Below are 72,089 nucleotides of genomic sequence, written 5' to 3'. Positions count from 1 at the left end.
ATCTGATTTTATTTTTTATTATTATGGTTTTTTTGTGACTAATATAATAATTGTAATTTATTACTGTAGATTATTATTTATTTTATTTAAAACTAGTTTTTTTAAGAACTTAGTTCATTTTTCAGTGTCATTTAAAAAATAAATATTGTTTTAATTTTTTGTGATTTCGTTAGATTACTAAGGCAGAAGAAGTAAACATATCCAACAAATAACTATTTAATTAAAAATATTCAGCGACTAAATACTAAATGACAAAATATTTTCTATCTAAAAACGAAGTATTTAAAGTAATGCAATGAAATGGAAGAAGTTGATGGTAAAGTTACAACAAAAGATAAGATAAAGAGAGATCAGTCTAGGAAGCTAAAAAAAACATGTTGTATATGATATTTTATCAGGTGATATAATTATTGGGTGGCATTACAATAATTTCTTTACTACACGATTTGTTATCGTAAACAAAACAAATGAACTATTAATCCATTTTTGTTATACTTTTCCGTATAATATTGACCTCCTTATCATAAAAAACATTCACTAATAGATCAGTAATTTAAGATGTAATTTTACGCAATTTAGAACTCAAATATTTTATTTTAAAGAATCGAAAAGAATGTTTTCATATTGAAATCTGGCATAATTTTTTTTATTTTTACCGTAGATGATACAGTAAAACTTACATAATTCTACATTTTGAAGCAACCAGATTATTGTGCCTTTTGATATTTGGGACTACGCCTCAACTTCACCTCCTATTGGTCTAAGCAAATAATTTAGAATTTTGTTGAATTTACTAGCATGAGGAGATAAACTGATGATAGCCTTAATTCGATGTCCAAATCCGGTCCTATGTGAGCGACTTCGGATAATTCAGTGATTATGTAAGCTATCTCGCCATATAAAATATACGAAGTAGGAACAGTGTTCATATACGTTATTATGTATAAAACAAAGAGGAAATGCGTACTGTTTTATGGTGTGTTATAGTTATGTGTTACTGGGTGTGACTGGTATTGTATGTGTACAACTTCAAGTGATGAGTCTGACCGGCAGTGTTCATGTATCCACTCATACAATAACTCTTTGTTTTGTTTTATACATTAGAAAGCCCATAAGATCTCTTCTTACTTCATATAATATATATTTGTCAAGCGCTTATATATTAAAATAATTAGTAAAATTGAAGATTTATGTACTTCCCAATGAAAACGAGAAATGAAAATCACAGAGTGATCCGATGAAAATACAATAATAAACAAACATAGTGTATGCGTGGAAAAAAGTAAATTGTTTTTTCTTTCCATTGCTTCCATCATATATTGATATAGGATAAAGTCGGTGATATTGTATCAGTTTTTAGTTCAGGTTCAAATATTTGGTTTGTAAGAGACTTACATAATATAAGACAATAATTATATAAAAGTTTAGTGCATTTGGTATCTTGCACAGAGAAAACCCACAAAGTTCCTTAAGTTTATTTTCCTGCCTTGATTTTTCCTGCCTTTTCAAGGTACCTGTGATGAGTCTAAAACAATATATTTAAACGAAATAATAAGCTGGATATAAAACTTGATTGTAATTTTGTATTTTTATAAAGATACAACTTAAATTTACTGGGCTATAAATAAAAATATTTTTTTATGTTCAGTTAAATAATATTATTAATATAAGGTAAAAGTGTATAATTATTCCGCCTTACAGTCATAAGATAATCGCATAATATATTTCTCTTCAAATATGCATAGCAAACATTTACTATGCATATGTGTATATGTATGTAAACATATGCATTATTTATCTCACTTGCACACTATGATTTCGGACATTAACCTTGCTTACCTTTTCTTACAACTTGCAAAGTATTATACAACATATAATCATCTTTCTTTGTCGTTTGTAAATGTACTTTTCATACGTGTGTAAAGAGGATAAAAAGAATGGTAGTCGACTAAAAAATTTTCAATGTCAAAAAATGGAGCATCTTAAATCTAGCAAACATAGGAGTCACTTCATTTAATATAAATCGAGAAATTTGAAGGTGAGTTTATAATGTAAAAAATTTTATGTTAGAAAACATTACATTGCCGCAATTTCTAGAAAATATACTCGAACAAAGTCAATTGTGTTACAAAGAGGATTAACATATATGCTACAAAGGCAAGAGGCAGTAGGCATGTCTTGGTATTCCTCCCTGGATAACCACAGATTAAAAAAAAAAAGCTATAACTTCTTCCCTAATAAGATGAAATGGATTATCTTATATCCTGCATAGCACTGAACCTTTTTTCATTTATCAGTTATTATTAACAGACTGGAACTTTGCTAGTGGTTTTTTTATGCTAAGACAGTTGCCTTTTTATTAAAATGATGAAAATCAATTTGAAGCTTGCCGCGCTATTAAAAAATCACCGGCAAAGAATCTAAAGATTTGCCCATATGATAAATTCGCCATAATGAAACCACAAACGAAGAATGAGCTTGTTCGTTATCATTTATGGAAAAGGGGTGGGCATATGAGTCATCAATTTTCATTTTTCTCACTGCAGCTGGCCATAAACAGTCAAGAACTACGCTTATGGAAAGGGATGGTATTTTTAGATTGTCCCAATATTTGACAACTGCTATATTTGATCAGTACTACAAGCACGTTTTTTTCTTCCACCATACATTATTTCAATTTATTAAGATTCTTGTGGTTTACAAAAATAATTGTATACTAGAACTGCCTTATATGTTTAGCTTCTAGCTCGTTAGTTTAATAAGGCCGTTATAATACCAGCGTCCATACAAATTTTACAAATAAACTTAACGATTATCCATCTAGAACAAATCAACAGTCTAGGGCTACTACAAGTAAAAATAGAGGACCTTACATACCATAAGTGTGGATAACTTCGTATATCTAAAATTCCAAACTGGATATGCAACATGCGTTTTGCTTTATCATTATGACTATCGATAACTATTAATAATAGCAACCGCTTAATTCAGTGATTATAAGACGGAAAAGTATCGCATGCCGCTCTATAAAATTTACCCCTTAGCAAATCAACAAACAGAAGTAAATATAAATAAGTAAATAAAATAATAATAAAATATTTCACTTCCAAGTTAAAATACTAGTCATGCATCCTGTCGCCAATGGGAGAACTATTTACTTCAACAGCTTGTAACCATAAATTCTTTTCAAATTGCATGTAATGTCTCTATATTTTCCCTTGAAAAAAAATTTCTGAAAGAAAATTAAGCGTTTGGAGTAACGATGATTGAATTTACGAAAATTAAGCATATGGTGTCCTTTTGATGTTATTTATACAAATGTGTTTCACTAACGAACAAACCTGACTGGTAGGAAAGGCGAATTTCAAAGGTAGTAACCCATAAAGAATTCCAAACAAAACTGATCGGTATGGGTTGCTGTTGATATTTTATTATTTATCGTAAAGAACGTTGTAAAAAATTTTTCAGTCTAATCTCTGAGGAAAATTTTTGTAGTTCAGTCTACTGATGATCTAGATAATTGTTTTGTTTACCTAGATAGCGTTATTCTATTAGATAACTTTTGATTATTTGAGTTTTGGTTCAATGGAGGTGTGCAGACTAAGTCACAGAACATTACTACCTCTTGAGTGACACAGTAAATGCGACGCACAGAACATAATTTTTCATTTTTTTATCTCGAAAACAGTGTGGCTGATCTACTTTTTGAAAAGCCATGTATAACCTTCTTCTTTAAAGTTAACGAAATAAGCGATCGAGTCAATCAGGCTATTCGATAACATCTTAGAAAATTCGGTAAGACTATACCTTTTTTGTTACTACGACTGGGCACATGCTACATTCATCGGTATGGCCATTGATATGGCTTCAACGAGTAGAAAATTGCAAATTAAAATTACTCCATAACTGTCTTTGTTGTTTTGGGTGAATTTGTAAAAATAAAACACTCTAAGAATGTAAGAATGATGGTATGAACAGTTAAATTAGAATAAATTGATAATTTATGAGTCATTTTGTCTATGACCTAATAATCAGATAAAAACACAACGGTTCATATTCTATTTAATAGATCAAGAAACTAGACACATCTAATTTTTTAAGTTGACAATTGTGTAGTAGGTTAAAGATAAAAAAAAATTTACAAAAAAAATCAATTATTTGCTGAATTTGGAAATAATAAACTTGATTTGGTAAAACTAGTTTAGTATATACAACAGTTTAACCTCAAAGACTTTGGTGAATTTAATACGTATGAATTGTGTATTTATAGCATGGATAGAATTAATTCTACGAAAAGATTAACATACCAAAATTTAAAGGATGTCATACTAAGCTTGCGTTTCGTTATCGATGACAATATGCTGCCCAATATGATTATATCATTGTTTATAATGATTAAATAATGAAACTATAATCTGCGCAAGGGTAATCCTCAAAAACATTAAATACAGTCATCGATCAGTAAAGGCAATTGTTAAGAAGATTTTATAGACGTGTTAAATAAGAACTATAATATAATTAATTTGATTTATAAAAAACTATTTGTACTCCTTGATTTGTATAATCTTAAATATCGCCCTTGTATTGTTTAAAATGTGACAGACCATTTCACAAAATTCTCTATTTGGTAGATTTTAAACCAAGGGAGAGTAATAAAGGATGTTATTTTAGGCTGCTATATCAGGCAAGACTGAATATATGCCCATAGTTAATCTATCCGGCTTAGAACGCGCTTAAATGCATGTGCTTGACTCTTGGAGTACATCAACTTCGTGTCAACTTTTGACTTGTTCAATATATATGTCTTCAGATGGGTTCAGCACGTTATATGCGTGCAGTTACAATCACGTCTTTCCTTATAAAATCCATCTGATAAGAAGCCTTATTATTATTCGGGAAAGTAAAATTAATTATTCAAGGCTTACGTCCTTTGTATGAAAATCGGACGTCATTGAGAAAAATTTTTTTGAGAGAAAGTTTCGGATCCGGAGACGATATTATCTATTCATTTGCGTGTTACGGCATTGCAGTCAGGTAACGATACTTGACTCATCTTATTGACTTCAATTTGCAGGAGTACTTTTTACATATTCTTATTGACATGATTACAGGAAGAATTTGGGTAACAGGAAAAAGAGAGTGTTATTGCAAGATGGCTAGGTTATTATTCTTCCACACTTCCGCTAAGAAGGTAATTGATATACCGTTCCCAAACCATTGGCCATGCTATTATGTACGATATCTACATCAATACGGTTGATTTGGTCTTCCATATGATGATATATTTGTTGTATCTAAATATTATTCCATTAAAAATAATGATTGTATTGTATATATTTCGTTTTTAGTTATATTTTCACGCAAATACAGACTTATGCACTACGAAGGTCAACGGGAAGGGTTGGGTAAGTTATACATCTTCAAGGGTTTGAAAGTTTATGAATTTATTTCATTTTTGAAATTAGAACTATAAAACTTGATATATGAGGTCATAGTTTGAGACAAAAGTTTATTTTACTTTTTTCATAAAAATACATTCTTTAAGAGGATCAAAATGGGGATAAAAGTTTGTATGAAAATTCGACATTTTTGAATTAACTACTTAATCAATTTTAAAAATTATTCACCTATAATAACTTACAATCCAGAGTTTCTGAGATATTGCAATGTTTGGTTCGATTTTAGTCCGTATCTCAAAAACTATTCGACCAGTCATCAAATGCAAATTTTGTACTTTTTGGGTCAAAATTACCTTACATACTGAGTTTTATCGAAATTGGAGTTTCAAAAAATTGCTCGTTGCAATAAAAAGCATCGTTTAATTTGAGACACCTAATGAGAGGAAAATACGAAGTTAGTGTAGAGCTCTGCTGCTCGCGAGTTTTTTTTATACTTTAAAACATCTTATCTTTGTATTATTAACCACAAACCATTGAATGTCACAAATATATTATAAAAGTTTATCTTTGCTAAGCAAAGAGTGCACACAAAATACACACACTTTAAAGTGCATATATACACAACATGGCTAACCGTAAGTAAACGATTTTAAATTGCAAGTTGGTTGTTAGTTGCTTGCTTGCATGGTTTTAAACAGAACCGCGAGTCGTGTTCACCCGAATAATATGTGTAAGTTTGTGTGGGTGAACAAGCTCTAATATTGTTTATTATATCTATAAAATGGTAAACTTTTATTTCATTTTAAAATGGTTATTATCTTTTATTTCAAACCTGTAGCGTGTGGTTTCACATCATTCATATTTATGATTTTTGGCAATTATATGTCTCTCTTTATCCGTCTTTTGCTTTAAAATCATATTTGTTTATTACATTCGTTTATTCTAGACCTGGAAGTACACCTGAATGTAATAAAACATCTCTTTCTATGAAATCACTATAAAATATAATTGCATAAATTTTCGACGTAGAAATGTACTTAAATATGTAATAAAACTGATTTGACTTTTGTTTATAGACACAAAAAGCAAGAATCAAGGGCTATAATTACACAATTTTTATGAATAATCATAGGCAGATACTTGAACTCACCTTCATGCCGCTGAGTATTAGCCTTATGCTCCACAACATCAATTCCCAAATACGTTAAAGAATAAAATTGTAGGTTAATCTCTCCCTTATTTAAGAAAAGAATGATCAACTAATAAAAATTAACAAGTCTGCTTTTCACCACTTTATTTCCTTCGAAAGTTCACTAAACAGTTGGGCATCTCGTCAAAACAAAACCACTTATGAAACATTTACTTTATGCTAAGGAACTAACGCCATGTCAGTTTATAATATTTCTGTAGTGCAAAAAGCGAATTAGAATTTCCAAATTTTATCCAATTTCGATGAACCAAGTATGTATTCTTGCTAAATTTGGGTCATACTTTTCAAATTTGCAGTCAAAAAGAACCTAGCTCTAAAAGGTTTGAAAATGGGGAGTCCTGGTCCCGAAATTAAACATGTTTGTGATAGCTAGCGAAAAAATAACAACACAGCTGACAAGAATGACCCAAAATTAGTGGGTTTCAAAAAAAATTCCAATAAGATCCGATTAAATTTGCCTGTGTTATCAAAAAAATCAAATTTTTTAACTTTATGACGTCATCAGAATCACAAAAATTTATTTTGCTCTATCAAATGCAAATTTTATCCGATTTTGCTGAACCAAGTATGTAATCCTACTAAATTTGGGCCATACTTTTCAAATTTACAGTCAAAATTAACCTACCTCTAATAGGTTCGAAAATGTGGCATCGTGGTCCCGAAATTAAACATTTTTGTGACAGCTAGCGAAAAGATAACAACACAGCTGAAAAGAATGACCCAAAATTAGTGGGTTTGAAAAAAAATTCCAATAAGATCCGATTAAATTTGCCTGTGTTATCAAAAAAATCAAATTTTTTAACTTTATGACGTCATCAGAATCCAAAAAATTTAATTTTGCTCTATCAAATGCAAATTTTATCCAATTTTGATGAACGAAGTATGTAATCCTACTAAATTTGGGCCATACTTTTCAAATTTACAGTCAAAATTAACCTAGCTCTAATAGGTTTGAAAATGTGGCATCGTGGTCCCGAAATTAAACATATTTGTGATAGCTAGCGAAAAAATAACAACACAGCTGAAAAGAATGACCCAAAATTAGTGGGTTTGAAAAAAAATTTCAATAAGATCCGATTAAATTTGCCTGTGTTATCAAAAAAATCAAATTTTTTAACTTTATGACGTCATCAGAATCCAAAAAATTTAATTTTGCTCTATCAAATGCAAATTTTATCCAATTTTGATGAACCAAGTATGTAATCCTACTAAATTTGGGCCATACTTTTCAAATTTACATTCAAAATTAACCTAGCTCTAATAGGTTTGAAAATGTGGCATCGTGGTCCCGAAATTAAACATATTTGTGATAGCTAGCGAAAAAATAACAACACAGCTGAAAAGAATGACCCAAAATTAGTGGGTTTGAAAAAAAATTTCATTAAGATCCGATTAAATTTACCTGTGTTATCAAAAAAATCAAATTTTTTAACTTTATGACGTCATCAGAATCCAAAAAATTTAATTTTGCTCTATCAAATGCAAATTTTATCCGATTTTGATGAACCAAGTATGTAATCCTACTAAATTTGGGCCATAACTTTCAAATTTACAGTCAAAATTAACCTAGCTCTAATAGGTTTGAAAATGTGGCATCGTGGTCCCGAAATTAAACATATTTGTGATGGCTAGCGAAAAAATAACAACACAGCTGAAAAGAATGACCCAAAATTAGTGGGTTTGAATCATAATTCCAATAAGATCCGATTAAATTTGCCTGTGTTATCAAAAAAAATCAAATTTTTGAACTTTATGACGTCATCAGAATCCAAAAAATTTAATTTTGCTCTATCAAATGCAAATTTTATCCAATTTTGATGAACCAAGTATGTAATCCTACTAAATTTGGGCCATAACTTTCAAATTTACAGTCAAAATTAACCTAGCTCTAATAGGTTTGAAAATGTGGCATCGTGGTCCCGAAATTAAACATATTTGTGATAGCTAGCGAAAAAATAACAACACAGCTGAAAAGAATAACTCAAAATTAGTGGGTTTAAAAAAAAATTCCAATAAGATCCGATTAAATTTACCTGTGTTATCAAAAAAATCAAATTTTTCAACTTTATGACGTCATCAGAATCCAAAAAAATTATTTTTGCTCTATCATTCCAAGTTTAATAAATTAATTGAATTGAATGATAGTGATTTGATATATTGTATATACTTGTCATGCACGTGATTATAAAGTCGATCATAAAAATACAATTAGGTATCAAACACTATAAATTTATTAATTAATAATACATTTAAAAACACATTTAAATTGTAATTAAAAAATAACTAAAATGATTTTGTACTCGTCAATTTGGATTATTGGTATTTTTATGTCACATTGTAAACTTATCATCTCTCTTTATCACATTGTTCAAATATTTTTGTATTGCAAGAAGAAACAAAAAAAAAAAGAACAAAAAAACCAAACAAGAACACTGAACCACAACATAATAAGATAAGGCAGGAAACATGGCATCTCACTGTTTTAATAATGTTTCAACGAACGATATTTTAAAAGTTGTCGTTGCCAAATATTTAATAAAAAAAACTGCATATACACAGCACTTCTTTTTACGAGTTAGTTTTTTAGGTTTGAAATAAAATGTAACTTTGAAATGTACAATAATCGAAATTATGCAAACTTGGTATCATCTGTTTGGACAAAAAGAATATTGAGTTTCCAGGTTTTAGTTAATTCCTTATTCCAGATGATTGAATGGAAATGGCACTTAGGTTTTCGAGCTTCAAATTTCTTAATTGGTTATTTTGGGATTCACGTTTAAAAGAAAGTGCAAGTGAAAATTGAAAATTTTTTAAGGGTTAGAAATATGTCCAAAATATTATTTTTTTAATGGAAATAATTTTTTAAAGTAACAAAAATCTGGTTTATTTATTTGCACAGCTAACGCAATTCACTGCATAAAAAATTGCGATAGGTGAATTAACTCGAGCGCGTCAGGTTAAGGTTTGGAAGATAGCCGCTGCTAGCTTGCAAAAACTGCGAAGGAATATAAAAAATTGATACAATTTTTTATATTGTTTCAAAATATTCTCTGAAATCATTTTTATTTTTTAGAGATTAGTTTTATTTTAAACTTTCAAATACATTTTATCAAATTTTAAATTAAAAATCTTTCAAGCAGACTTGAACATTCTTAAAAAAATGCATCACATCAATTTCTTCGATTTTGATGTAGATATTTATGCCACATAAATAATTTAATTTTCTCGAAGACTGTTGAAAGTATGATGTTTCTTCAGTTTCATATATCTATTTTAATGTTATAAATAGCTTAAAATTAATTCATCCATAAATGATCAAAACGAATGTATCAACCCATACAATATTTCGATCATTTCTTCAAGCCACTAAGCACAAACACAACAGCTATACACAACTAAAATGCATATCCAGTTTTATAATATGTTTCATTAAATATTTTTATACAAAATTTCAATGTGATGATTATGATTTTGGAATTTCTATCTTACTGACATACTCTTGTTCGGTGGATTAACAAAATATGATAAATATAATATACAATTTTTAAGAAGAGTTAACACATTCAAGATATTCTGAGAATACCATTTTTTTTCATATATTGAAAATGTAGTCTTTTTTTCTCAAAAAAAAAAGCAATGGCAATTTAAATAAAAAATGAATAAGATAATACAAAGTGCTTCAAAATTTTGGCCTTTCGTACAAAAACACTCCCAAAGCCTTTTTTTGGTACTTAACAAAGCCGCCTAGAGTAATTATTGGAGGCATGTTCACATAATTTTTTTTAATCACTTTAGGTGCAGACTTCTCACTGCATGGGCAGAAAAGTGAAGTCGGTTTTTGAAAATTTTTAGTGCAACAGCATGCAACATATGAACGATTAAAATTACTATTCAAACAAAGAGAATGATTTAGTTTAGTGTTGTCATTGACTGATATCACCATAGAGATTACATATAAAAATTTTTGCTAAAAGGAGATGGGCTGCAATCTTTGAATGCTTATAATAAAGAGGGAGTTATAGTTTAGTGATGTCATTGACCGGTATCAACATAGAGATTACATATGAAACTTTTTGCTAAAAGGATATGGAACAACAATCTTTGAATACTCATAACGTTTTCGTTTTTTCATCAATTTTAATTTCACTTTCAAATTTTGTTATGAAATTAAGTCTAGTTTTACATTTTTATGGGTAATATGGCAAATTCGACATTGGGCAACTATCGTGTTTTATAAACTTGAACAAAATAGTATAATGGATTCCCCTAAGGTTGCTCATATGAAATTCGCCCAATGTTTTCATTAAAATATTTACCAAAAATTTCGAAAGAAATGGAAAGAAGTGTAAGTTAATATTTGAAACATAAATTTGAATATCTGAACGGCAAAAGATGAATTTTATAAAAAGCGTGTTTTGTAGTGGTAGATTCCTCTGATAGGTGTATTTCTCTTAATTTAGATTTTCAATGAACCTATTACTGCAAGAAACTCAAATAACCTTTCTTTTTCAAATAAATGCTCCTGGTTCTGGTTTTCATTTCCTCAAATTACTCTCAAAAAGTTTCACTTTCCTTTGTAAAAAAAGTGCGTTCTTCATATGATATTGCTTCCAAAGAGTTGACGTGCTTTTTGACTTTTTTATTTTTAAATAACTTACATTCAAATAAAGCTTTGCAGAATTAATAACCAGTCACTTATCCTAAAAAGATTTGGGAATTTGCTCACACTTCGATAAGTTAGTTTGTGAGTTCCTATCACGATTAAATATAAAAGCACTTTTGATAGCTTGGGTGGCTTTTTATAGATCGTACACTTCATATCAGGAATCAGAGCACCAAACCAGACGACTGTGATTCGACGACATACCAAGTTGAATTGACTTAACTGTGATAATGACACCAAGTCACGTTCATCATTTCACTCCGCAATCCATCTTTGTGATTTCTTAATTTGAATAAATTTTGAAACATCCGATAAATCTACGTAGTTAATACTTTTTTATTTGAAAAAGAATTAGCTGTTGATAAATTTATATGTTTAAAATATTAACCGCCTGTTGTGAAGATATTTTTCTGTGATGATACTAAAACTAATTTATTGTAGTTTTTGAAAGGGTCTACATGATAATTATGACAAATTATATTTATTTAGATGTAAAATAAAATAATTTATTATATATAAATGGAGAAACTTTTAACGATATATCGATAAATTTAACGCCAACCAATGCCATTTCCAGTTAATTGAAACTGAAAAATAGTCCATGAGTCGAACCCGGACCTTTAGTATTCATGCCAAGCCCATTCTAGGCAATGAGCTACACTCCTGGTGTGAACGCATTTGATTGCAATTCTCTTTAATAAAAATATTTATTTTCTTCCTATAATTTTTGATCTCAAGGTGACTATTATTGTAGGCACTAAGAAATTCAAGTTTAAAATAATAAATGATAAAACAAACCTTTTAACCTCATTATAGACATATAGCAATTATAAAATTGATAAAAATATATGATTGTAATTTAGACTTGACTTGATTGTATTATAGACTGATAATAATAATTATAGGTGTAATTTGTATTAGTTGGTAAACAAGTAAACTTGATTACTAATTCCAGTAGACAGGATATGAACCAGTTAAAATAATAATTCAATGCATACAATAAATAATAATCTAATAATAGAATTATTAAACTGTACATTTTATATTTATATTTATATGTGTACTAGCCATTATCCGTTCACTCCGCTGGTTAATTCTAATCTAAAAACTATTCACGTGAGTGCTACTTTTATGGTCCACACATTCAACTACCCAAATGATGGAAAACAATTCTCTATAGCTGCGTAAAACATTTCAATATTAGTAAATGTGTTTTAACAGAGATGTTCACCTTAGAGGTCCAATAGTCGCTTCTATGAAAAAGAGAGGAAATCCGATCAAATTCTGACACTTGAAGCAAATACATTCGCACTATGTCCTCTCCTTCCCAAAACCTCAATTTCACCCAATCCTCCAACTTCAATAAATCACAAGATATAGACAAAACAAAATCCACTAAATAAAAATATTAAACTCCCTTATCACAGCCTAGTTCGCCTTATTAACACCAGTTTTACATCCAGAGTTGGTGTAGTAGGGCGGCCTTCTGTCTCAGGGCCTATTACTCCCATTATACAGTGTAAATTTTTGGAGTACATAATCGTAAAGTAAGGTTTTTAAACGTTTTGTGAGAAAATTTGGTTTTATCGTTAATCGTTATCATAGCAAGATAAAATATTTACCAGTTTTCATCAAAATCGATCTAGTAGCTTTTATGTGATCTGCAAAAAAACACACAAACAGACTGACAGGCAACAGTTTTGTAATAGTAGTAAAGAAGATTACTTTAATAGCAAAAGTATATCCATATAGGTATACATGGTTATTGCCTATGGATAACTTATATGTATGTAGTTTAATAATTACCTTTAGTTGACTGTAATTGTAATAGATCATCCGTTCAACTATCACACACGTTATTTCACTGAATGTCCGTTGCATGGCGCCGAAAAGTGTACCAAAGAATTGTTTTTCTATTTTACCCGAAAAAGTTTCATAAACAATTTGTTTTCCATTTTTCACTAGAACTTTTTTTAGAATTAATTTGATCCCATCTTAAATTTGGCAACAAAAGACTCATTATTTATAGTAAATAGATCGCATACTACTTACTAGTAATTCAATCAAATTAAACATTGGACCTTGCATCAAATCAGATAATTTTGTTTTTTTGATATGTGTTTGCAATGTAAAGGCAATGTTACATCCAACTTTTCGACCTCGGGAAGAGTTTGGATCATGCCGGAAAATAATAAAAACCTCGACAAATTTTTACCTTCTCTCATATCGATGCAATGCAAATATTCTCATTTCGATGCAAACAATAATAGCTGCTGAGAAAGTACGAATGATTCAAGGTACTACATATTACCTTAATAAAGTGTACGTATTTACCTGTGTTTTTATTTAACGGTTAGAAAAGTAATTGCAACTCCAAACTAATACCATATAATGAAATGAATATTATTTATTTATAATGGTAATTATAATAGATGTCGCATACAACATATACACGTAAATGTGTATACATTGACGTTGCAACCAGTTAATCCACTATTTAATAATTATGATTTTATTTTGAAAAAAAAAACCGTCAATTTTAAATGTTTATAAACATTGCAAGTCCCCTTTATTTTAGTCAATAGACATTTAGTCTTCGGTACTGAGATATTGCTACAGTTTTACGTTTAAATCGATTTAAACGATTGATTTTAAACTTTAATTGAATTGATACTTCCTCCTTCAATTTACAACCAATAAAACCATAGGACCACTATAAAAAATGTAAACCTCGAGTTTTTGGTTCGAGGAATGCTTTTTTTGAAATTTATTCATAATATAGGTACCATTTTGCGATGTACAATTTTGGACATGCCAAAATTTTTAATTTCAACTTCATTGTTAATGTCTCCACCAATTAGAAAGGCCTCGAAAATATTTCCCACTGGCTACTTTTTAAATTATTTAACAAGACAGAAGAATTTTCAAGTAAGCAGCACTGTTGAATCTAGGAAAAAATAGCCCCGGAAAAAATAGACTCAAAATCAACTCGTAATTTACATTTCCAAGAAGGCTAGCCATTTTATAAAATGTCCATTTTCTAACTTGCACTTAATATTATAAGAATTATTATACTTAACTTATTTAAGTTTATACAAGAAGTTAAGTAACTTGTTTTATAAAATGATATTGAAAATACTTTTTCATATAATATCACTACCTACAAAAATATTATAGTAAATTTATTATGTGTTTCAAAGTCAATATTAATGATTATAAAAATCACCATTTAGTTAAGAGTTTAAGTACTTACATACCACAGCTAGATCTTTTAAGTCTTTTAATTACAGGAAACATTTCAGTAAGAATATAAAATAAATGTGATGTTAGGCAATTTGATAGTATGACTAGAAATTCATATAAAGAGAAGGTGTAGTACCTAGAATAGAAAAAAATTATGTGTTTTTAAATTAATTTAAAGAAATTTTTGTTCATATCACTGTTATTTTGCAACATATCATGTGTGCAACGTGGTACATATATGTGGATCATGTTACACCATCTTAATAAACCACGATTCATACCCTAAAGTACCTAGAATAACCCCAATCGAATGTGCATTGAAAACCCTACATGTTACTCTTACGATCATCCTTCACACTGAGCGTCCATCAACAGATTATTTTTAGTTTTTTTAAAACAAAACTATATTTACAATCAGTCTTCAGCCTACCTGTATCCTAATACAACACCATCATTTCAATACAAATACTGTCCAATAACTGCCAATATCTGCCGAAAATCATTTAAATTTCATTCGATTCTAAGTACAATTTTATAACCTACTTCACTCTAGGATGTAGGGGAAACGTCCTAGACCTGATATCTAGTAGATCCATGTCCAATTCTGTGAAATTACTGAAATATTTTCCGTCGCTTTTATTTGTTTTAATTGAAACTGTAAGTGCTTAGTGAATGACAATCGATGCTTAGAAGTATTTTTTTCTATAAATAAAATCAAAATTGTTTTTTAAATTTAATGATAAAAACATAAACTTCTTATATTTTTAAAAATAATGAACACATCCATTAAAGTTTAAAATCACAAAATATAAATTAAAAATAAATACGCGAAAAGTTTTTGTGTACTACTTAAAACAATTCGAATAATATCATGGCTTTGTGGTAACATTTAGTGATGTCTCTTCACATTTATGTATATACTTATATAGTAGTCCTGGTGCCCGCCAGTACATAACGGGTTCCTATAAGTTCTTTTGTAGCTTATCTTATTTTTGGAATTTTGTATTTTGTTTCATATCGCACGTTGTCGTTCTTCATTTGTTTGCTGATTGGGAAATTAAAAACAAAAAAGTGTAACAATAAAAAAAAAAAATGACACCAAAAACCTAAAACTAAAATTTTTTCAATCGATTCAGCTTGCCAAGAATTTTGAGAAAATACAAAAATTTTATTATAATTTGTATTTTTTGTCAAAATTTTATGTATCATTTAAAAAAATGTAGAACCAAACAAACAATAGCATTTTAGTATAAGACGGTGTGGAATGTGCGTTCGGACGAAAATTGTTCTGGTTATTGAACGTTTTCGATTAAAAACAAGATTTTAGTAAGTATATTCTAGTAAGAATAATCGTATGTTTTCAAACTTTAAGCTTGTCGCTAAATAATAACATATCTTGATGACTTGAAAGATAATTCCTCGAAAGAAATTTCTGGAGATTTTTTTTTTAGAGATTAACTTATGGATATCAATGAGACAGATGTACCCATATTCTGACAGACATCAGGACTAATAGACATACCCAACGATATTATAACACCAAAATAATTCTAAATGCTTTAATAAAATGTTTACAAAACATGCAAATAAACTTTAATTTTAGTTGTATGATTACGTTTTAGACGGATAATATATATGTATAATATAATGTAGCGATACAAGCGATAGTGGAAAATTTATGTTATTATGTGTTAAAGTGTTGTTTTTATTTAAATTACATACAAAATGATTTTAGGTTTATACAAAGATTTCAGCGCACTGCGACTTATATCTATCGTGCTTTCTTGCTGCTTATTATTACACAGTCTAGAAGTAGTTCTTAGGTGATGATTGATATTAAAAGGCATCCAAGTTTTTTTTTTTTTAATTTAAAAAATTGTGTTATTTATAATTTAATAGTAACTCTCAAATATTTGCTTAGTCTTTTGAAATAAACAATAATTGCAAATTTTCTATGACTTCATTTTGAAGTTATTTGTTAGCCTTGCCGAATCAATTACGACTTTAGTCCAAATTAAAAAGAACGGATAGAAAAGTAAGTATTCTAAAAACAAAAAAATTTTTTTTTAATGTACCATGTTTTTAAAACGGATTAAAAAGTATAAAATAAGTAGCTATTTAAATACCTGTAGGATTTAACCTGTAGGATAACTAAAACCATGGACTCAAAAGTATGGAATGAATTCATAGATTGTCTAAATATTTACATCAAAAACTTTTTTCTTTAAATTCAGTCATTTATATAATTTAAGTATTGATGAATATATAGTCTTAATCATTATGAATTATGGATATGCCATAACAATAATATTTAATAGGAATACATATTTTCTCACAAAAGTTAAAAATCAAGCATAATAATTGACTTTAAAATGCAAATTATTATGAATTGCTCATAACTTATTGTTTAATAAATTCGCTATAATCATGAAGAGACAATCAATGGCGATTTTAAACACACACAACAAAAGTGAAACTTGCCAAATAAAAATATTTATGTTAAAAATTATTATTACATACGTTTCTTTATATGATTTATACGCACGATAAATTTTTACACAAACATTAGTCTTAAACATAAAATTATTAGCGTAAGTTGTTGTACCTTGGAAACAGATTTACCCGCCAATTTTACATACACAGAAGGTAAGCAACCGAATGAATGGTTGTCCATATTCTTTGTTTTCAGATAAAATTGAAATAAACTTATATTGTACAAAAGTAAAAAACTTTGCTTTTACTGTTTATTTATTTATAAATTATATAAAGATTTAACTTGTACACTTGTAAAAAAGATCTATTATGTCTTATGAGTTTTAAATAACTTCTAAAAAGTACTACCGCCATGTACCTTTGAGCAGAACAACGTCTTGTATAAGTCATTGAAAAAAATACGTACTGAATGTAAGAATTATTTTGTCATCATCATTCCGCCAAAATCAATGCGCCATCCACTGAGCCTACGAAATAATTAGTTAAAGCTGTTGTTACTAAACTCTCGGAAAAGAGCGTATCTATAAAAGAAACTTGCAAGGATTTCTAGGTTTCACATACCTCCTATAAAACTGTTTCGCGGAGAAAACTACCGGTGGAGATGATTATGGTATTTAAATACGAATCATAATTTGAAATGTGAACTGTGATTTTAACTGTGATCAATGGTACAGCACTCTCCTATTCTGTTTTCAATTTTTCTTAGAAGTTATTTTATATTATTTTTTTAATTTTCACATGATATTGAAACATGATAATTTTATGTATTGATTTTATACCGTTATTTCATGTTGTAAATAATATTACATATAATGTAATGTGTAAGTTTGTTTTACAAACATATTTGTGTATAAAACCTCGGAGTAAAATTCTACATGATAGGCTTGTACGCATGAAATAAAAAATGTACAGTTCAATCGAGAAAATCAACTTCAATATACATAATCGCATTCAAAAATTTTATTTTATTGTACTGGTAAAGAAAGAAATGATTTGCAAGAGTCTGCGAAATGAGAGTAATTTTCTGAATTTTTTTTTAATACCTATTAGAAAAAAGTGATAGGCTTTAGAGACCAATCGCAGAAAGGCGACGAAACATATACTAAAATTAGTAAAAATTATGTAGAAATGACTTATTATTGAATAAGAATTGAAGATCGCTGTGACATTTTCAATATTTCGACGAAACTTCACCAGAAAGTAATCATATTAGATTTTGCACGACCTTATCACGATCGTCACAATTGCTTGTTCTCAAACTTGAACGGTTCAGTTTCAAATATGTATCCCACAATAAATTCATGATTCTTGAGAAAAAATTTGTTTCTTTTTGTACTTAACTGACAAAAAACCATGTTTACTTGCTATTGCTTTCCAATTTTTAATGGCAAAAAGAGATCATTAACAGAATAAAAGGAACAATAAAAAAAGAATTTTCTTGTCAGTTTTTATCACTGACCTTGGTCTGGAATCTTTCAACAAACGGGGACATAGAAATATTGGGAAAACCAAACTTTTATTTATTTTAGCTCCACTTGGAATTTTAACGGAAAGAAATTATCAGACCCGATCTAATATGGATATTAAAAATATGAAATCTTAAAATTGGAAATGCTTTTAATATAATGAAACTTCAATCTGTACACAGATAAAAAAAGTTGTCAAGTAAATAGTAATAGTGCGAGAGCTGGCAACGTTTACGAGAGTTTATTTTAACACGGCTAAATTTCGTACATTCCTTTCCTTGTTGAACTAGAATAGAATGAAATACGTATCGCACCTGAGAGCGATCGTATTAATTAATTCTGGATACGCGCTAGTAAAGTAAGCGAATTTCTTTCTGAAAAATTAAAATTACATCCATTGGTTATAAACCTAAATCATAAAAAATTAACGTCAGGCGCAAATGATTTTGAAACTAGGAATTTTTTCAGCTTTTTCTTCGGGAATATGCACTAGTAAACGCAACAGCCTTGAGGTTTCAGATGTACTCTATCTTTACCTAATTTTAATAACAAATGAAACATCCTAAATACAACTGAGTTATAAGTTTGATCACTATGTGTGTGTGTCTGTCTGTGGCACTATAGCGCCTAAACGGATGAACCGATTTTAATTTTTTTGGTTTCGTTTGAAAGGTAATTTAACCGAAAGTGTTCTTAGCTAGCTGACTTTAGGATTCCGTACCCGAAAGAAAAAAAATTGTTCTTATATATGTTTCAAGTGCAAGTATAGGGTTCCGTACCCGAAAAATTCGTCGGGGGCTTTTTAAATTTTGTAAATTTCACTTGTTGGTAATGTTGCTAGCTCTTATATCATAATAGTTGAAGTTGATATTATTTCAAGCAAAAAATATTTAATCTAATCCACACCCAAGCTAATAGTAAATTCTAATATAAAGAAATACTTGTTATTTATTATGTATTTATAATTTATTTGGTCCATTTAATAAAAATAAAAAAATTTTTCACATACTACAAATGCACATAAAATATCGATCACAAAATATGTAATATGTACGATTAGATTTCTTTTAAAGTTGTTCGTCACATATCTGTCAAAAACTTTAAATATGTACATTCAATTTTATAGTATGTTATACATTATAGTATTATAACACTGTACGAATGAATAGGTGCAGTTCATAAAATGTTCTACATTTTAAAATGTATATTTTTATTATTAGTTATCAATACGATTGTGCAATTCTTAATAAATATGTTTCTTACTTTTACAAGTGAAATATAAGGGTGATTTTACATAAATTAATAAAATCGGAGTAACTACTTGCTTGCAAGGATTAATACAGAGCCTCTGTAAAATGATCTTATAGAGATTATAATCAGAGGAGAATTGACAAGATCAGTTCACTGGAATGTTTAAGTTTAAAATATATTGATATTATTCATAAAAACAAATGGTAGGAAGTTTGTAACTGTCGAAAGAGTTGAAAAATTGATCAGTTTTATTTTCAAAAATTGTTTTCTGATTTTCAATCTTTTGGCAGTTATAAAAGGTTGAAAATATAGCTCAATTCATCTACATTAGATGGATATGTAGATAGGTGTGAAAGAAATTGACAAAAGTTTGTAAATGTCGAAAGAGGTTTTGAGAGTTAGAAACCTGCAAACATTGTGCTATTTATTTTTATGTATGATTTTGTCGATTCTTTTCTTTTAATAAAGACGGTATATAAAAATCGACCAAACTCGAAAATTAAAAGAAAAGGAATTTCCCAAAGAGTCTGCTATATCCGTTGCACTCAAGCAACGGATGGATGCCATTCTTTTACCCTACAAACCTCAACTGCTTCACTACGTTCGTCAATTCTCAAAAATTAACGCAAAAAGTTATTTGCTTTCCATTTTTCGGCAATTGCAAAATTCCTGTTGTTTTTTCTGCCATTAGTTTTGTTACTTATTTGGTCAATACCTTTTGACACAAAATGCAGGCAAAAAATGACATGTGACACTTGTATCAAGGTTGATATCTCATTTTTAGCAAGCATCAAATATTTAAACTCAAAGATGGCGGTTTTTTTTATATATAATATATTCTATAACTGGGTATTTTATAAGATATTTAGAATTTTGATATTTTTAAAATAAATATTTAGACGTGATATCGATGCATCCCTCTCAAGTACAGACACAGCTTATGATTGTATCATGAATTATTCAATCGGTATGGTGGAAATAAATAGGTTAATTGTATAATTTTCAATTTCTTCAAGTTCACTGTGGGTTGAATATATTTTTTATTATTAAATTGATTAAAATTCAAATGAAAACTTTTTTACAACATAATGAAAGTTAATACATAGAATATAAAATATTATATTTAAGGAAGTTCGCTACCGATTTTCCAAAGAATTCCGATGTTATGAAAATTTTGATAATGAAAGATTGATACATTAAATGATCATACTGACAAAATTAAAAGTCGATTGACGAATTTTTCCTTATTCGAAACTACGCACAATGCAGAATTTATATCAAATTTCTTGACAAAATATATTTCTTTGCTCAAAATTGATTCAAAAGACTATTTAAATGCAAAAATACTTGTTATTTCGCAATAATTCATATTCGTCTTCAAACCCAATTTCTTCATTTTCTATTGGAATTTTTTTAACTTTTTCTGCTTATGAATCACTTTTTGTCTTATCGATGCTTCTATGCTTGTTTTTGTATCCACGTAACGTGATTTTGGAATTATAAGTTACAAAGCTTCACTGGAAAACTGCTTGCACCTTTTTTGACTTTTGCCTTAAGCTATATTAATCTTTATCCTTATCCTTGCCCTAAAAGAAAAGGCGCTAGACAAATATACGTTTTAGCAATAATCAGTGTTAAATTGGGCTTCACACGGATTTCAATTTCAAATGGAACGATTTAATTGGCGGTACGATTAATCAAACTCTCTCTTACAGAATATAAATCAATCACTCATACATAGAATATGAAATATATTAAGTGTAAATAATTTCTGCAATCACATAAAATAATTATTATTATAAAAGGGAATGTGTTTTTTAATACAATACAAGCAAATAAAAAAAAATTATTAACTCATTTATTGATAATAATTTTTTAAATATTACAAATTGATGTAATAATTATGTTATTTACTATAAAAAATATAAATAAAATATATAATTTTTAGAGGTCACAGGTTCACATTAGAAAGTTCTTCATATCATTAAAATTTATTTAAAAACAGAAGAAAAAAAAAAGAAAAATTATTATATATAATTAACATTGTCTACTTTCTTTCAGATATTTGATACTTTATTTTGGTTAAAAAATGAACAATTATTGTGATCAATGGTGTTAATTTAAAATTAACGTACTACGAAAAATTTTTTAATTAATTATCTGTGTTTCCTACCGGATATATTGTTGCTTGATTAAAACAATAAATGAAATTTCTTGTAATTTGTAATATAATAAGAATTATAAAATATACCATCGGACCCGACAGACGTTGTCCTGTGTAAACGTTACTGCAATTCATCAATACCTATACTATACTTAGCATGCCCGCTAAGCCCGAAAAGCCCACCAGCTAGTCCATCCCTTCAGGTCCGCTAAACCCATCCCGCTAAACTCCATTTCATCTTACTAAACTCATCCCGCCAAACCTCATCTCATCGAGTAAATCCAAATTTTATTCCTATCCAGTGCACAGCCTCCCTTCGGCATGATTGCAGCCTTCGACAGTGGAGCCCACTGCACTCGCATATAGAGCATAAATAATAGCTCAATACTATTAAAAATACATAGTTCATAGTAAGTTGTAATAACAATAACGAAACATATTATTTATATGCGCTCCCACCATTTAATGAAACATATTTTTTTTGGAACGGAATCCTTAAAAATAATTTAAGTGGACTCGGAACGAGGAAATTTTTAATAAAAATGAATGCAGTATTTTTCGACATTTAATTTTAATAGATCGTTTATTTCTTACACGTTGTTTCTAAACAAATGCATATTTTTTTTTAAATTATGCGTTAACTAGCCAGGTCACATCTTGGCAATCCGGTTTATATATAATCGTCATTTTTATTATCGCAAAAATTGGACAAGAAATATTAATTTCTACACATTACGCGTGTAACGAAAATAAATAAATAAAAAACTTATAATCAAATCACCATCGTAATATTTTATTATTTACTATCATGGAATGTTGTTTCAAGATTATTACAATGCAGCAAGCAAGCAATGTAAAATAAAAATGGTTTGCGTGTATTTTCATTTAATTTCCTGATAGATGTTGTAATATTTTATATTATTAATATTTGTTGTATAGGTATTTACTTACTAACGTGTGTTGTTTGTTACACTCCTATTGCATAAAATATGCCTCGAACGCATAATACTTTGATCTTGACGTATATAAAAAGTATCTTTAATGACCGTTTTTATTTTATCTAATAAAGTAAATAAACGTCTAAAGGTGCCTTAGAAAGAAAGGTAAGCACTTATTTTTACTTAAACTAGTAATTACATTTTTACCGCTGTTTTAAAGCCTGATACACTTTGAGACGCAGGTGACACAGCATAGGCAGGTAAGTGATCGTTCTGAACAACGTTTTCTAATCGGTCTGCGCGCATTGAGACGCAGCGCAGTCTATTTGACGAGTTACCTGTACACACTTGTGGATATGGCTAAGAAAATGAGTCGCACAGGGCAATTTAAAAGTACTTACGGTTTTTATTGAGATTTAAAAATTATTCCATATTATGATAAATATCTTGTATTACATAATTAACAAAAATTTTCCGTACCTGAAACAAAAAAAATTTTTTTTTTTTTTTCCATGTATTTACCATTATATACTTAAATAAATTGCAATTTTAAAGCACCTGGTTGCTTACAAACAGAGCACTGACCAGAGATGCCAGAGTTTTTTGAAAGTGCTATCAGACATATCACTCAACAAGTGAAATTTACCAAATTTAAAAATCCTCCGATGCGAGTACGGAACCCTAAACTCGCATTTGAAACATATCCATTAAATTACTTTTTTCCTTAAAGCCTTCTCCAAACTGAACCGTTTTTGAGGGTAATGGTCTATTTTAAAATCGAGTGAATTTGTTGACTGGTCGAATAGTTTTTGAGATATGGACTAAAATCGATCCAAATATTGCGATTTCTCAAAAACTCTACATCCAATCAATTAATAAACCTGATTTTTATACTTTTTGGGTCAAAATTATCCCATTCACGGAGTTTCATCAAATTCTAAAACAACAATTTTTTTGCGATTTTCTCGATTTTATCAAAATCGAGAGGTTAAAAAAATTTCATAAAATCGAGAATTTTTTTATCTCTAATTCCGATAAAACTCAGTATATAAGGTTATTTTGATCCTCTTGTTAAAGGGTATCTAAGAACTATTGAAACATACTGTATACTATTGAAATACTTCTTATAATTCGTTTGATATAATCAATTATATTTAAATCAATTTTGCACAGGTATGCAGAATATCCATACATAATATTTTTAATAATCACGGCATATTATCGATGAAATTAAGAGTTAAAAATATGATTACAAAAAAATATAATTACATTATTATTGTACTAATTTCTCTTTGATAAAAAAAATATTTTTTTTTTGTTTTATTAAAAAATAAAAAAATTAACAATAAACACATTATTTTGTGTATTAGAAAGGTTATGAATATTAGGTTTATTTTTTTTGTTTTTATTATAGAAAAAAGTAAAAGTTGATTAATCATTGATTAAAATTTAATAATTATTTCTGATATAATTTTTTTTTTATATAAAAATGTTATTAAAAAATTAAATTTGTTTTTTTTTTTTTATATTATAATAGAGTTATTATTTTATTAAAGATTCTCATGATTAGGTTAGTTAGGATCCATTAACCTAAATGAAAAATGTACAAATTATAAAAAAATTAATATTTTACCAATGTAAAATATTTTATACAATTTACCTACATTTATTTAAAAAAAAAATAATGAAAATTTTATAGAGGAAAGTACTTTCAAAGTTTAGTGAAGTGATGATTTATGACAGTTGTTTTTTTTAAAGTATAACGAAAGTAAAAATATATTTCTCCTTAGTACAAAAATAACTCCTCTGAGCCTCTCAAAATAAATGAGGAACTGAAACACTCAATAAAAAAGGTAGTAAAACACATAGGGGGGTATAATGGAACGCAGCAACCCGAGTGAATATCGGCATTACATTATTAACGAACCAGCTCTCTAATCTAACCCCTAAATTCGGAAAAATGTACAATTTCATCATCCGACCGCTGAAATTCTATGAAAATGGATTTAGTTATTATATCTACACTTTTTTTAAACACGACACGATCGATCTATCGATCGATCAAAGCTTTAAAGTTTTAGACGGAATTTAAACAAAATATATTTTTGATCATCCATCCATCCTGCTTTTTCTTGATAGAAACTGTTTGATATTGATATCAGTGATTGAAGAAAGAGACTTCAATGATCGTCGATATTCCAAACCCATCCATCCTAATGACAGTGCGTTATGAGTTTGTAAGGTACAATGATGATTTAGGGGATAGGTTGCAAGATGAAATTTGGAGATAATCCTCAAAATATAATTTAATGACTTAGCTCAAATAAAAAGAATAAGAAACAATAACTTTATTTAGGGTTATTTTCTTACAAAATTCGTTTCCTAACTTAGAGATGCGCTTACACAAGAATTGTACGAAACTTCGGTAAGGTCACAAGCAAATAGATATAAAATAAAATATTAAACGCATTACACATTTGCATACAAGTGAATGCATGATGGCATGCTTGGGTGAAATCATGCCCAGGTCATCATCACATATGAGGTAAACAATAAACTTATAAAATATTTCTTGGAAAATCAATCATCCACGCGAATTGAAAGTGAATGAACATGCAAACCCAAAGAATTCTGATATTTTACAATAATAAAATATTCACCAATAATAACTAATCGTTGATAAATACAAAGTGACCTAAGAAGTGCGACCTTCCTGTACAGTATAAGGTTTTGACGTGTAAGTGCAAAGAAACAAGAAATTTATTGAAGGTAGAAAATATTTCTTACGTTAAGAATATTTTTATATTTTAAAAGCAAAAAAAAGAAACCATTTTTCTGAGGATTTTCCACAACGATGATAACTATTGAGAGATATAGTTAAAACCAATTTTTTCATGGTATTGTTAACCAATTTTTTCATGTTCTATTAACTGTTGCTAACGACCTTTCTCTGTACTTCCAAAATAATGTTCAAATTAAACGTTATAACAATTAAATTGATTTAATTTAACCCGATACATGTGAATAAATAGAAAAATAAGACTTATCGAGAAAATACATGTAATAGAAGTAATTGTGTTCAAAGAAAGACGTCTTACGACGACTTGAAATGTAACCTTTACTTTCGCGGTAACTTAAAATATACCTACAGATTTGCAAGACTTAATTCTTTTTAAAAAGTGAGTTTAAAATGGCTTTATCGAGCTTGAAGAAGAATTAATGATAAAATTGAATTAATTTTAATATTATTTTTCTCTTAAAATCGTTCGTATTTTTCAAAAAAAGTTAAATTTTAATATTTTTTTTTTAATATTGAAAAAATTTCGTACTTATTAGGTACTGAAAATCGCTTAATTATATGCAAAACACTCGACACAGCAAATTAAGTGACTTCAAAGCATATGATTATTTTAAGTATTGCTTAAGTATTGCAAAACATTGCAAAGAATATTTAAGCAATTTTAATCTATATATGTATCTCGAATTCTAGTCAAAATTTCGTGACCGCATTAACATCAATGCTTTTGTAAATAACAAAAAATCATTTAACTAAAAGTAATTTTTTTTTAAAGTTAGGTATTGGCTCATTCAGTAAATTTTATTTAGCTCATCTTGTATTAATATTTTTTGCAAATATTATTAATGTTTATATTTAAATATAACTGTTATTTTCATTGAATAAAATATACTATGAAATGAATAATTTATTATTTATGGCCATAAATAAATAAAAAAAATTATGATTTTACTGTTCAGACACAAAATTGAACAAGCAACCATCACATCATCAAATTCAAATGATGATATTAAGAATAGAAAATAAATCAAACAAACATTCATATCAAGTTAATTTACATGGAAATCAGCAAGGTATTATTGTATTGAATTGGTTCCTAATGTCTATCATATTGCAAACAATTCATATATAATGAAAGCGAAATATTGATCATTATTTCTCAATTCAAATATAACGGATTATATTATTTTTATACCATGCACATATGAAATATATCATAGTATAATAAATTTAGTCTCAAGTTTGTAACGCTTAAAAATATTGATGCTACGAACAAAACTTTAATAAAATCACCTAATTAGTCCATTTTCGGTTGTCCGTCCGTCTATGAACACAATAACTCAAGAACGAAAAAAGATATGAAGCTGAAATTTTCACAGCGTACTCAGGACGTAAAAAGAGATTGAGTTCCTAAATGATCAACAAAGGTCAATTGGGTCATGGGTCCGTAGGACTCATCTTGTAAATCGTCAGAGATTGAACAAAAGTTTAAATATAAAAAATCGTTGTGTGCGTAGTCATGGTAGGGACAATAAAATCGATGCCAGCGCTTTAAGTGAAAAATTTTGGAGTTAAAGGGGGCTGTTATGACTAATTTGCAATTCTTTACATGTTAATGTAATAGAAATGTCAAATTAAAATTATTGAAAAACACGAATTAATTAAACTTAATGCATTAAAAATTGTGAAAATAAGAAATGAAATTGAACAAATATTATTTTTCAAATGTAAATTATCATAATTATTTATTTAAATTTGTGAGACAAGAATATTAAATTTTAAATGTAAGTCTTAAATGCAATCCATACAATTATATATCCATCCATACAATTCTATAATTAAAGTAGTGGATCATTACCATGGAAACGAAACTCACGCACGGAGCGCATAAAAACCAAAATTTTTAATTTTTTTTACACATTTTTTGGTTATTATCACTTGTTATCCGTTTGAGCGCAAACTAGGCGCAAATTTTACAGTATGATTATATGGGAATATCAGTTATAAATGTGTGACATTTATGTATGTGTAATGTGACATATGGTCTATACATGGTATTTCAACAATTAACTCAATTGGTAGTTTATTTTCACTTGTTGTTACATAATTTAGCTATTGACTAAGTATTGATGATCCTGTTAAGTTGATGCCGAAGAACCTTGGGAAAGATTTGGGAAAAATGATGCTTCGATGTAAGATGATGCTAAAGTTTAATACAATTCAATTTCAAAGGTTAGTTAGTATCATGCCTACTAAATCCTTCAAGGACTCTTTAATTAGGCTCTTTTAAATAAGTTTTGCAAGAAAATATGACGTGACAGAAGGAAATGGCTATTTTTTAATTTAACACTATAATAAAAAATATAATTTACCAAAAATATCCTATGCAATTAAAAAAAGTTTCGCAGACTTGTGTAATGAACAAAAGAACCAACAGTTCAAATCTTCTTGAATTATCAATATGGTTAATATTAATTATAGTTAGTAAATAGATTTTATAATTCAATTTTTATAGAAAGTTATTTTAATATGTTCACTTATTTTCAATAATATTGAAATAATCTACCAACTACGTATTTGGAATGCATGTATATGTAAGTATATCATATTTATTTCACTCAATAAAATTTAGGTATATGGTTCATTTAAGTTTACTTATTTCAAGCCGCTTTATATTTTAGAGTAAGCCCTTGTCGGAATGGAATATGCAGAAACTCTATGAGCAGGTCTAAATTAATTTATATTAACTTTGAATTTGGAATTGCTTTGGGAATATTAATTGTAAAAACAACTTAATCTACATTCGATTATCTTTTTAACTATATTTTAATTTAAGGGAATTTCATAATTTTTAAATGATCGTAAGCGATAAAAGCTCGAGATGACGAACTAAGTTTTAGAAATAACTTTCGTAGTAACTTTCAGGCTAAATAAAAATAAATACTGAAAGTACAATTTCTCAAGCGCTTCCACCATGTTTCCTGTTCTTTTTTTTTCTTTTTAAATATCACTTTCTAATCCGCTAGAGGCTGTAAGAAGCTTTTACAGGATACATCCGCAAAAACAGATCGGAACTCCTAATTAACTGAAAATAAGGAATAAACTTGACTGAAAATAAATTTGCTCAGAATTTTTTTGTGTACTCATGTCTTCCTAGTGTCTTTTTTATTTTTTGTTTATTTTTAAATGTAGAATATTAATTTTTAATTTAGTGAAATTTTTTTTTTTTTTAATATGTAGATATTTAAAATATAGGTAATTATGATTGTATATTATTTATACCAAATGGTATAGTTTTAAATTTGTTTTTATTTTTTAATTAATATTATGAAATATTATAATTTATAAAAGAAAAATTTAATTTCAATTTGACATACAAATCGGTGATTATTACGATTTTGTTTATTCATGCAAACTTAGCATATTCTTGATTACAATTTATTTGTGCCGATTAGTTAGTTATTAAAAAAAAAATATTATAAATATTTAAATTAACCCAAAATAATATAAAAAACAAATATGTGCGTAGTTTGTTTGGAAAAATATTCTATAAGGTATGGCAGAATAGGTAAACTTTTACATGTTGAATATTAAAAATGTGGAATATTATGATCCATATTTTGCAATCCTCAAGTAGGAATCCCAACTGAATTAGGATTTTTTTAATTGAGTGATATGCTAATGTAACAGTTTATACCAAATAATAATAGCTAAACGTAGAATCATATCTTTCTATTTTTCACAAAATTTGTTTCTGATTAATTCAAAATTGCTAATTGTACTCTTCCTATTGAATCCTGGTGTGTTACTTTATTTCAAAACTATTAAAAACGCTGGATAATATGACAAAATCATGTGCTAAAGATGTTCTAACATTATGAATAGTATGATGAATAACATTCACTATTATTTATACATGGGTTCAAGTTGGTTATTCAAACTGTTGATAAAATTATCAAATCCCATCTTCGTAATTGAAAATATTACAATATTACAAATACATTCAAATTTTAAAAGCAAAAAAAACCATAAAACGTTTTCGAAGTGACTACAAAAGTTAAACACATAAATAATTTGAATTAAACCATTTATAACTTACTAGAATTGACAGGGTAGCTTAATTTAATGCTCCGTGGAAGCTCAGATCTACGCACAACAAAAATTAGATCTCGAAAAAGTATCAATAATATTAATTTCTTCCATAATATGAACTTAAACAAAAAAATATTTTTATGTAGACTTGATGACTTCCTTGTTTTTTCATCAATTAATAATAAACAAATGATATATATTAATATGAAAAGAATTTTTTTTAAATATTTGATTAATGATTAATGATGTAACTTAAAAACATTTGCGAATTGTTATGAAGAAAAACCGTTGTACAGTTATTTGCATGTAGGAGGTAATATTCTAAAACTTCAAAATATTATGTTTCAAAATTACGGCTTTTTTTTTTTGATACGTGATGTTGAATCAAAATTTTTTGTGGCTGATTGAAGAAGATTAATTTTTAATAACTCTTTTATTTAAATTGTAATAATTAATGGTTCATAAAAATTTATATACACAGATATACAGAGTGTCATACGTGTAGAGAAAAAAACAATACTAAGATACTAAAACACAAGATGATGACAAAAGCCTTTTAAATTGTTCTGAGAATAATTCCCTTCCGCCATTAAAGTTATCCCGTTTTAGAATTAACGTAAAGCTCTATATATGACATAACACTGAATTATTAGCTCGTTTTAAGATTTCGGAGAGTACTATCGAATCCAATTATAATGTCACCAAGCGTAGATTTTAAAAAAAATGATATTCTTATTTCTATACCAATTATAAGAATTTTAAACATGAACTTTTTTCTCATTTTGGTAAATTATCTTTTTATTAGTTTTTAAAATTTACGATTTTTTATTGTATGTATGTATTTTATGTAGTGCCGGACCAAGGGCAGAGCAAGTGAAACGGGCACTCCAGGCCCCATATTGCAAGGGGCGCCAAAATTCCAAGTGTAAAAAATAATTTTAAGCGCATTTGAAGTGTTGATTATTGAAATACAAGTAAATTTTTCGGGGCGCTGTATGTATGTTGAGTTTTTTTATTACACCCTGTATGTAAACATTTTTTGTTTGCCTGACTTGTGTTATGATTAATATGTGGAAATTTTGTTTTTATTCACCTATCATTAACTTACTTCATTTTATATTGTTGTGGGTAGCCAGCCAACACAAGTATGTTTAACTAAATTAAAATACCGTTTCAGTTATATTTGGATTAGCCTTAGTTTAACACCAATGTGATAACAGATCAAATTTCGTTCAGTTAATCACAATAAGTATTTTCCAAGGTATCTGATAAAATATCCAAAACGGGGATATACCTTATGTACATCCCAACAATATGATTTTTGATGTATTATCTACAAATATAGTTAACGCAACGAAAAGTATTTATGACGAAAATTAATTTTCATAAAAAGAAATACTTGTCGAGAGAATAGATATGATTTTTGTACAAAAATCTCCGTTTCGGCTACAGAGTCCGGGATTTAGCAAAAACTTATATCAACAAAATTGTATATTCTTCTTATTTATCGACGATTTCTGCTTTTGCTTACGAAAATAAGTAACCACAGACGAAACTTTGATCTGTCATTTGTATTTAGGCTTTATTTTAAATTTTAAACACTTTTTGTATCTAAAGGAAATAGTAGAGTATTTCCCTCGTGCAATAAGTTTAAATCCTTGTTAGGTGGAATCAAATTGCTTCTATGTATGACTAGATCAAAATATTTTTGATAAAAAAAAAAACAATGTTTCACTGTAAATCATCCATCAATATTTGCTTAAAAATTATCAAAAAATAAGTTTTAATTTTTATTGAAGAAAATAAAATTCCCGTTTTGTAAATATTCTCATAAGCTGTCATCAAAATTAAATGATTATTGGTCATTATTTATTTATTACTAATGAATATTTCCGGTAAAAATATTTCTACAGTTAGTACCTATTAGGCATTAATTTTTGATATAATAACTAACAGAGCCAATTGTTCAAATATTCTGTATATAGTTAAACTAAATCACTCTATAAAAAAATTGCTAAAACAAGAATTTACTGCTAAAGTTTAAGAACTTATTCATATCGAATGGAGGCCTAGAAGAATGTTTGACTTGTTGGAAGCTTTTACGGTTGCGTTTTTAATAGACCTTAGCAAATATTTCTGGAGTTCAAAAAGGGATTTGACGTGTGCTTCAAGTTTTTCGTTAGATTGTAAGCGCACTGTTCTTATTCAACTTGACGGAGTTTGGGTTGCTACTTGTTCCAAGCAGGTAAACGCCAAAGCAACTTGCACCAAAGCGTAACCAATTCATTTGTTTAAATTCCTTACTGTTTAAAAAATATCTTTTGATAGGTTCATGGATTACATTTCGGCCAACAGTGCCCACTTGGAAGCTTGAGCCCTAATACGTTGCCCAGTACATACATCTTTTTTATATGATCTTCAATCTCTTTATCTTCTTTAAACGTATTTATGAGAAAGTAAAAAAAGTAAAACCATAAAAAAACACTAGAAAATTTACTGAAAAAATATTTAATAATTAATTAATCTCACCTTTAAAAAGTACGTTTTTAATTTGATTAAAAGTAATTATTATTCGTTAATAGCGAACAAAAATTGAAATTAAAATCTACTGTTAGGAATAATTAATACAAATTAAGAATAACTGGTTATGTTATATATAAATCTCATCTTATAGTTTTTTATCATCCAAAAACTGTTAGCTGTAAAGTGTACCCATTGATTAAAAAAATGTGAAACTTTGGATATTCGAGTTCTAGACACAGAGTGCAATTTTTAAACTCATTGAATTTTTATTTTTACTTTGTTTATTCACTTATTTATGATTATTACTTTTTGTTATTGTTTACGTTAATCATGTATAGGATATTTATTTACATCTTGGTCTCTCGATTATAGTTGATGTTTTTAATATGATACATACAGCGCAAACTAAATATTGACAAATATCTTGTCTAGTAATCTTAATTAAAGAGAATTGAAAAAAATACACTCGATCCCGGACTTCTTGGATTCATGTCAAGCGCATTACCAATTAAGCTATTCGAGTTGGTACAATATGTTAAGAAGAGCATATTTTCAGCATTTGTTTGTGTTTTTTGGTTAGAACAATGTATTCTCACCATTTTTAGATTAATAGCGATCGTGAGTTTGCCCCAATCGTTGCATAATAGAATAAAACTTTTCTGTTAACATTAAGAAATTAAAATTTTCATAACTATAATAATGTAGTAGAAAATCACTTTTTTCGGTAAAACTAATACTTACAATAATTGATTTTATCAGTTATCAGCAGTACTTCTTGCATAGAAAACGCGTATATAACTTCTTAGCAATACATCTCTGATCCAATACAAAAATTAAAATTGATGTTTTTTGGGCAGTTATGGAAAGCTATTTCAATCATCTGAGAAGTTGAATACGTGAATGAAGAAAGGGTCGCATTTATCTGAACAGCTTGTTTCATATTTTATTTAAATAGTATGCATTTTTATTGAACATTAGTGTACATACACTTGTCGTACAATAAACATAAAAAACACACAGTTTAAATAATTAATTAATGGTGATGGTAAAACTGTTTTAAGTATTTAAATAAAATGCGTTTTTAAGTGTAAAATACATAATAAATTTACTACCGAAATTAGTTTTAAAATTCATATTCTCTCTAAAAAGATAAATAAATATATGTAAATTTAAATTAAGACTGTTATTTAAGAATCAATTTACAACTTACGGTAATCTAATTAGGCAATTTTATAATTTATTTTTAATTACATATGAATTTATTGGATAAATATGTTAGACACAAAATATAAGCTCGTGAAAGCTATTTTTTTAGATAAGATTTCCGATTACTCATCATCGAAAATGGCAAAATATCCTAGGATCGGTTTGTCTTTTGCAAATATAATTTTCTAATCAATTTTAAACAATTGAATACTTGTGAATTGATTGTCAAGCTTCCGGTTTGCCCATCAATACATAGTACCTAGAAAACAAAGTTGCTTCCTACTGTCTGTCCCTTTGTCCCTATGTATGCTCAGATCATTAAAACTACGCAACGGATTTTGATGCAGTTTTTTCCTAATGGATAGAGTGATTTAAGAGGAAGGTTTTCATGTATAATACATGTATAACATAGAAGACAAACACTGATAATTTTAGAGGTAAAACGAAATAGTGAACAAAAGAACGGTAGCTGACGCCATATGATGTGAAGGTTATAAAACAATAATATTTGAAATTGTCAGCGAAGCGAGTAGTTCACAGCTAGTTTATTATAAAACCACTAAATAAAATAGTCCATGAATACTTTAAACAAATGAATTTTCTTTCGTAAATAACCACAGCTAAAACATTGCCATGATTGTACTCTTTCAACGCACGTCATAAACTTAAATCGTTTCATTTTCTAAACAAAAATCTTTTTATCTCTTGGTATTGATGGCTGCATTACTAATTGAACATATACATAGTTTATTACGTTCATTATCAATATCATCGATGTATATCAAATATGTTATTAGTAAAATCAATGATACGTAGCCATAAATTGTTCAAGATAAAAAAAATAATGTTGACAGGTGGATATTTAATTAATAAAACTATGCTATGCTAATGATATTTTATATCGATAAATTATCATTTTATATGCAAACAACATATATACAACCACGTTACATTTTGAAGTTTTATCAGTAGGGGAAAGTGCAGTAGCAGGTATCAAACTTTACATTAATGTATGTTCTAAGGCCAGTTCTTTAAATATAACTATGGTACCAGCCTTTATTCATAGTTTTGCGATTGACAGTACAAATGTGCAATCCATGGTACTTGATTTTAACGTACCATGAATCACACCCTATTGTACTTAGTATCAAATCCACAAATTGTCCCTGAAAGTGCTGTCTTTCAAATGTAGATAATTTGTATCCTCAAAAGAACTGCCATCATATATTGTGTGATTGAAACATTAATAACTCTGGTGTCCTGAGTTTTTCAAAAGCCAACCTCTTCTTTGAGCGTCCAGTAGTAATACCTATAACTAGTACTTTCATTGAGCTGAGGTAACTAAGACTTATTTTCCATTTATACTACGCTAACATAAAAATCATCACAAAATAAGACACAAAAATAAAAGTAAAATTTGACTGTATATCTCCTAAAACTTTACCTCTTCAAAATTTTACGTAACGTTTAAAAATGAAATGTGGCATAATCATACCCACAAACCAATGGTTTAGGTAGAATGTGTTTCAAAACAAAAAATACAACTTGTTAATATACTCATTTATTAACAAGTTGTATTTTTTGTTTTGAAACACATTCTACCTAAACCATTGGTTTGTGGGTATGATTATGCTACATTTCATTTTTAAACGTAAAACGTAAAAGTAAAATTTTGCACTTTGAAACACCAAAACCATGTTATTTCTACTTTACTTGACAACAAATGTACAAGTATAATCATTTTCTTGTTTGCTTGCCTTCTAATAAGTAAACGTTGTTTTATAGAAAGCCATGTTTGCTTAGAAACTGTAGAGTGGTTCATAAGATACAATGCATCCAGGGTACTACACTTGACCCCACAACTAAGTTACATTTTTAAGTTTTATCAGCATATAAATTTTAAAAAAATTATTCTAAATGAGAATCATCTAATCGTTTTGAACTGAAACGCAAGAAGGTATTCAATGTATAATTAAATAATTTCATTTTTATCGAGATAGCATTATTTTATAAAAAACATCGAAGTTCAATTTTTTACATTTTATTGGATGTCTACAGTTTTTATATATTTTTTTTTGAGAACTATCTACATAGTGACAGAACGTACTTTTATTGTTTATGAATTTTCTAAGTAACTTGCCAAATATGATTTGGATAACTCACAGAAAAAGAAGTGCAGCATCTTTACAGGATTCACTAATTTGTGATAAACGAATTGATCTCAAATTTTCACTTGTATCTCGTTTCTAATAGTTTTCTAATAAAATCATACCGATATCTCTAAATTCATTCGTATATTTGAAATTGACGTTCAAAGTTTCGGAAATCCTTTTCTAAAATTACTACAAAACAATAATACTAAGGAATCTGAACTTTTGTAAAAAAGTGTACACAGTTAACTTAATGTAGTTATATGATCACTTTTCTTTTCGGCATCATACCGATATCTCTAAATTCATTTGTATATTTGAAATTGACGTTCAAAGTTTCGGAAATCCTTTTCTAAAATTACTACAAAACAATAATACTAAGGAATCTGAACTTTTGTAAAAAAGTGTACACAATTAACTTAAGGTAGTTATGATCACTTTTCTTTTCGGCGTCATAGAATCGATTGCTTGCTAAGACAGCGATTTTGGACCCGAAAAGGTATTTGTTCATGGTTGCTCATGATTTAATGTTATTTTCTTTTATGTGAATATTTTTTTGAAGTCAGCTTTATTTAATAGTTTACTGAAGAATAGATTGAACCTTATCTACTTTGAGCAGAATCTATAACACACTGCTGTATCCACGTTTTAATATTTGATCTGTACCTATAGTTATTTCAAACACTTCGAATATATTGTAATTATCTTAGCTATTAATCAATGTTTAATTTATACTTGACTTTCGTTATTAAAATATGATAAATAGAATAAATTATTAGCCATCAAGTAACCTGTTTTAAACTTTAAATACAATTGGAATATACATACTACGTGATTTCCCGTTTTAAAATATGTAGCTGAATATTCCTTATATGAAGTGTTTTGGAATATTTGTATTGATGTTATGATCCAAATAAAAAATGATTTCGTTATTCACTTTGATCATCGAAGACTAGAAGCTGTGTAGTGGATGGCTAGATTTATTTAAATAGTGTGATTTAAATATTGATGCCTTGAGTTTGGGCTATATTATTGGGATTTTACAGTTAAAGTTTCCAAAACAGCAAAAAAACTTGGAAATTTTCTATTTTTACTCTTATCCTTACTTTCCTCGTAGACTTAAGGTAAGAATAAAAAATTTGTATAGCTTTAAGCTAATTGTATATAAAAATGAATGAACATAGACACTAACCGATAATCTCAGTGATATTTCAAAAGGTTCCATTTGATATGATTTTATAGTGACCTTAAAAACAAATAAAATTTTCTACATAATTAACCTTTTAATGATTCTAAAATCAATGATCTTAATTTTTGAAGTAAAACACTAGCAGTTATTTATTTATTAATAAGACCGCAAATTGTTCATAAATGCGTAAACATTTCATTTTATTACTAGTTTAAAAGTTGAACTACAAAAACAAATAGAAATTATTATAATTTAAGTAGAACAAATTATTTATTAAATATATAAACTTACAATTATATTTGCTGTTAATAATAATAAAAAAAAAAAACAGAAACATTATTATTAAATTATTTTACGTAAAATATTTATTTAATTACCTCTGTTTTAAGTGGCTATTAAATAAATTAATCTGTTAATATAAATTAGTATAAAATAAAAATGAATAATAAAAAAAACTTTTAACAAAAAGAACACCGACTTCAAAAGAAAAACTTTTCCTAAACAAAATAATATGCACTTAAAAGTAAAAACATAACTAGACCAAAATGAAATGGGACCACACGGGAAGCACCAGCTTTCAAACAGATAAAGAATCATCAAAATTTGATCTCTCAGTCAAAAATTCTGAGGTGCACACATAAAAAAAAATACACTTGAATTGTAACCTCCTCCGTTTTTGTTTGAAGTCGGTTAAAAATTAAAAAACTTGATTGCATAGTATGAATAGACAAAATTAACAGTTTGTTTTCCTAGTTAAAATTATCGAAAATATTGGTACAGTGCCCGTATTAAATTCATGTCGTGCCGTAGTAAATTCATGCTCTTTTTTCCTCATTACTTATATTGATAAAACGATTTGACCAACGTATCAAAATTTTCGATTTGCTTTTTTCATATTCAAGTATGGCTGTTATAGTCTGTATGCTAAGCTAAAGTCGTGTGGCGGCCCCATCAATTTTTTGTTGTAATAACATGGAAATTAAATATAGCAATATTAATAAAAATACTAACAAAATTTATTTGGTAGTTTCAATTTATTTAAAACCACTAAAAAATTATTTAAAAAAAAAAAAAAACAACCTCAAGGAACCAATTTTATACCAAAAAAAAAAAAAATTAAACAAAAGGGAAATGAACTTATTATTAAAATAGAGTAATTGAAAATGAAACAAAAAAAAAGTGGCTACTCATTGGAATCTTATTAAAACTACGTGAGTAGTGAGTGGCCTTAGGCGTTATACTTTTTTAAGACAAAGTGGTCCAAAATGACTCATTCAATTAAAAAGATATTTTCATTTTACTAAAAGCTTTTGTCCACCGAAACCTATCATTCTATTTCTAGAAAAGAGAGATCAAAACAATCGAAATGAGTTGTTTGAATTGAAATCAAATCGAATTGATTGATCATTTTATTAATTCTTGAATGTGGATGAGATTAAAACACAGTATAAAAGATAAATTAAAAAACAAAGCTTCAAGCTAAAGTTATTCGTATCACATAACGACTGGGATTGAACCGCCACCATCAAGGCCAGTTCAAGTTTAACTCAATTTGGTTTCCGATAAAGAATAAAGCACCACTTTCCGATTACAGACGGTGCTCGACATTCAAACACTACGTTAAGCTGCTAGTAATCAAACCGAAGAAATAGCGTTGATTGGGACTACTACACCTTTTAAGAAAAATAGGTTCTAAATAGTATATGTCTTCATGCAACTTAAATTGTACATTCTCTGTCATTGAGTCAATCAGACACGGAATTGTTTTCTGTATACAAATAAACAAAAATAAATTGGTTAAGAAATTGAATTTCGTGAGGGAAGAAGATTATTTGGAAACTTTATATATCTGTTCTTGATCAACAATAACAACTATGTAACCACAAAATAAAATAAAAAATGTAACACTAATGATTAATCATGTTTGATATCATCAAATTTGTTTACCAAATCAATACAGTGCGATAACAAAGTTATCAACCATTTAAATTTTTTTCAGTTAAACTAAAATCCGACCACTTAAGCAAGCATTAAAAATAAACGAACATCAATGTTATGATTCCATTTAAAATTAAAATGTAATCCTTATGGATCAAAAACAGTGCTAGCCCCAAAAAGCAGGTATGAAAATGTATGAAAGTAAAACCGGTTACAACTATTTTTACATTTTTTAATCTTTTGCGCAGTTGGGTTTTAATTTTTATCTATATTTTGATATATTTAATCTCTCTAAAGAGTCTTTAATTTGATTTTATACCCGATCTGCGCAATTTTTTTACATACGCAGTGCATATATTGTTGGAATTTCGTAATTCTACGAGTACCTCATTAGAATTAAGACAAAGTGAGGCGAAATTTGCTAACTAATCGCGCAATACATACTGCGAATTTAAAAACAAATAAATTTTTTAACAAAAATTATAGAAAGAGCAAGAAAAATATTGGCGTATGCCTTGCGAATGTCCAAGTATGATTAAGATTAGCATTGTTTGACTATGTTCTCCTTGCGATTCACTTCTTGCTAGGCACAGTCCAGAAAATAATGCAAGTAAATCTAACATTATCTCGCAACTTAATAATGAATTCATGTTTTTTGTAAACTTTGTAGTGGTTAGAGAAAATAATACATATAATAATATTATTGAATTCACTTTAATCGAAAGTTTGATATTTATTAATTTTGATCGATGAATCAAATTCTGTTGATTGGACCTTGAAAAAAAAATCAATTGTCCATTATGATCGTCAGTTACTTTTTTTTTGTATTAAAAATTATTAATATAATCACCAATCTACGCGCTTTTGTAAAATTTTAGAAACTCCGATATGTCTCGAAGAATAAATTTAGAAAAACAAAATTATATCATGAGCAAAGATGACTCAGATTCAAAATATTTCATACAAAAATGACTGAGAAGAGATAACTTATTTTAGAATATTGGTATCAACTTTTAATGGGTGGACGATTTAAGGCACCTGCTGAGTGCCTGCGGTCCTCCCTAAAATTCACACAGAACCGCTGTGCCTAATCCAATCAATAGTGAAACCCGCATTATCTAATATTCATTGAAAATTTGATCGTACAAAACCTTGGACACCATGACTTTTCATTTCAACTCCTTTAAAATATATTAGATAAAATTCAAAACGTTTATTAAAAAAAAAAAAAAAAACAACTTTATCTGGAGGGGTATATCAGTTTTAAGGGTAACGACCGATATAGCAATTATAGAAGTTTTTTTTATTAATTTAAAAAAAAAAAAAAAAAAAAAAAAAACTTGAATTCCAAGAAAAATTATTGTGTACTTCGATTTAAATTTTCTATACATCAAAATAAAAGATCTAGTAAATTAAATTTACAATACTTATTATTATTTTCCTAATCTGATTTATAGAACAAAAAATTTAAGAAAAAAAGAAGCATTTAATCATGATATTTAAACTTAAGTATAAACTTTAGTACAAATATATGGTCGATCAATTTAAGAGGAAGTTAATGTAATGGGGCCGATTTTGAAAATCTCCAGTTTTACATATTTCCGCGGTTTTAAGGCCGCAATATCCCAATCAAACCTTTTCAATGTAATGTGTGTGTGTGTGTGTGTGTGTGTGTGTGTGTGTGTGTGTGTGTGTGTGTGTGTGTAAGTATGTGCAAGTATGTGCGTATGTTCGTTTGGATTCTTTCGCATCGATTATCTCGCGAACCAGTTATGACATTAACATGTGACTGGGTTTATTCGACGCGTAATCGGGTATTTAAGAACTGGAGTTTTCAGCGGAATTAGTTGAGCCGTTTTTTAATGGTAACAAAAAACCTGGAAAAAACACACACATCATGGAGATCGTTCAAGCATAAGCTGCAGTACATGTTCGAAGAATAATCTATGAAGGCTACCAAGAGCTTTTTTTGGAGAGAAGTTTTTTCCCCATCTGGGAAGTTAGTCGTGTGGACTACAGGAGTCGCACTCACACGACTTCAGTACCACACCGACTATGTACTGCCAATGTTTATTGGTAAGTGATTGTCGCCCCATTCTACCTGATCGGACTATGTACTTAATTCAATATTGTATTAGATGTTGTTAAGCCTGTAAAGTATGTACACAAATATTTACGTATTTTCCTACTGACACATGGCGAGAGAATGTTTGAGAGAAATCTGTCACCACCTTCAGTTCGAAACAACAAAAATGTAGATCCGCAGATACGATAGGATCGTAATAAACAAATTACATTTTTGGCATCGAGTGTTTTGGATTTGATTCCATACTAACAACGGCATTCCAAACAAAGTTTAGTTTTTCATGATGATATTGAGTTCAAATTTGCTTTTAAAAAAAAGTGAAAGTTTCATGAAATTAACTTCATTAAAATAACATAAATCTTGCATAATATCAACAAAATTGATACAATTATTATCATAAATAATAATAAATATTTTTTATCATCATCTCTATATAACCTACAAATATTAATTAATATTTGAAAACAATATCAGTCTTAATTAATATTATACAAAGTTAAAAAAAAAATCACTTCAATTTTATAAAATCAATTTATACATCGAGAAACATTACATTCTTCACGGCATGATAAAAATAAATAAATTTTTTTGTTTTTCAACGCTATTGTTTTATTTAATAAAATTTATATATGTTTTATTTTCAATTGGCAGCTTCAAATATTTCATCACACTTTAATTAACTATTAATTCAGTAAATTTAGGTATAGGAACAGAATCAATCTTAAAAAATATTCTGGAAACCCATTTTGGTATAAAACTAATTTAGTTAACAATGCCATTACAAATAACACGCATAAAATGCATAGGAAAAATTGCAAATTAAAATCACCTGACGGGCCATTTTAGCCCCCCACCCCACCAAATCATGCCAGGCGATGATATTTCGTATGATTGAATATTAGATTTTAAACTGGTGTAGGTTTCAAAGTGGCTCAAGAACATTTTTTGCATAGGAAAAATTGCAAATATAAAATTTCATAGGTCACTAACGTGGATGGGGGGGGGGGGGTATCCTCCCAGCCAGGTTTTCGATTTCACCATCCACACATTCGCAAGTTATCAACTTTAATATTTGCAATGTGCCTCAAATATGTACTCAAAAAAGCCACTCAGCTCTTAGACTAACATCATTTGTAATGGTTAAATACAATTTTTTGGAAAATCGAACTCGAAAAAGTATTTATTCAGAGCTTAAATCCTAAAAGCAGTGAACTAGAAATATACATTATTTGGAATAATTAAAAAGGTGCTATGCCATGAAAACAATTAGTTAACGTATTCTTATATAAACTGGAAATTTCAAGAGTGGCTCATGTAGGAGTTCTGAAAATTTATTGAGAAAATTAATTTCAGTTGATAATTCTTAAATCAACTCGATTTTGAAAAGCGTTAATTTTTGAGATGCATAAAAATCATGCAATTTGGTATTATTCATATGTATTAATCAATAAACATATCTGGATTATATTCAATTGACTACTATTTTTTGAAAATAGATTTTAAAAAAGTTACATTTATATTGTTATATTGTTAGTTCTGTAGTGTAAAATAAAAGTAAATATTTGTTATTTGATATTAAACAGGTGTTAATTCGTCTTATATTTACTTAAAAATCAATAAAATATTAGAGGGTAAGATGTAGTACCAATAGTCAAATATTTCTAGAATAATTATGTGTTTTACAACAGATATACTGTTATCAACCAAACAACAGTTGTATTGGAACGAAGGTATCTTAACATAATGTGGAAAGGCTAAAGACTGATTGTCAATTATGGTTTATGGTTCAGGATAGCGTTATGGTTTATGGTTCAGGATAGCGTAGCGTTTTTAAGGTCATTAAGGTTTAAGTTTTGTTTTCAAATAAAATCAGAATAAAATTTGTTTGCGAGAAAATACAAAATTTTGATTCTTTCAGTTGTCTATTTACAAGCTGGTCATTGCATATTGTCTTATAAATTATATAAAACGTAAATCGTGGGTTATTGGTGAGTAAGTTGTTATACCATAGCTTTAAATATTACGTTAAAATCTGAATTGGTAAAGTTTCAAATACACAATGTGATGTACCTTGAATCTAACAACATGAAGTACCTTCCTTGAAACATTTCATTGATACTTGGTATCTACTACCAAGTTTAAGTTAGCGACTTACAAATGTAAATAAAAAATCACTCAGAATACAAAATTCCCGTTGAAGCTGTTGCTAGACCCTCAAAATAGTGGATGCCTATAAAAAAAGTAGAGGAGAATTGTAAGGTAATTCTAGGTATATTAGGGTATGTGTGAGCCATGGTACATTTTGAAGTTGTATTATGGTTCACACGCTTTTATCGACAATTGTTTAATATTTAAATTATCAACAACAATAGCAAAATTTCCATTGCAAATTTTTAATAAATTACTATAAAAAACACAAATTTAAATTTAATTTCTAGGTAGGTACTACACCTTCCCCTATTTCTCATTAAACAAATATTTGATCAAATTAAACTAACTTAATGTTTTTATCTTTGTACATTGTTTGACATGAAATCAATATTAGATAGTCAATTGGTATGTTCAATTAGAAATTACTGCTTTCGTTTCAATTATCTTATCCTGCAAAAATAACAGGAGGAAACAGATAAGTCAAAGAAATATTAATAAAAAAAAAGTAAAAATAATTAAAGAAAGTGCCGCGTTTATGTCTTTGGGCTTGAAGTTTTTCTGTGCTATCCGTGAATGAAAGAAAGGAATGCATTTTTGGTGGCGAATTCTATAAAGGGAGTTCGTTAAAAGATACACCTGATAAGAGTTAGGCATATGTATTCTTTGCGTCCTCCTTGACAGTAACCATTTTGAGTAAAATAGATAATTTTGATGGTAAATTCTATTAAGAAAATGTTATATCCATAGCTGATCTATCGAGATCAATGTCGAAGTAGAAAATCAACATATTTTCTATTGACATTATTCCGTATTTAAAAATCGACTAAGAAGGAACCGTGGGATAGATGATTGAATGGATTTTTTTGATATCTCAGAAATTATGCAAAGCATCATCAAATAAACACGATTTTTGAATTTTTTGGGTCAAAACTACTTATTACAGTTAGTTTCATTGAGATACGAATTACATTTTTTTATGAAAAATCGAAAAAAGTTTTTTGTTTCCAATTTCGATAAAACTCAGTATATAAGGTAATTTTGACCCAAAAATTACAAAAATCGTATACATTTCACGATTAGACGAATGACTCCGGCGATAAAGCTATAATTAATCCGATTTCGTTTCATATCTTGAAAACGATATATCTAATCATCAAATAAACTAGATTTTTGAATTTTTTGGGTCAAAATTACTCTATAAACCGAGTTTGATCAAATTCTGAAAGAAATAAATTTTTCGGTTTTTTCGATTTTTTTCAAAGGGGTACCCCTTAAAAAAATTACGAAAAATCGAAAAAAGTTTTTTGTTTCCAATTTCGATAAAACTCAGTATATAAGGTAATTTTGACCCAAAAATTACAAAAATCGTATACATTTCACGATTAGACGAATGACTCCGGCGATAAAGCTATAATTAATCCGATTTCGGTCCATATCTTGAAAACAATACATCTAATCATTAAATAAACTAGATTTTTGAATTTTTTGGGTCAAAATTACTCTAAAAACCGAGTTTGATCAAATTCTGAAAGAAAATAAATTTTTCGGTTTTTTCGATTTTTTTCAAAGGGGTACCCCTTAAAAAAATTACGAAAAATCGAAAAAAGTTTTTTGTTTCCAATTTCGATAAAACTCAGTATATAAGGTAATTTTGACCCAAAAATTATAAAAATCGTATTCATTTGACGATTAGACGAATGACTCCGGCGATAAAGCTATAATTAATCCGATTTCGGTCCATATCTTGAAAACGATACATCTAATCATCAAATAAACTAGATTTTTGAATTTTTTGGGTCAAAATTACTCTAAAAACCGAGTTTGATCAAATTCTGAAAGAAAATAAATTTTTCGGTTTTTTCGATTTTCTTCAAAGTTTGATGACTATTCCGTATTGTATCATTCCAAATATTATTTCAAACTGCAAACAAACAAAAATTTGCCAGCTCAGAAACCCTACTAATACAATTTTTCCTATTCCTAAAATATCATCCTTTTCTAAAATAAATATTACCAATTCACGCACAGAGGAGAACTAAAACGGGAGAAAAAATCACACAGTAATAATAAAAAACCCAAAATGCTTTTTACGAATATGAAAAATTTTTTTAAAAACACGTTTTACATTGAAGAAGACATAAACAACCTTGCCGAAGTCAAATTATTATCAAAATAAAGTTTAACCTTTTTCTGATACTTAATTATAAATTAAAATTTAAAATTCATCAACATAATAAACAACACAACAAAGTGCAACAATATGCAATTATCCCTGTATTAAAGAAGGATAGAAAAAGATAAAACATATTTTAAATATATTAAATTTCTTAGTTAAATCTAGTTTTTTGTGTCGATGCTATTACGAATTGAGGTCAATTTATTATAACAATGTTATACGAAAGGTTTACTTCTGAAAGATGACTGGCTACTTATTTTTTTATTACTTAAAAGTTAATACACACAAACATTACTTTGAGACCAGCAGCCCAATGTACCAAAGATGCATGGTTATTAAGAGTACACCTAGTAGATATAAATTTACTTACAAAAAAGGCAGTAAATTAACTATTTCTAAATGAATTTCAACATATTATAAAGTTTGAAGGAAAGAGAGAAGTTTTTTGGTAATGGTTTCTATGTGTAGACATTATAAGTGAATAAAAAATGGATCTATTTTAGATGTCTATAAGTAATATCTGTATGTTGTTTTGAAATTTTAATGCGAGTCACATATTATAAAATATGTTATAAATCAACACTCAATTTATTAAAAATTTTCAAAATTAATTTTTTCTGTTAGTGAGCCGCCGGTCTATTGTTCAAACCGGGAAGAACAGTTGAGGGCAAAACCACTGAAGAGAAAAATTTGAATTATTTCAAAGATTTTTAAAGGAAAACCAAAACAAAATATTTTCTTACAAAATCAATTACCTTAGAAAGTATATTTGATACAGAACAACTAATAGTTACGGTTTTGATCCACAAAGTATCAAAATCAGGTTATTTTAATGATTGGATGCAGAGTTTGTGAGATATCACAATATTTTGATAGATTTTAGTCCGTATCTCAAAAGCTATTCGACCAATCATCAAATGCACCCAATTTTTGTACTTTTTGGGTCAAAATTACCCTATATACTGAATTTTATCGAAATTGGAGATGAAAAAAATTTCTCGATTTTTTTGCAACAACTAGAATTAAAACTGAACTAAATGTAGTTTAACCATTAGAATATTTTCAATTTCCAGAATCCTAACATTAAAGTTTTATGAATGACTAATCCAAAGCTATGCTTTAACGTTAATAAAAATTTTTACATTAAGCACTCGGTATATTCATAAAGTATTATTATATTTTGTGGTTAAAGATTTGTTTTACTTTTTTTTCTCGACCACATTATTTAATTTATTTGAATTATTTAAAATAATATTTATTTTGCCTATTCTATATCACAATCTATCCAACTTAAGGTGCGTGTACAAATCATTTTTCAGGACAAAGTATAAAAGTATTCGGACAAGTAAACTGCTTAGTTCATGCAAAAGTAACAAAAATTTTGTCTTAAACCTGTGGGTAAAACAAAAAAGTTGCTAGATATTTTCGATTTCCATTGTCTAGTATGGGTTTAAATCTGTCCACCAAATTGAGCATCAGATAGTTTGTTTGAAACACAACAACCGCTGTAGAAAACTAAGTATAGTAATAATAATTTTTTGGACGCCTCAGAGACATAAAATACTGAAACAAAGTTACACACGACTCACATATTTCAGGAACTTAAAAACAGACATCAGACTCTTTATTGATATCTGTTTTTAATTATATACTCAGAAAATGCCACTTTTTTGGTAAAAATAACAACATTTGCATGTATTCGTTCAGTGCATGAATTTTATTTCAGGAAGTTACCATAGTAACGACACACGGCTTTATTAATATTATTGTATAGATATATATATAATTCTATGGATTGTATATATGTTTTTCATTGAAAATGTAATACTATTTTCTAATAAATTTGACATTTTAGTCATATTTTTAAAAAAACCGCATGTTTTATTGCAAATTTTATAAGATAATAGCGCTGCGGACAGTGTAATTGTCTCCTCCACTTACTACAAGTATACTCTCTGATAACACGTCTCTGTTGTACTTGGTCTTTTTAGGCTCTGTCTCATCAAAAAATATAATTGGTTTTAACAACGAAAAATGTCGTGTGAATCTGCCTTAATATTACAAAATTAAGTTTGTTTTGCTACCTGTATTGATTTTAAATACACACAACAAATGTTTAAAGGTATTAAATCTAAATATTTATTTTTTATTTCATTTTATGATTCAATGATTTTAGTTACAAATTTAAGTAACGCCATTGTCACTACAAATTGATAACAGATTTCGTGCGAGAATAAATCTGACATTAAAAATATGTAATATTACTAAATAGGACAAGTAATGCTTTCGTAGGGAAAACAGTCGAGGACTGTTGAAGTGTTTCTTTGGTAGTTTATGATACTTTAAACAATTCTCAATCGATTTCAGGATAAAAATTTAGGCGAATCACAGAACCATATGAAAAACGAACTAGAAATATTATTTTAAGGTTTCTAATAAAATTAGATATAAACAGTTTTCAACTCCCGAATTATGAGACTGAAAAAGCGACAACAATGTATGTTTTAAAAACAATCACAGTTAAACAGCAACATGGCACGAATTTCTTCTTTTTCAAACACGCTTTTATTAACTTCATACGTATGTGAGTATTTAACGAAAACTTTAAACATGATTTTGACCCCCTTCCAAACGTTGGGTTAACTCGAAATTTGGCATACTTATCAAGGACCGATGACAACACAATAATTTAATAAATTTATTTGATTATTCTGATCATGATTAACGATTTTCATATCTGAAAATATATACATTTATATGCGCTCCCACCATATTTATACTGAATTTTTGATAAAGAAAAAAATCAAAAAACACCAAATAAAAAATAGTTTAAAAAAAATTAAAAAACACGCTTTTTAACTAACTTAGTTAAAAGGTAGAAACTAATTTCTTTAAATTCAAAAAAATCATTTTATCGTAAAAGAGCATGGGGTGCTTTTTAAAAGATTTTATAATGACTTGATTTTTATAATTGACTACTTTTACCAATATTTATTTGTCTATAAAATATTTACAGTAATTGAAATTTAGCACCCCACGCTATTTTAAGATAACATGATTTTTTTTAAATTATTTTCTACCTTTTTTTTACCTCACGCTTTTTACGATAAAACGAGACTTTGTGATCTAGTAACAATGTTCTAACTCAAATGTTCGTTCGATCTTTTGTGATCTGGTAACAATTTACTTTTCCAGATTATGTGTAGAAAATAAATACTTATGGAAGAAATTTCAATTGTTATGCTAAAACCGTTCTTCAAATAAGAAAATAAAGTTTAAAATGTTAATGTATAAAATTGCATCTAACATTGATAATGAAAATGTTCCGCCAAAGTTGATTATATACCATAATATACAAAATACAATTTATTCAGGTGTTTTGTTGTGTCTGTGAATAAATACACATCACAATAATACAAATAATATAGTAAGTTAGAATCTAGTACAGTAGAGAATGAATGAGATTAATAATAAATAATTAAATAAAATACTAATCTACTTATGCATGCATGTATGTTTGTATGAAACAAATAGCAATTTGAAACAAATTACAATTTTATGTGACAATTATTGTCTAATTATAGTATAAAAAAAAGTTAATGCTAATGTTTTACATTCACTTTAATAATTTTTATCTTAATTTTCGTTAAGTTAAGTGAGTATTATTATTAAAAAGATAATTTTTATATTCTTTATTACTAATTTAATGTTAAAAGGTTTTTAAATAAAGTGTTTTGCACTAGGAGTAATACAAATTTAAACTTAAAGAACCTATTAATTTGAGCGGGAAATTTAAGGAATTTTATAATTTTCCATAACTACCTAAAGTACTGCAATATTAATTGGGATAGAGATGTGTAGCTTAGAGGTTTAATACGCGCTCTCTATGCAAGAGATACAAGGACTATATTCCGGCACTTGGAAAAATATTTTAAATTCATTAAATCACTTATCATAAATATTTCAGTAAATATTAGATTAATTTACAGAAAAAAAGACCAGGATAAAAATTATTGTTGATAATTAATTAAGTAATTTTCAATAAACTATAACTTTAATAATTTTCAAAATTTCCAATTTCCAATATTAACAAAAAAGAATTAAATTTATTCTTCTCGTCGCCCCACAACAACCGAATTTCTATGCACCACTTTTAGCAATCTTTTCAGCACATCTTGATGTTATTACATAACTATTGGCGCAAATTCCATACAGTCTTCAAATACAATACAAAAGTGCATTGAAATGTTTGAATCCACAACGGAAGATACGACGGACAGTTTCTTTAAGACGTTTCGATACTAAAAGGAAGTGTTACCAAAGCTGAAATTTTGTGTGTCAATTAATGAGTATTTAATGTATAAATTTTAAGTTGATTCTTGGTACGCTTTACGATAAATTATTTATTAAAACGGCCCTTTTTTAAATGGTGGTATATGAAGAAATCGTAATAAATGTTGGTTTTTTAGTCAATAATTGCTTTTAAAAATGTTACCATTTACTTAGAAAACTTTTATCAATTTTCCTCAAGTTTTAAACTTTAAAATCATGTCAAAATTAAGAACTGTGCATAAAGAATGAAAAACTTTGTTTGGGAAAAACATTGACTATGATAGTTAATTTCTCCTAAGCCGTTCAGAGAATCGACATTTTTCACAAAAGACTTATAAAAGGAAGGAAGAAAGATCTGCAGAATTTACCTTCGTAAGAAACTAGAGGACCATTAAGTAAGGAGATAATATAATATATCATATATGATTCAGAAAAATGACTGTTGTGTCAAAAAAAAAAATCTATAAACATTTTCTTTCTGTTGTTGTTGATACGTATTACACTTACAAGCAGACAGTATAATGGAATTTTCTGCCATCATCATATTTGACATTTTTATATAACATTAAAATGAATCATTAAACTTTATTAGTATTTTATTCCTGTATATATAATGGATTTTATTATATTATAGCAAAATAATAGAAAAAGAAAAACAAAAGAATCGACAATATACATACAAATAACGAACATTATTACGTCATGGATGACATTTAAAAATTACTTTCATAGACCAAATAAAACATAAAATTCACATTCAATAAAGCGAACGATATATACTGAGTGTATCAGAACTACCCAATATTTGTACCCGTTTTATAGAATGTCGAACTAATTTTTCCATTTATAACCTTATGTTGAAATAACAAAAATAAAACTAATATCTATATCAGTTAGAAGCTTGGAGGCGCAGTCAAACGTTCCTTGGGTCCCGTGAAATAGAACGATAGATTTGCGAAATAATTTGCTCAACACGTAATGAGGAGCACAAAAAGTCTCGATATGTGGTCAGTTTTTAGATGATGGTTTGAGGTGTATTGAGTTGATAAATTATTTATTATCTTAATTGTAGTTTTTAAAATGATTAATGAGACTTAAAATTGGATCTTAAAATTAGCATGCGTCCTATCTCATCCTCGTTCTTTGTCTTAATCTACCAACCAAAACTGACAAGGACACACGGACTTCAGACTATACAATATATACGAAGCGAATCACAATGTACAATGTATATACTCGCCAATAGTGTTTTATAATAATGAAACATAGCTAGATCGATTTAAATCTGTTACATTTTATACCAAGTAATACAATAATACTAAATACTTTTTATTACTTTCTTTATCATTTTAATAATAATGTAATTATTATTATTACTTCTAACCATTACTTTCTATGAACGAACACCATTTCTTATAAAATATAGGTGTAAATTTAAAAGAATAGTGTTTATTGTTCTAAATACATTTTATTTTATTTTATTTTTTATTATTATAGACAGATTGTGTCTGTCTGTAAACTAATAGAAAACTAGCGGTATTTTTCATTCAATTGGTGTATTTTTATTTTCAATTTATTGCTAATAGTGATATTTTCAGTTTTGAAATCAAGACCATGCTTATCATCTATAAACCAGCAAAAACTGCTTTTATCGTTCCACTCAAAAAGTCTCAAACGATTTGGAATATAATATTCATTTTGAGCACTTACTCTTATCTCTAATGAAAAATTATTGTTTTAGTACTTTAGATACTAAAAATCAGTTGACAAAATCTACCTTATTTATTTAAAAGTACTCATTAAAGCGCTTTGAATATTTAACTAACAAATACAGAAAATACTGATTAAGAGTGTAGCTTCTTTATTCACACTTTATTTATTCAGCAAAAGTTTGAGAATGTCTGCCATTAGAGTTAAAAATTATTATAGGATATTAAATAATAAATTTTCCTGTAAAACTTTACAAAAAGTTGCTGCCCTATAAGAGAGAGTTCTATCTTTTAATCTTTATCTAAGCGATGATTATTGGATGCGTTTATATTGAATACGTGTATTAATAAAAAATTTTCTTTTCCTTCAAATTTTCAAAGATAAAATTAATGTCTCAACCGTGATTTCAGTATTGCCATGTTGAAAGTTATTGGATTTTTCCTCTTTCGACATTTTCTGTCATTTTATTTAAGGTTTTTTGTGGTGAATGCCATTATATAATCAGAATGAAACAAATATTGAAAAACGAAGTAAATTCGATTACGACAAAACTAGGGCCACAACTATACCCAACTTCAATTTTCGACTGTCTATTTCATTGAAAATTTCCCAATTTTTTTTTTCTATAAAACAATCATAAGGATTAAAAACAATGTTTAAAAACATGTAACTGTTAATTTTATGTAATACCAAATTGTAAATAAATTTAAGTGAAACATTCTTAATCCCACATGTGCAGTAAAGTTTACGGACACAGCCAATATCGTATTGTAAACCTAGGGCCCGCATACTACATTAAATAGAATTATTTTTTACTACTGAAGTTATGAACACGGCAAATTTGTAATTGCCCTGCCAACTTAAAATTGATGAAATTTTTTTATAAAAAAAAATTCAAAGTTTGTTTTGCAATCATTGTTCAAAAATTAGCGAGGATCAAAACTTAAGTATTGCATCCCTCTCAATATCGTCGTGAGTCCGTATTGCTGAACTACTTAATAGCTTCACCTAGACAAGTATTTAACTTTGAAAAATATATTTCTAGAAAATGAACATTGGCTCTAGTGCTAAAGTACTTGTATGAAGCTAAAAAACTGTTTGAATATAAATTAAAAAATTGTGTATATAAATTAAATAGTAAATATGTCTAATAAAATATTAAAAGTAAATGTTATTTTTTTACAATGTACATACAAACAACACATAATATAAGGGAATGTGTGGTACCAAGGATCAGAATTTACATCTGTGTGTTTCTTAAAGCCATTTTTTTTTTAAATGTTACAATTGAAATAGCCTCTGTTTATGGCACTGTTATTCACACACACTGAGTATTTATTTGAGAATCTAAATATTTAACAGCTATCGATAGAACCTTGTTTCATGGTCAAAAATATTCAAACCATGTCTCAAGTTCATATAATGTACTATGGATCATACGCTAATGTAGCTAGAACAAGCCACTTCAATTGTACAAATCATTTTTTTTTTTCAAAACCAAGTCAATATCTGAAAAATATCACATTCAATAAAAACAATTAAGTTAGTGGTTTGAAACTACCTCTTCTGAAAAAAGTGTTGATTTTATGCACAATCAAGCGAGAATGCGAAGTTATATTTGAGGTGAACTCGTTTTATCAAAAAAGGGCTTTTTCAAGTGGAGGCATGTACTAATACGCTCTAAATCCAAAATGTAAAATCAGTTTTTAAAAAACAGTAAGCACGGTACACGCTAATTTGCAAACCACAGGACGTACGCCATTCACCTTTTTTTATACCACTGCCTATTATCTCATAGTTAAAGAAATATTTCGAGAAACTATAGTAATTCAAAGGTAAATTGCATCCGAGGTACTTCATAATACCCTACATACAGCATCTTAAAATTCTAAGAATCGAATTGGAAAGTACTTAAAAGAAGTGTTTTGTATATTTATAATATTCTAAATTATAATTTAAAATAGAGTAGGATGACAATGACTTAACAAATATTATATGTATTATTAAAACAGTCAATGTATTGTGTAACAAACAATTGTAAATGTATTCTAATGGATGAATGTAGGTACTTGGCTGCAAGTAAATTTAATAAATATGAGATGCTATTTGATGTATTATCAATAGGTCATATTCGATTCTTACGTATTTTTATTATAACTACAGCATGTACAAAATCATTGCCATTCAAAATTAAAATTGTCTTAACGACAAAAAATCTGTAGCAAGACTTCACTCGGCTGTACTATCCATTGAGAAATTAAATATAAATTAAAATACCATATGTACAGATATCACGAAAATTGAGCAAGAAAGACTTCTTAACATGCAGATTTTTTGAAAATCTATCTTTTCAAGGACAATATCTTACCTCTGAAATAGAAAAATATGATCAGGAATCCGTAAAACATCAAATATTGAGGAAAGGTCAAAAATTATTACCATACTTTACATATGTACTTTGTATATGGTAAAGGGAAAATAGGAAATTTAGTTTATCCTGCTCAAGCGTAGATCCGTCCGTATCTCATTCTGTTGCACTGTCAATAAATTTATTCCTCACGTCCCTTGCAGACTATTTAGAAGACCACCAGTGGAACTTTGGTATTTCAATAAAAATTGGAAAAGAAATCAGATGATGGTATCGTTTCTTCTTTCATATAGCATTACCCGTATTCGTTATTCAACATTTTTTTTAGACTGATTAATTAGAATTAATAAAATTAATTTTAAAGTGGTTTTAAAACTTTTGTTAACTATTCTGCACCCTGGTGTTGGTTTATTATTTATGCAAAGCATGGAATTAAGGAATGAAGTGTTAAACGATAAAGACAATCGTAGAACTTCCTTCTGATAAACATAGAAATGAATACGAACTCTCTACTTCATTATAGTTCACCTTTGAGATCACTAAGTTCGTTTATTTGTAGTGAACTAGTTTTACTAGTTCGCTTTTATAGTTCGTTTGTTCTTTTGCAAATTCGATATGAACTAAAATTTAGGAAAATATTATAAGTTTTTAAATAAAAAAATTAAAATCTTACCATTAATGTAATAGAGTATTAAAAAACTTAAGTTTATAAGAAAATCCAAGGAACTAATAATGGTATCATCGATGAACTAATTCGAATAGCTTACTTAAAAGACTGCTCTTTAAATTAGTAAGTTCGCGAGCATATGTAATGTCCTGCTCTCAAAAAATGTAGATCGTTTTCCTTAAATAATTTTGGTAAACTTGTATGAAAATATATTATACATTGTAACATTCAGTTATTTGTAGTACAATGATATATTTGTATATTTGAATACCTTTCAAATACGTGTCAAAAGACATGATAATATATTCTTGAATATGTTATAACCTAAGAAAAACACACAACTATGATGTTTTTTTTTTAAAGAATAATGCATTCAAACATTATGCTTTATTGTTTTACCTTATACAGCTAGACATGTTAAAACTTTTTTGAACATTTAAAAAAATGTAAATTTATGAGTATAGGTTGTCACTTAAGGAAGTATGTTAAACAGTGAATAAAATTCTCCTATATTCCAATTGGCTTAATAATAAGGACCAACAAAAAGGAGCTATGCATGAAGCCACTGAAATCAATTGACATTGTATTTTAAACAGTTTTGATTACAGAGATGAACATCAAACTGTGGTACTGCCATTTCTTTTGATGGCTATCATCTATGGCAAAGCTTAGTCTAAAATTTTATTTTTTAACTGTAGCACGGATTTTATCATCTGAATATCCACCTAAACAACAGCTCCGTTCTTACGATGTTTTTCCCACTGTTTAGCTTATAAGGAGAGTTTGTCTAAAAGGGACTTAAATTTTAAGAAAAAAACAAAACATAATACTTTAAATTGGGGACACCCTATGTATACAAAATTCTGTAGTAGGTGATGTATATTCTGTGATGTATAGAATTAATTTATTTGTGTATCGTTTATACAAAATATCGAAAGTTTATCTCATGAAATCAAAGGAAAGTCCTAAATAGCGAAAATAAGATAAACATTTTATCATAGATCTAAATAGGTAAGGAGCTAGGTCTCCAACCTAAGCTGTGTCAGACTCCAGAACTCACACAGCATTTAAAACATTAAAAATTTTCAAAGTTAAATGGGATCTTTCTGAAACAGACCACGCACACGGTAAATTGGATGGTCTTTAAAAGATTTTTCAACGTATCTCATATTATATTTTCCACTTTAGAAAGAATACATTGTTCTATAAAATAAAATTCCACACACTCACAACAGACAACCATCAGCATAAAAAACATAAAATTTTCCTTAAGAACAATTTTGTATGGAACATGAGTCATTTTTGAAGAAACGTTAAAGTTATTCATATTTTGTTCTACATCATAAATTGGATTTTATTTGGATCTTTTGAGGTAGTTTAATCGAAAAATGTAAGGATAAGATGAAGTACCTAGAATCAAGTGTACATTAAATCATTCTGTAGTTTCTCGGCAGAAATAGAATATTTACTGGACAATTTCCTTCTGCCATTATACTCGAATAAAATTAATTTGATGTACATTATAAAATAATATAGGTTCTAAAATATTGCATTCATGAGGTTCCCTTCAGAGTCAGAAGAACTGATTGAGAAATTGGAAAAAAATTTTAAAGGCAAAAATCGCGTATTTTTCTAATTTTCATCACCATAATTAGGACCGACCAACATCACTGCCTGAGGACCATTTCCGCTAAACTATATAATATTTCTGAAAATATTAAATTATTAATTTCAATAAAATTATTCATTAAATTATAAAATTATTAAATCAAATAATTTAACTAATAAATTTTTTATTTTATTAAATTTCGATTTTATTAATTTAATTTGATTATAAGAATTAATATAACAATAAAATATAAATAATAATAAAAAGAAACGAAATTTAATAATTAAAATATAATTCACAAAAGTAAAACTAAAAAAAAGTTCTGACATTGAATGTACATATTGTCTTTCGTAAGTTTAACCAGGTTACTTACTCATAAAATGTAATAAATTTAAAAACACAATAGCATCATTGGTTTATATTTTCTGTGAGTACATATTGTATTCTAATTTATGAGATATATAAATGTGTTTCGAAATTTGCATAAAATAAATTTATTTAATTGATTTGAACAATATCTGTATGATATTTCTAAAAAATTATTCAAATATGATTGCATTTTGCTTTGTCACGAACAATTTAAAGAAAAACTTCTTTTTTTTAAAGCGATATTGCATTAAGAAATACAAAATAAGTTTTCCTCCTGAATCACCCTAGAAAATTCCTGAATAACACTGTTATGCTAGGAATAACCTAAAATAAATGAAAAATATAAAAATGCGGTTAAGCCACGTTGTTCTTGTTTCATTTTCATTACCCGCCGTGGTATATAAAATGTTAAAATATCCTAAAAACAATTTGTAATAATAATTTTATCAAGGTTATTACTGATTCGTACGAACGATATAAAAGGTATTGTTTAGTGTGAGAAATTATTTATTTGATGTTTTCATAAAATTAATGTTAATATGTAATAAATTTCTGGATTTTTTAATTAAATTATTGTTTGGTAAACATTTGTACTAAAGTAACAAAATCTGTAAATCAAAACCAAATTAAAATAAAAATTTTTATTTTGATTTAGATATTGAAATTAGATTAAAGACCCAAAACTCGAATAAAAATTTGAAGAAATGAGGATATTTAACAAAAATGATACCCTGAATGACTGAGAGCCCTACAAAGTCTTCACTATTTTTTGCAGTTACTAAGAATACATATGAAAATTTAGTTAAAAAATTCCACTCTTATATTTTGAAAACGGAATGGACAATCAAAAACGACGAAACAAGAAATTCGTTTCGCATCATTTTTAGAGTTAATTAAAATATAGTATTTAGTTTTTGTATACGGAGACGCCTTCATGATCAAGCAGAGGTCAATTTTGTTTTTAAAATTCATAAGCATTTTATGATTCATATCTCCTAAAAAATGCGAATTTCGTTAAAATTACTCTTTAAAGGGCTTCATTTACCACGTGATATTGAAAATATTAGACGACAGCCTATTTGAAACCTACATGGGTTGCACCCGCAATGGCATTTTAGCATCTCTCGTGATTGTAATGATGTACCATTTTTAGTTTTCATAATTAAATAGCTAACAGTAAAATAAAGCTTTCAAAGAATTATTCCATAAAATCATTGTTTTTATTTGGAAGATGCTTCATTAACTCCGTATAAATTTGGCCAAGTCCTAATAGAATCAGCACTTAATAAAACTACATATTTTTCTTCTCTTGTTGCCATGGTCATTAATTTAAATCTCAGATGTTATTGTATTTCCTTCTGGATCTTAAAGAAATTTGCTTAAATCATATAAACATGTGTATTGAATTTTTAAACAGATATAGTAAAAGGGGAATTGTTTTGTTCCATTAAATTTAATCGAAATAATGAATTATATAAAAAAGACGACTTTCAATTACAATATTTATTTCATACATACACAAAAATGAACTCATCTTCATCACGAATAAATTAAAATTTATACTCATTTATGTATCCAATTCATGTAACTTTGTGTGTTATCATTTTATATATTATAACTACGATACGATATTTTAAAATATATTAAATAAATAAACAAGTCACGATTAATTTCATTTTACTTATTATATTATACACAATTATAATGCAAAAATAATATATTTTATTGTGAATATTATTGGTAGACGTACACTCATATTTGGAATATTTGAACCAATCTAGAATGTTAGTTTATGAGTTTATATAAAAGACAATTTTAAGAAGTGAAAACAAACAATTGACTTAGTTAATTGTTGAAATACCATGTATAGATGGTGTAGATTACTCTGTAACATTTCACATACATACATATCACATAAATAACTGATATTCCTATATATAACAAATACATACTATACAATTTGCACATAATTTGCACTCCCACAGGTAAACAGTGATGTAAGCGAAAAAATGTTCCGAACAAAATTTAAATTTTTGTTCTATCTCTAACGGTTTACAAGATGGGTTCTACGGACCCAATTGACCTATGTTGCTCATTTACGAACTCGACCTCACTTTATACGTCCTGAATACGCTGTAAGAATTTCAGCTTGATATCTTTTTTTGTTTTTGAGTTATCGTGTTGACAAACGAACGGGCGGACGGACAACCGAAAATGGACTAATTAGGTGATTTTATAAACATCTATACCAAAATTTTGTTCCTAGCATCAATATTTTCAAGCGTTAAAACTTGGGACTTAACTTAATATACCTTGGTATATTTCATATACCTGGTATAATAAAAAATTAAACCGGTAAACCAACTTGCCGACCATTTTTTCCATTTGTTACTAACCAAGTTTCAAATCGTTTCAAATCATAGATTGATTTATGCAGAAAAATTCTTAAGAACATTCCTTGAAAATGGTATCGATTGTAGAAGTTTATATTCAAGGATTTTACTAACTAGCAACTAACGACTGTAGTAGCATGAGAAGAAAACTTAGATTAATAATAATTCAAATAATACAATGGGATAAAAATGTTTATTTTGTTATTCTAATAAAAAATTGAATGAATTTTAAAATATTGATATATCCGATATTGAGATATATAATTCATTTTATAATCACAGTATTAACCACAGCATCTGTCACTGAGGCTGCACAAACCTGATAATTGGGTGCTTATTGGCCATTACCGACTCAAAAGACTTTTATGATTTATGGAGGTGGAAATGGGGAATTTAATGGAGAAATAAATAGCTTGAGGTTTATCCTGTTATAGATTCAATACAGGCCAAAAGACTAAAGGAACCGAAAGAATCAGGAAAGAATCAGTTGAAGGTGGAAAAGGTTTAAGGAAATATATTTTAGCAGCTGAGTTAATTTAAAAAATCAGGCTTTTAAACATTAAACGATAATGTGCACAATTACTTATCATTAGATAAATTCGGTTTTTTGTATCATGCATGTACCGCTTGTGATAAATTTACAATTGGCTTGTATAAGCTGTTACATGCAATACAATATAATAAATATTTGTTGCTGAATCTTTTCTTGTTTTATGTCATTTTATAATGATTTGTTAATGAGATTTTATACAGCCATTAATTTAATTATTTATTAAAAGTTGGTACTATGATAAATATATCTTGTTTTAAAATAGTATTTTGTTAAATTTATAACCACAAACTTTTACACTATAAGTATACTTATATGCATATTTACTGTTTATTCTTTATCAGATTGGGATATTTGATTAAAATTATTTCAGAACTTTTTCACCAAAAATTGAATTACATGAATAACTAGTGAAAACAAACAATTGACTGAGTTTATTGTTGAAATACCATGTATAGACAGTGATGATTACTCTGTCACATTACACATACATTCATGTCACACATATCAAACTATTATTCCCATATAACACATACTATAAAATTTGCGCATAATTTGCGCTCTCACGGGTAAACAATGATGTTTACGAAAAAATGTTTCAAACTAAAGTTGTTTATTTTTTATATATTATAAGGAACATTTTTTACATTTAAACTTTTCTTCTATCTTTAACGGTTTACAAGATGTATGTTGGCGAACTTATGTGCAGACCCTAACATCGATCATAGAAAGTAAAATCGATAGAATGAAGTAGGAATTCATTAATTCAGTTGCAAAAATTTTAGAAGTTTTACTTTTATAACGTAAAGTTAATAAATGTAATTAAAATCCCAACACAGAAACTGAACTTAGATTTCTATCTAATTAAGTTACTTAAATATAATGTCCCAAGGTTTTAACAGCTATTTATTGTGTTGCTTTAAATTTAAAAAAAAAAAATATTTATAAAACAATTATGACCATATTAAGAGACGTGGTATGTTGTGTACACATAAAATTTATACAATTTAATTAATTTTTTTCTTTTTTTAATATTCGTAACCTTGATTATTAAATAGACATAATAAAAATATTTTAATAACTGTCACTTTAACACAAGAAACACTTAATGCATACCCCACAATGTTGTCTCTGTTTCAAGTCCATTCTGCAATAGTGTCTATTATTATATTATTATAAGTCTAGAGTCAGCCAGATGTAGTGTTTCAGAAATACTGGAAATTTGAGAGATTGAGATGTATAGCCAACAATGTTTCTATCAGTACGCCTGGAAAATTGTTAACAATTGCACTGCAAGCTTAAAATGGATAAATGAATAACAAGTGAAATTTACAAAATTTAAAAAACCACCCAGAAATTCTTCGGTTACGGAACCCTAAACTTGCGCTTGAACCGTATCTAAGAATACTCTCCATTAAATTACCTTTTTCCTTAGGGCCTTATCCAAACTGAACCGATTTTGAGTATCGTCGCCTATTTTTTAGTTGTTCCGGGTACGGAATCCTAAACTGGCGCTTGAAACATAGCCAAGAATACTCCCAATTAAATTACCTTTCAAACGAAACAAAAAAATCAGTTAATCAGTTTATGACACAGGCAGACACACAGACAGACATACACAGCAACCAAACTTATAACACCCCATTTTTTTTGGTTCGGGGGTTAAAAAATGAAAAGTGTATATAACTATCCTAGGCCAGAAAGTAGGATTTCCTACCGTGTTAGAAAAAATATCTTATATCACACACGCCAAGACAATCAACATTCGGACTATGCGTCCAGCGACCCACGGACAAGATCGACGGCATTGATCTCCTTTTATGTTTAAAAACTTTCCCTGAACAAATCCTCTTAAAAAGTCAACCTATGAAAATTTTCATAAAGAAAATAGTTGTTAGTTACGATTTTGAAAACAGCCTATCAAATTTCCAGTTGATTTAAAATTCCTATCAAATATAACGCCTGTCCCCAGACCTAATAAAGTGCAATACAATACTTTTTATTATACCCGTTAAAAATATATAAAATTTGTTATGCATTTCATATAAATAATATTTATTACCTTTGCGATCTTTATCCCTGAACTTGCTTTAACTTCGAATGGACGAATATCTACAACAAAAAGAAAACAAATTCTATATAAATTATTGAATATTTAAAATATACTTCCTTTCTCTCGAAAATTAAAAGGTAAACTGGAATTTACTAGGACTGCGGTCTCGATTTTTAGTGACCCTACTATATCAGTGCTGTTTTTAGAAGTAAACAAAAATAATGGTTCGTAAAAAATCTCAAAAGCTTACACAAATTCATTTTGCAAAAAATCATTTTTAAATTCAAATTTCCTTGAATAGAATATTCTCTAAAGATTGGAAAAAAAACAAATTTATACTCGTTTATAATCCTTCAAAGGAAATTCGAAGGGAAAAGTGTTACGGGATTTAAATTTTAATATGTTGCCAATTTAATAACTAAAGCAAAACTGAAAATGCTTTATAAATATGTTGTATCCGTTGTACAGAATGATACAAAACCATAAACAGATCAAAGTTAAAATTTAGGTTGTATTCAAAACATTTTTCATATGCCCCACGCCGCAGTTTTTTTTGCATTTTAATTTTGAAGATTTTCAATTATATCTGAAATTTTATGACTTCAAATATACGTTGAATGCTGATTTTTAAGGTCTTTAAATATTTGTTAGTCTTAATCTTCAAATATTTGTAATTAATTATATTTTAGTTTCAGATAAATTCAAAGAAAATAGCCTAAACAAATAGAATGAAACGAAATTATTTCGTAGAGGCTGGAACTGGCACCCAGATGTACCAGATATCCGGTCTAAGACGTGATCACAGCGTCATTTTTGTTATACGTAAGTAATTCAATTATTTGTGCACATCTTCGTGTGTTATACTATTGGTATGTTTATGTACATATTATATACAAACAGATTCACACTGCTGGTAGAAGTTATACAATCTTCATATTGTATTATGAAATCAAACATACATTTTTTTCAAATTTTTGTTTACTTCTTATATAAGTCAAGTTTATCACACTGTTGGGGTTCCAATAATATGTCTAAACAATTTCGCAATTCTTATGCATTGTCTATAAATAAATAATATAATAGTTATTATTGTTTATAAATAATTTGTGGATAAATTAAAAACAGTTATAATACGTTTTCAGTAATACTATAAAATTATAATTTTATATAGAAAAAAATTTTAATAATAGTTTCAAAATACGTATACACTAAAAATTAATATGCATTCAAATTAAAGTATATTTTAAAATAATAATAATTTTTTATTTTAAATTAGAATATTGACCAAAAGTAATTTAACGGTTATTAATAACATAATAAATGTTTTTATTTTTTTTAAATATGTATTATAGGTTTTTGTACATTATATACATGAAAAGAATATAAACTGCAAAGATAATAAAAATAAAACAACATAATATCTTGAGACTGCGAGGAAGATGATACATACATACCTTTATCACTATTGTTTGAAGGCCTTTTATAAAATATACAAATCATACATTATAGCGTGGATGATTATCTATTTTCCACTGTTTAAATATTAAAATATTATCTACAGAATACTTATTCAGAAAGAAATTTCTTTCAGTATATATTTTATACAATCTTTGTCATGATCGTCCTTGTTTTTAAAAAATTTGGTTTCTCCTCTATTGTTGAACAAAAAAAACCGTATATTAAGGAGAAATGCTAGGATTGAGTAATACTAGGGATTTCAATAAAACTTTATAAATACATTATTTGATTAACAAAGTATCCAAAAATCACAAAAAATTCCTAGATCATCGGGCTTTATATTATTATTTTATCGTTCAAAGTTGGCTGAAAAAATGATGAATCATATAGGTTATCTTTTTCAATTGGATATTTCCCTATCAAAAAATCTAGAGAGTGTGATAAAAAACTATTTAAAATATTCAGATAATCTTGTAGTTTATAATAATACGATAAAAATATAAGGTTGCCGATATAAAAACGAAATTTTAATTTAATTATGAGTGAGTCGAAGATCTATCATTTGATGAATAGAGACGACTATGGTTAGAGTATTGATGATTGAAGAGGGATATCTATAATATCAAATTTATAAGCAGCACTTGTACACAATATATTATGTATTTTGCAAGTTGCGTGGTATTGTAACGCTAAAAATAACTCATTACTTGACTACAAAACATGTATTTGGTTTATATGTATGCACAGAGCAATAAACCAACTCTTTTTTACAATACTGTAGGTTGACAATCACCTTAAGTTTTAACTTTTTCGTGTCCCGACAACCTGAAAAATGCTGCTATTTTGTGTGATATGCAAGATGTCGAGCAAGCTTTTCGATTATTAGAGAAAGTAATTTTTGCATTTATTATTCAGTGATCTTCCAATTTATTAAAATAAAAAACAAAGCGAATTTTCATTAAATTAAGCTGGTCCAGGCCATCAAAAATTGAACGAACTTGCGAAAGCGAATTACGAGAATTTACTCTTCCAACTATGAGAATTCTCAAAAGGAATTCAGTTGTAATGGTAAGAATAATTATATAAAAGAATTTCTAGAGGTGCATTTATCAATGACATTGACAAATGAAGTTTAGAAAAGAAAAAAAAAAACCAGAAAATTTGCAAATAATTTTCTCAAGCTTATTAAAATTTATGTTAATTTCTAAAGTGTCATCGATAAATAAACATTCCAATATTCCTCTTAAAGGCAAGTTTTATCTAATAAATATGAATTATTAATAAAAATCTGCTTAATTAGCATTCACATATCTTGGTGAAAAATTAATTAGGTAAAGAAAAATAATAATTAATTTTGAATAAGTGTGAAGGTAAATCATGGATAACGGGAAAACCTTACGGTAAATGAACAATGATTTCACATGCAAATATAAATAATGATCATAACATGATGTGGCTAATATTTTCATGGTCAATGTAGTCAGTAGTAATAGTAAGTAAGTAGTTAGAATGAAGAAGATATTATTATTATAAAATTATAGCAACAAGTAAACGGATGATTAGTTTTAATTAACAATTACCTCACAAAACAACAACAACAACAACAACAACAACATTGGACGGATTACTTATATATTATAAGAGAGAGTGATGTATCTTGAATCATAATTTAAATCTTATTTTTGTAAGACATTTTTCAAGGAGTTTCGAGACTAAACTGAAAACCATTAGCATTGTTATTATACCATGCATATATGTAATATGCAAGGTATACTAAGTTTAGTCCCAAGTTTGTAACGCTTAAAAATATTGATGCTACGCACAAAATTTTGGTATCGGTGTTCATAGAATCACCTAATTAGTCCATTTCCGGTTGTCCGTCCGTCCGTCTGTGGACACGATAACTCAAAAACGAAAAAAGATATCGAACTGAATTTTTTTTCAGCGTACTCAGGACGTAAAAAGTGAGGTCAAGTTCGGAAATGAGCACCATAGGTCAATTGGGTCTTGGTTCCGTAGGACCCATCTTGTAAACCGTTAGAGATAGAACACAAGTTTAAATGTAAAAAATGTTCCTTATAACAAAATAAACAACTTTTGTTTGAAACATTTTTTCGTAAACATCATTGTTTACCCGGGAGGACCCCAATTAGGTGGAAATTTTATAGTATGTACTATACTTGAATATTAGTTATGTATATGTCACATGTATGTATGTGTTATGTGATAAAAAAATCAAAACTGATTATACATGGTATTTCAACAATTAACTCAGTCAATTGTTTGTTATCACTTGTTAATATTTGAGATTATTGGCATAATAAAAATCATACATATAATATAATTGAATAAACAATGAACACCAAACTATAAACAATGATTACCAAAAATATTAAAAAAATTTGTCTCAACTAATGAGTACTTAACACTTCGATTAAAAATTCAAGTCGATTCACTGAAAAATGGTAATAAATGCTGGTTTTAACTGAATAATTGTGTTAAGTGTTTTAAGGAAAAAGTTTTTTACTTAAAACACTTATTTACAAAATACCTGAATAATAATAAATAATACCTTTAAACTCCTCTTCACAGTTCTAGATAAATATGGTGGGAGCGCAAATAAATACATAGTACATATAAAGATGTAATATAATTCGTGATTTATTTGCGTTTCCACCATTTAGTGCATTTAATTTTTTTTCTTAAATTTTCTGATGTTCCACTCAACTTTCTCAATTTTTTCTTTCATGCAAATACTTTTCTGGCAATAATTAAAACAACAACAAAAGAATTAGCGAAATTGTTCCATCAGTTCACGCGTAATTCAATGTTACATATATCTAATTTTGCAATCATTGATTTATTTAAATAATGGGGCAACTCCCCTAAATTTTTCAGAATTGTTTCATACTTTGCCGAACTTTATATTTAAAACATTTTTTTAGGTTTTTATTTAAAATTGCCTTGGTGCTTGTATATCCTTAAGTTGGCTCCATATGGAAAAAATTTTTATTATAAGGATAACAAACAAAAATTAATTATTTATAAAAATCTCTGCTATTCACTTTTGACATTGAACGTACAGAATGTTCACAAAGTGAAAAAATTTGATAGGAATGTAAATGTTCTTTTTTGAATGAAGACCCATTATAACAGATAATAAATTAAACGATTCAAGAAATCACTCCCGAATTATATAGGTGTATTAAAAACTTTTGTGAAATAACAACTGGATTGAACGCGAAGGTGGAGACGTTGAGGCAAAAACGAACTAAAGATAACTGTTGAGGAATAAATTGAACGATAAGAATGTTTTTGAACACTTTAATTTTAAATTAAATTTTGCATTGCTTCAGACATTTAATGAATGATATGTAACAAAATAATGAATACAGAACATCAATTTCAATGAGACTGAAACGTTGGAGACCCTAAAACTTTTTTGATGGGAATCTTTTAAATTTTTTTCTGATATTATTTCATTGACTTTTTTCAAAGACACATTAACTGCTACATAAAGCGGTAGTTAATGGGAAGTTGTGATCAAGGTACCACACTTTTCCATGCGTTTTTACTACTAAATATCTTAACATCTTATTTATTATGATATTCATTAAATGCCGTTAAAAATAATTAAATATTATAAAATCAATAGGTTGTTTGAAAAAAATATTGATCACAGCCATTCAATCATATGAAATCTGTTATCATTATGGATTCTGTTACTGTTAAATATAGGAAAAACTAAGTAAATATTTAATTGGAACTACTTCAGCTGATTAAGAAGATATAAATAAAAAAAATTTTGTCTAGGGTTGAACCTAATTATTGGTTGTCGATTTTGATCCGTAAAATTCTTGAAACGATCGGATCTTGGGTTGTATTAAAGATGATATAACTCTCAATGTCACCATTAAGCGGACATCCAATTAAAAAAATTTTCACCGTCTTAATTTTCGCTTGGCCGGGAAGGAGGCCCGAGGCTCTTGGAAAATAAACTGTTAAAAATAAACACAATTCTGCTTTTTCCTCGAAAACATGACCCGTTTCTTGATATTCCATTTTTTTTATCAGACTGCATAAATTAAATGGTAGGTACTCAAGTAAGGTATTTGTATTACTTTTAAATAAATATATTTCGTAACTAAAAAAAAAATTTTTAGAAACTTACGTCCGTTGCTTTTTAATTCCGTTTATTGTATCTAGTAAACACCACGAGGTCATACATAAAATAATCTTATTATTACCAATTATAGGTAACTCATACATACACCTAATAGATAAAATGGAATATTCCCTGATCACTATCATATACCCCCTGATATGTTTAAAACATAGCATATGGTTTTAAATAAAAACCTGATTAATTGTTTTCAAGAACCCAAAATCAATATTAATGTGTTTTGGAATAATCGCAAATTGAATCACAAAGGAAGTTGGACTAGGATTACAGTTGATCCAGTTAGGCGTTTCGCCTCTTAATTGATACTTCTTCAGAAACTTGATTTTCGCTTTGTAATCAGATTCTTTTCCTTTAATTTTATTTTGTGGGGATCTATATGTAATGCATGGTTTGGCTATTCTATAAACCAATAGTGATTATAGTATTATTTTTTCAACGGGTTTATATCTAGCCTATTCATATTCTTTATTGTAAATCAATAAAATTCATCTACATTAAAATAAATTTTTTTTTGATTATTGATGTGTACTTTTAGTACGCGTATCCGGCATTAAAATAAAATATAAATAATATAAAAAATAATAAAAAATGACGTTCAGGTGAACTTTTCTATCAACTCATAACAAAAAAGGTATTACATTTCGTTTTATATAAAGCAGGTGTTTAATATAAATAAAAATTTGTGGCAGTTTTTATTACTTGATGCATGCATGTGTCAATTTTCCAATCGATCAAAGTTTTTACAGCTCTTTTGTTACACATACAATATACAGTAAAATATTTCTGTTGATTAAAATTTCTGAAAAATTTATTTTTTTTTGTGTGTTCTGGACATATAAAGTTTCTTTCGATATAGATTACTTTTTCCTTTGTAATGAAACGTTTCTATACAATTTTCATTTTGATTAGATAACATTTATACCAAAATATTGATGTATGGAAATATCTGTAAAAGATCTTTAAAAACAATAAGAATAAAATTAAACAAGAAAGAATTCATTTGAAATATTTCGATCAAGCTTACTTGAAATACGACAATTTCGAAAAAGTACAAATAGAAATTTGGGAGACTTGCAAAAAAAAATCCAATTCGAAGTATGTCATTTAATAAAAAAAGGTGGTTCTCGCGAACAAATAAAAATTTCCATTCTATTAGCTTATTGTACTTTCAACCTATTTCGACGTCCTTAAAATATAATATACATGTCATTTAAAGAAAAAAAAAAGATTGAATAAAAAAAGTCGATTTAAAACATGTTTTAAAATTTATGCAAAAATTATCGTTGACATAATAAATATATGGTATTAAATAATAAACATAAAACTAGTAATCAAAAAGCTTCTCCTTTGAAACATCCTACACACCCAAATAACAGTAATATTTTACACACAGGATGATTACAATAAGAAGACATGATAAGTAATTAACTATAAATTGTTAATAAAATATATTAGATAATTATTTTAACCCAAGTTCCCAGAGCAGTAACAAATACGTTTCAAAAAAACCTAAAAATCAATGTTGAAAATATTATAAGCAAAACATTTCAGTCATGTTCAGCCAACACAGGCCAATAAATATTTGTAAGTTTCCGAATTTTTGAAAATAACAAAAAATACAAGGATTCGAACTTTGTGTGTAGTTTATTTTATAATGCGATTTCTCACGTTCCATGTACGTACTCCTATATAAGAGACTTTTTCAAATCAAACTGAAGGTGAAGATGAACAATCTCCATATGTATACAGGCGTGAAATCTTTCAGTCTATCTGTACGGTTTTGCTGCATTTTCTGAAAAAAAATGTACCGGCACAAATGAACCTGATCGAGACTGATCTGCAAAAACCTTTTGAATCTGATTTCATATACTTTATACCGCAGCGGGAATACCTATGTGCCCGCGTAAGCAGACTTCTAAGGGCAGAGTAAGAATAACTGTTTTCAGTGTGGTTATAGGGGGTACAATGAAAGTGAGAACCAAAAAGTTGTTTCTATTTTAAAAAATCATTTAAAATATCAGGTAACCAAAATTTAGTTGTCTATCATCCAGCTTTATCGTGCTTCTAAAATAGTTTACCCTTGAACTTGGACTATTTCTGTTATATTTGTAAAGTTCAAAATTTATGATGATGATATCAAACCGGATACAAATCTTTATAATATTTTAACTACGTTTCATGCACATAAGTATTGTATAAGAAACTAGTTCTGCTGGTCATAATCACCATTGATCTTAATTTAACCATCAGTTAAACTTCCGTCCATAAACACAGGAAATTTTATTTATTTAAGTATTATATATGTTTATCATGAAAACAATGAGAAATATATCATTTCGAAAAATTGTTAAGGTTGGTAATCATTAAACTGAATGCAATTAAAATCAGACTATAGTTTGGTAGATCCACGGCTTATAGAAACTTTAAAATGGTTGCTTTGTGAATTTATATGTTCATTAAAATTATAATGATAGCGTTCTTTGTTTGTAACATATTTTTCTAGAAATTAACCCAAGTTTTAGAATTTTTATATTTACTGATAACAACAGATTGATAATTTTCAATTAGGTTTTGTTTCCAAATCGAAAAGCTGTAGTTTATAATCCCACCTGTTCAGAGTTACAGGGTTCATAAGCTTGTTATTTAAGCTTCACTTTATCTTCAGTACTTTCTGAATAGTTTCACTCTTTCTGTAACACACTGAAAAAAGATTAGACACTTCAAAAACTTTTTGAAAATATAGCAAAACTTTCCCAGCGATGTATATAAACTTATAAGTTTCCAGACAGAGCCTATTTAATTCCAGACACTGCTAATTTATAAGTACATAATTATTTCGAAGTACCCTAGCATTTTCTTGATTATTATTAAATATTAATTTATATGCAGTATGTATAAATTAAGTTTGGAAGGGTTTCCATTTATATACCCTGCTCGTACACCTTTCTGGGATTGTTGTTAGCAATCAATGTTGAAGGAAATATGATCAGCCCTTCTTTACCAAAGACGAAGAGAGAGTGATAATAAAAAAAACATCCTATGACATTACACATTTATCTACTTTTATGGCAAGTAAACGGAAAGTCTGTCATAAATAAGTATATTCTCAAATGTCAAATAATTATTCAAAAAAAGAAATCTCAAGGGTAACCAACGTTTTAATTTATTTTATATACAAAATTTTATACTCACTATTACAACAAAATGACCATGAACTTGTTTTCAAAAACAAACAAAAATTTTAAACAATGGTTTGAAAATCTTGTTAGAGAAGATTTATCGATATTCAAATTTTAAACATATACAATATACATGATACGGTTGTTCTTTATGTTCGAATGCGATAATAGAAGCACATTTTTGGATGAAGATATTATACTAGGTATATATGAAATATACATAGTATATTAAGTTTATTCCCAAGTTTCTAACGCTTAAAAATATTAATGATACGGAAAAAATTATTATTTAGGTGTTCATAGAATCATCTAGTTAGTCCATTTTCGGCTGCCCGTTCGTCCGTCTGTGAACACGATAACTCAAAAATGAAAAAATATATCAAGCTGAAATTTTTACAGCGCACTCAGGACGTATTAAGTGAGGTCGAGTTCGTAAATGAGTATCATAGGTCAATTGGGTTTTAGGTCCGTAGGACCCATCTTGTAAACCGTTAGAGATAAAACAAAAGTTTAAATATAAAAAATGTTCTTTATAAAAAAAATAAACAACTTTTGTTTGAAACATTTTTTTGTAAACATCACTGTTTACTCACGAGGGCACACATTAGATTAGAAAATTTTATAGTGTGTATTAATATGGAATTATCAGTTATGTATGTGTGACATGTATAGGCCTTTGTGTAATGTGATAGAGTAATCAACACTGTCTATACTTGGTATTTCAACAATTAACTCAGTTAATTGTTTGTTTTCACTTGTTTATTTTATTATGGTGTCCCGTATGTTGAATTGACTTTAATCAAGCGATTCCGTGTTTTATTTAGTTTTTTTTTAAAGATATAATATTCACCGCCATATAACCACTTATGGGCGGTGTTGTGACTTAACGGATTCTCATATGCACAAAGACATTATCAAATGTAGTTTATTTTTATATATGGATATTGTAACTCATTTTATCAGTTTAAGATGTAAAAGACCACAAATATTCTCATTATATAGAAGACGCTGTGTATGTTTGCTACGCGGCATGCCATTTAATCTTATTTTTATCATAATTAGATCGTCTTTTTAAAAAAGTTGGGATGAACATTCATTAATCTCTTTTATATTTATGTATGTACCTACATACATGTGAAAGGCCGGTATTACTACGAAAAATCGGTTGCGGCTCTAACTTAGACACGATTCATCTTTAATATTGGGATTACTCCTTACCGCAGGTGGTGAGCAAACTGGTATAAATCGTCACGTAAGCATGTGCGAAATGCTGTGTGTGTATGCCATATCAATGGCAATCACTATATGTTCATCCATTTGGCACCTGGCTCAATTCATTTTGAAAAGTGAAATGGTAAAATAATTAGGTAATTCAAAACAAGAATTCAAAAGAACAAAGTCAACTCAAATATTTTTCAATTTCAATTGAAATATTTCCAAAAATTTGTCCCAAAAAATGATAGCTCTCTTAGCATCCTTTTCATTTCATCCGATATCCTTGAGCATCACTTTGACATGGATTAAGGAAGGAGTGTTATAAGATTATCTGTGCTTGAAATTCCTTCTCGAACAATTTCATAGATTTTTATTTATGCTCAAAGAAAATTTGGGCAGAATTTTAAGATATTAAATTAAAAAACTACTTTCTACCTTTTGGATAAAAATAGATAGATAATACTAAAAAATACTGCATTAAATCCATGAAACCATATTAAAAAAATTATAATTCAGTTTAAAAAAAATTGTGCTGCAAAAATCTAATTTCCGGTTTTAGTAACATCATCAAGTATTTTATACGATAGATGAAATTCAACTATAAAAAATTGACCAATATTTGATAGCATCACATAGTTATTACATTTTCTTTTATTTTATGACATCATATAGTACAAATAAATAATTTTTTTGATGGTATAGCCAAAATTGTAAATATATATTGTTAAGGATGTATGAGCATGACAACAATGTTTGATTTAAAGTTTTTGAAATATCGAAAGCTGAATAATTAAACAAAAATATTTTGAAAATTACGCCAGATATCGAAAAATTTTATTCTTACTTTTCGTCTTATATCGTCCAGTTA

This window comes from Chrysoperla carnea, chromosome 5 (genome assembly GCF_905475395.1).
Source record: "Chrysoperla carnea chromosome 5, inChrCarn1.1, whole genome shotgun sequence".
Classification (NCBI taxonomy): Eukaryota; Metazoa; Arthropoda; class Insecta; order Neuroptera; family Chrysopidae; genus Chrysoperla; species Chrysoperla carnea.
The sequence above is the reverse complement of the archived record's forward strand: the minus strand, read 5'-3'. Positions refer to the sequence as shown.